Genomic DNA, 61,455 nt, shown 5'->3' with positions numbered 1-61,455 from the left:
GACTTATACTGACACCTAGAGGTGTGGAACCAACATCAATACAGTTACAGTCACAGTTAGTCGTAACTGGTTTATTCTGTCAGATTAATTTGTCTGATACGGGGCTGTGATAAAATAGTAGTATTTTATAAAAGTATTCAGCTGGTCATGTGATCTCAACATGGGAGAGCCAAGCTCCATGTACAGTAAAATAAAACAGCTTAAATTAGGCTACTGAACTGAAATGACCAGAGTCTCTCATGTGAGTGTGCATTATTTTGAATACATTTTTAAAAACTATCATTCATTTCTTTTGGGGTTAAACTTTTTTATTGGGGAAAAATTACTAAGTGCACCTTTAATCTTAAAAAGCAGGTCTGTTACATTATTTATTATGTAATTTATTTACATTTAAAGATTGCTCATTTCAAGGGTGTAACACGTTCATCCTTGTTATATTCGTGCAGACAGATATAAAGAGGATGTTGATTTGAGATGGCAGAGAGCAGGCAGACATGAGTTATTCACACACATGGATGCACACATACTGACAACACACAAACACAAACACGCACACACACACACACACACACACACACACACACACACACACTGGCATTCTGAGTCAGGTCCCTAGTAGTCTCTCTCCATCCACCCTCTATTGGCTGCAGCAGAGAGAAAGGCAGTCTGGGAGGGGCCAGCTGATAAAGAGAAGCGTAAGAGGGAGTGAGAGACAAACAGCCATTGCACTAAAGAAGGGAGGGGTGTATGAGGAAGAAGGGAGCAATCCATTGGAGGAGTGCCACAGCGCGGAGGATAGGGGGGACTCCAGACTGGATGGGCCCAGTGGTGACTTGATGGAGCATGGGTCAGGTTCTAGGGTTCTCCCACTGCAGTGAGTGCTTCCTTTGTTTCCAATTCAATTGTTTCCTCTGCTCACACCTGATAATCTGCATCATTTCTTTCTGTTTCTCTCTGTTTATGTAGCTTATGTGTTTATATTCTCTTGCATCCTCCCTCACGAATCTTTCTCTGTCATGTACTGACTACAGCATCCATTCCCCAATCTGTTTTGCTGGATTCTGCTTATGTTACAGTGTGTACTAGCTGCAGCAACTGTAAAGATGACTTGTGGTGTTTACATGTATTTAAGGGATAATCTGAGTGTTTGTGTTGTTGCTAGTGGTGGAATCAACTTGTATTGGTTGGTGTAACAGTTCCAATTGGTTCATGTTGGTCTAGTTTGTCCTATGTGGCTGTAAATGTCCAGTACAGTTGATTATAACAATATATACAACAGTTAGTCACTTCACCCCATGTACTGCAACAAAATACGTCTTTGATTTAGTTTGTTTTGGCTAGTTTCCAATATAAATATCTAAAACTCTTTTAAAACAACGTACATTTACTTTATGAGATATACTGCAGAAGAATAAACTGTTATCTGAGAATATTAAATATAATTAAAAATAATTGTTTTTAAATATCTACAAATCCTTAAAAAAAAAAAAAGATGCATTCACCTGAGAAGCAGCATATAAGATTGCAGAGCTTTCAGAGAATAGATCTTGAATATAAGTATATTTTGTCTATGATGCACTGGCAGAAGTATAAACGTGACAAATACACTTATATACAAAATACAAGTATATTCAAGATACATTCTCTGAAAGCAATTCTTAATATCATATATGTTGCTTCTAAAGTAAATGTATCTTGTTTTAAGGATATTTAGACGATTTTAAATAGAAAACGAGACGAAAACACTTGATAACAATAGGATTTTTTTTTGCAGTGAATTTCTTTACTGAATTAAACTTAATAAAAAAAAAAATTTCCTTTAATTCAGTGAATGTCATTTAGAAGTATTTTTAAAAGATGATTCTGTCCTCTTTATTGTTAGCAAGCACATTTAATACAACCTTTTAACTCGGGGCACAAGTTGAATAGTCGGTTAAGAGCTAATGATTAATCATTGCAATAATCGCCCGAATAGTCAAATAATCGTTCTAATAATCGTTATATTAGTCAATTATCAAAAAAATCATTCGTTGCAGCCCTAGTCAGCAGCAGCGCTGTCAGTCATTCATTCAGTCAGTCAGTCAATCAGTATTTTCATTCATTGGCACTCCTTGATTTCTCGTATTACTACTACACTAATAAACCTAAGAAATAGCTTTAAACGGCTTTAAACTAACAACTTAAGCATTAAGGCTCATCACAGCTGAGAGACACAACAGACTGATTAATTACACAAACTCAAGGCGCTTACCTCTTACCGGAGTTTCCACATTGCAGATGACATACTGTTCAAAATGACAGAGGAGATTGCGTTTCTATTCACCTTATGCGCCAGAGAAACTAGCGCACATCCATTTTGAAAATTTTGTCTCTGAACTTCCATTCTAGCGGTTCTGTATAGATATATATGGTGTTGATGTCAAAATGTAATTAGCTAGCGAAGTGGATTTACAGGTTAAAGAGTTGTCAAAAGCAATCATGAGTATTTAAAGCGTTCAGGAGATGTCATAACAACTGGAAGCAGAGCGGGAGATTTTAAAACAAGAGTACTTCCACAAGATCCTACCTTTTTGCTGTGGACATACTGATATGCCTCTCTGCTCATGAAACTCTGAAACAACACGTAGTCATTAAAAATATCTCTGTATGACATATTCACCCATTGCGTTATAGTTAAGGTAAGCAGATTTTTTTAGCGTTAAACCGGTATGGGGGGAGGGGTGCAACTATATTTATACACACACACACACACACACACACACACATACACATGTGAAAGTGTATGTTTTATTTTATGTTCTGTTTACAACAATGTTAATCACATGTAAGCCTCTACAAAATGTAAGGTAACAAATTAATTTTAAAAAGTACAATTGTAATTTTCTATAATGTTATGAACTTGCATGTGTAATAATACGAATTGTTACTGTTGGAAATTTCATGACAGCTACATATTTTAAAACAAATTATTAACAAGCTGAAACCTAAAAATTAAAGAGAATATTCGTATAACAATTAAACGCTTGTATTATGAAAAATGCAGTGTGTCATAGCTGTCTGAATGTGATCTGCCAGGTCCAATTTACCTCTGCGGGTATCGGAAAAAACAATTAGAGTGACAGAAAAAACACCTCACTAGTATTTTCACATAGTAAAGGGGTGCTGTAGACTCACACCATCAACTCTTGGTGAAAAATACTTTCTGTTCTCCCTCACATAATCCATTATGATCAACTCTTCTAAGTAGCTTCAATACACACAGGAAGTTATATGACAAAATTCGGAAGAGTGGAGCACGGAAAGGAGCGGGGCAGAATGAGGTTTGGCAAATTTGCAAATGGGTTTAAGTCGGTGACTCTTGTTTGTAAAGATTTGCATTTGAAACATGTAATCTCACTTAGGAGACAAGTGTTTATGCTTTTGGACTCTCAAGCCCAGTTCACACCGCTGGTGACGTTGTCGCTTAGTGTTGCAAGACTAACGCTGGGTTCAAACATCATCCGTGAGCGAGGTACGAGTGGCGCGTGAGCGGGGCGGTCGCGTTGGACATTCACATTGGCCACGTCTCTTCCACGAGAAACAGCAGTGCCTCTGTGCAGGAAAAAAGTTATCTATGGGGTCCTATGCCAATTTTTTCTTTAATAAGGTCATAATAAGCTTAGGTTATTGCTGCTTCAAGGACAATAGCGGGCAGTCAAGTGCACTTCATCTTTATCAGCACACTTGGTTGTGATTGGTTAATGTTGTGTCTATACTGTACACCTATATACACAGAATGGCAAAATGTCCAGCAGTTTATTAATTCTTTCCTTTATTATGTTATTTTATTCAGTTTACTCGCATGCAGACATATAAATTGTAGTGTACTATAGTTTCGGTTTGAATAATTTTGATTTGCTTTTGTGTCTTTGCTATAATCTCCTGATTATTTTAGTGTTGTACTGCACCCAGAGCCGCTGAGCTCAGCGTGAGCCACGCGGCAAAAATAGGCTCAACTCCGAAACTATCCGCTCACTGCTGTGTCTGGGACGCTTTTGGGATGTGTCAACTAGCGACTCACGCTTGCAGTGTAAACAGTGTCATCTGTTTTTATGGGCGGCGAAACAAAAATGTGTTGCTCGTGCCTCGCTCACACCCCGCTCATGGAGGATGTGTGAACCCAGTGTAAGGCTACATTTCCTCTGGCGCGTTTTGAGCGAAGTTGAGAGAACGTTTTTAATTAATTCCTATGGAAGTCGAGCGCCATGCTCGCAAGGTGGATTGTGGGATTGACTGCGGCGCAGAGCAAGCTGTTCCCTATCATTGTGAGTGGTGGATTTCTTCCGTGCCAGTGGAAACGCAGCCTTAGCGATCTGTGTCGGTGGTGGGCGTTCCTACTGCTGCCACCGCTCTAAAGTTATTGGTGGGCTGCACAATTGCCCATAGTAGCGTTTGAAATGCTGATTACAGATAATATTAATAAATCAGCCAATATTCTGACTTTTTTCATTATCGGCATCAGCCGATACATTTTCCTGTTTGGCCGATTTTTTTGGGGGGCGCCAAAAACCCACTTGCATGTGATGCGATTGAGACATGTAAGTGACCAGTCACAGTTCGTTTTGTTGTTACAAGCATCGTGTTACTACAATAATAGACCAGTGTGCAGCACAGTGTCATTTAAACGGTCTGCATATCAGAGCCGCAGCAGACACATTTGAGCTCATTATTTTAAAGTGATTGAGCCTGTTTCATTGACCCTCTCTCCTCAATAGTTCCCTGTAACATTTAACTGTTTTGTGTAATGATAAAAAGGCAAATATCAATAAAAATGTATATCATATATACCATCTGCAAATATGCACATATCTTGTTATAAACCAACCTCACACAACTTGAGCAGATCCAGCATCCTGTGGAGCGCTCATTTATTTACCTCTAAGGCACGTATTCTATCAGTAAATTATCAGTAAATTATCAATAAAACTGCAAATATGCAGATATCTAGTTTAAACAGATGTAATTCACGAGCCTTACGAAAATCCAGCTTTTTCTTCCTATCGAGCACTTATCTAATATCTTCCTCGTATTCCATCAGCCAGAATCAAAAACTTCAGGATCAGGATCAAAAGTTCCTCTGATTCACAAATCATGATGGTCAGTCCGTGACAATCCAAGCAGGCAATCCAGGCCGTTTAAACTGTCAGGAGATTGAGGCTTGCGCTGGATACGCACGAGCGTGAGTGCAACCAGTCTTTCTAAGAAGTCAGTCCACTGTCGGCCATGTTTGGAATGCTCTCGTGAGGCTATTTCCAGTCATGACAGTGCAGCTCTTATCTACTTGAATGGAGAAAGACCAAAATCTCCAAAATGGTTGGTCAAGATTATGATCAAAGAACATATTTCAAATCAGCAGTAAAATCTGACAACACTGGTCTCATAAATGGTGCTTCTTTACCTCAGATTACGCTAAAAAACACATTTTTCCCAGCTTTTATAGCTAATGCGCATGTGTGTTCTCGAGTTGATTGACAGGCGATCTCTGTATCTAAAAGGTGATTGGCTCTTTTACATGTAAGGCGGGACTTCCTGTCTACATCAATTGACCGTTGGCTGCAGTTGGGCATTCTAATTTCTCCCATTCATTTTAATAGAAGTGGCCTGTCTCTGCTAAATAGTCTCTGGTGCAACTTCATTGTAAAAGCGCTTCACGTGTGCTATAAGGAAATGTCTTATTCACTATGCACTGTGTGTACAATTGGTTTGATTCTGTATTTTTTGAGTAAATGTGATTGCTAACATGGACATGCCATCCATGGTTGCTGGACTACTGTGTACTGTTATTTCCTTCTTCCTAATATATTAACAATTTGTTAATGTGCAAATAAATTCCTAAAATTTGATGACTAAACAGAAATCAGAAGAAACTGCTATCTACCATTTAAAATAAAATATATTTTTTTAGATATATATTTTTACAATATATATTAAGTTTTGTGTGAAATTGAGTAAATATAGTGCTAAATCAGAATCAGAATCAGAATCAGCTTTATTTGCAAATATGCTTACACATACAAGGAATCTGTCTTGGTGACAGAAACTTCCAGTGCACAAACAATACAAGACAGAGTAATAAAATATTTTTTTAATACAAATAAAAAGTTAATAGAAAATATAAGAATATATAGAAATATACAATAAGTAAATAATTATATATATATATATATATATATATATATATATATATATACAGTTGCAATCAAAATTATTCAACCCCTCCCCCCCACAAGACAGTATGGATTTACAAAGGTAAGCTTTTCTGATGACCGAGAATTTTTAAACTTTACATCTATATCAGGTGAGTGACACATTCAAAGTCATAGTGTGAATATATAACCTAATATTTTTAAATAGCAGGATTTTTTTTTAAAATACAGCCATGTCATAATTATTCAACCCCTATTGCATGTAGCTGTTTCTTAAATATGTAAGGCTACAAAAGTAATTGTTTTAGAACAACATAATGTCATCAATCTGCAATGGCACTTGCAAATTTAAGTTTAGCATTGTAAGCAAAAATGTATTTCTATGCAAAAAAATGTATTTAAAAATAAGCTGTCTCAAAAGCTAATAGAGGAGATTATTTAATTACACAAGAAAGGTCATGGCTAAAAGTACATTTCCAAGGCATTTCAATTTCTGATAGACAAAGTTGGCAGCACCATTCATACATTTTTATAATATGGTACAACAGCAACCTTCTTGGGGTGTGGAAGAAAGCAAAACTTCACCAAGGGAAATGTTTACTCCAGCTGACTGAATATTCAAGAAGTAATTAGGAAAGAGCTGTGGACTCCTGGAAGAAGGTTTTATAGACGTATGACACTAAACTGAAAATGAGTTTTAAACCCATGAGTCAGCAGTACGTCTGGAGTAAGATGACAAGGTGATGACAAGAACGACACTATCCCCACAGTCAAGCATGGAGGTGGGTCAGTCCTGTTATGGGTGTGTTTTGTGGCTGCAGGAAATGGCTATCCTGACTATGTGACTGACACCATGGATTCTTTCTGGTATCAGGCCATTTTGGCATGAAAAATGTGATGCCTTCAGTGTGTAAATTGAAGCTTGGTGATCACTGGACTTTCCAGCAAGACAATAATATAAGGATAAATCCAAGTTGTCCAAAATCTGGTTCAGGGATAGGTCGTGGAATGTCCTTAAATGGCCCTTTTAGTTCATCATTAAAATCCCATTGCAAACCTTTGTTGGGATTTCAAGGAAGCAGTGGCAGCACAGAAACCAAAGAATGTCCATGAGCTGGAAGCTTTTGCTCATGAGAAATGTGTAAAAATTCTAATAGAGAGGTGTCCGAAGCCTGAGAACACTTACCTGAAACATTTATTTGCTGTTATTAAGGATAAAGGATGCTCCACAAATGATAGACTTTGGGGGTTGAATATTTTTTACATGACATTTGTGGAGAGAATTAGTTATTTTTTATTTTAAAATTTGGGTAAACTGAACTCTTTGTTCTCAAAATCACTCAAATGTGTATTAAAAACTTACTTTGTTTACTGAGGTTTTAGTTGATGTGTTTTAATTCACATCACCAGAATGTATTGCTGGTCAGGGGGTTGAATAATTTTGATTGCAACTGTATATATATATATATATATATATATATATATATATATATATATATATATATATATAAAGCCTTCAAATCTACAGTAGAACACATTCAAGTCATCAGCCAGTTGTTGGTTCCCTACAGTGTTGGGGGACGGTGTCTTGAACACTGATGCAGGGTCGTTAGCTGAAAATTGTTTTTCAGCTTATCAGAGTAGCTTCTTTTAGCCACTCTGATTTTCTTAGTCAGTGTGTTCCTGGCCTGATTGTACAATATTTTATCCCCACTTCTGTAAGCAACCTCTTTGGCATGACGAAGCTATCTGAGTTTGTCTGTAAACCATGGTTTGCATTCACGCACGCGTGTGGAGGAATATAAACACTCACCAGAATAAACGAGGAAAACTCCTACAGCGAATAGAAAGGCTTACAGTTGATAAAGAGCACTTCCAAATTAGGACAGCACATCTTCTTTAATGTTGTTACATCTGTACACCAACTTTCATTGATGTAAAAGCATGTTCCACCGCCTCTCGTTTTCCCATTAACTCCGCAATGCGATCCACTCTGAACAGTTGAAAGCTCGGCAGATGTAACGTGCTGTCCGGAATGGCTTCACTCAGCCAGATTTCTGTGAAGCACAAGGCAGCAGAGAAAAGTCCTTGTTTGTACATGAGGAGATGTAGTTCATCTGTTTGTTTAGGAAGAGAGCGGAGATTCGCTAGATGAATACTCTGCAGCACTGTTTGAAAGCTACGCAAGCGGAGCTTGATCAGCGCGCCGGCTGGCCTCCCTCGCCTGCATCTCATAGCGCGCTTAAACAACACAGCTGCACCTCTCACTAAAATGTCCAGCAAAACATCCAAATAGTCTCAAACCGGGAAAAGATTTTCTCGTATGTGCTGCTGAATGTTCAGCAGTTCGTCCCTGGTAAAACTGATTGGAAAAAAATGACTAAACACAGGACAAACAAACAAAAACAACAAAAGAATTGGAGAGCTCCACACTAAATAATTTACAAATGTGCGTGCCAGCTGAGGAGTTGTACCTAGGTTACTGTCGTTAAAATAACTTTGAAGCCTACCTCTCAGAGATTGTGTGGAAGTATACTGTTTTACATGATTTGCAACAAATACACTACAAAGACAGCATGGCCATGACAAATGAATGGAGAGAGATTTTAGTTTTTAAAAGTGAAAGGGGCTGTGACAAGTTTAATAAAAAAAAAAGAAGCAGCACAGCGCTAAAAGTGGCGGTCCGTGGAGAGAAAAACCTGCATTACTGGCTTTACTTGAGGCTGGAACAGTACATTAAACACTGTGACATCATCATAAACAAACTAATTTTAAAATGATGTCGCACATAGTATAAACGGCAGCTTTGTTCGCCTAGTGTGCTTGAGTTCATCCAGGAGAAAAAAGTTTGGCTTCTTCCAAAGTATAAACCAGGCTTTACATGGCCTGTAATAGATTAGCTTCAGGTAGCCAGTCTTCTTCTCACAGTGAATGAGCGCAGAGTGAATCCAATGAGCAGTCGGCGATGAATGGTAATGTTGAAAATTCAGAACAAGTTTATAATTTTGTGGAGCAGCCAGTTCCTGGTGATGCAGCCATGTTTTCAAAAGCTGCTGATAGCGCAGGAGTAAGTACTGTTTTACTCGAATCTGCAGGTAAAAATTTACATAATGAACAAAGTGAAGGTTAATTTGCAGCTAGTGGAAAGGATTTGAATGTCTTGTTAAATGTTAGTAGTCAGGTAGACAGTGAAGCTGAGGACATGGACCAGGATAAGTCATATGGTGATGGTTCTTGTTTTGATGGGCCAAACAAGTTTAAGGACTTGTACTAAATAACTTCTTGGATGAAACATTTGGGCAATCTGTTAAAGTGGGTGATTATTTTACTGACACTTTTATCAGGTCTGTTACAGTCTTAAAAAAAGATGGTTAGTCTTGACTTGCTTGATAAAAGGAAGCGTTATCGTTTAAAGAAGCATGTGACTGCACTGAATAAAGTCTCTAAGTTAAATAAAGGTAAAAAAAGGCAAAAGTGCATTAACAAAAAAATAAACAATGTCTACCTTGATCATGACTCACCTGGTTTTTCTATACCTGTGTTTTCTGAGTTTTCTCTCTTATTTCATCATTCTATGGGGAGTTTAAGAGTAGGCTCTTTGAATGTAAATGGTGGGAGGGTAAGGCAGAAGAGAGAAGTGACACATACAAGAGACACATAGTACTGTGAATGACAAAGTTGACTGGGGTTTATGCTGGGGAGGTCAACAGTTTCTCAGTCATGGTAGTAATACTAGTGGAGGGGTGGCAATACTTTGTTCTAATAGTTTCAATGTAAAGATTTAAATTTTTACAGATTTAGTTAAAGGTCGGGTTATAGTGGTTAGAGTTGACATAGAGGGGTCCATTTATTGCTTTATTAACATACTGTATATGTTCCCAATATTGGTGCTGAAAGATTAGCAGTTTTTGGTAAAATACAGTAAGTTCTTGTGTTACATGACTATGATTATGTTATTCTGGGTGGGGGTTGGAAATGCACTGTTGATTTTAGTTTGGATAGGCTTAGAGAGGAGCCACACTTCTAGCACTAACCTGAAGAGGCTGTTAGCTCATTTTGATTTAGTAGATTAATGGAGAGTCAAGCATCTGACTGTGAAGTAATATACATTTGTTAGGGTGATGGGGGGGGTAGAGTAAGTGCAGCTAGGTTAGAAAGAATCTATCTGTCACAGGGACCAAAATTATTTGATAGTGTTTTTAGGCCTGCTGGTTTTTCTGTCCATTATTTTACTACTTTGAATGGGGATCTTGTGTTATGCAAGGCGAGGAGTAAAGGAAGGCTTTCTTGGAGGAACCACAGCATTTTCTTGTTCTCAGACTTTGCGAGTTTGTCGGGAGAGAGGTGTGATCGATTCAAGGAATGCAGGTCGCTTTTGCACTGATATTCCCGGCCAAATTGGGAATGGATACTGGGGATGGCCGTGGAACATTTGCATGCCCACAGCAAGCGATGTCCTTTGTGGAGTCGGTGGAGTGAGAAAGTCATCTCATTATGCTCACGTTGCAGCCGAGTGGACCGGCTCACTGAACATTCGCTTGACTGTTTGAGGATCCTGTGAACTTTTTTTGTACTGGTTCCGCCTGCCGGCTGGAGTTTATTTTGTGGAGTGGCAGACCTTCGTGACAGTTTTGTGGATGAATCTGCATGCTCTTTGTGCTTGTTTCTCCTGTTGGCTGGGGTTTATTTTGTGGAGTATTTCTCGCAGGGACATTGGAGTGATTAGGTCATTTGTTTGCACTCATGTTGCAGCCGAGTGGACCGGCTCACTGAACATTCGTTTGACTGTTTGAAGAATCTGTGTGTTTTTTTTGTGCTGGTTCCGCCAAGTGGCTGGAGTTTATTTTGTGGAGTGGCACACCTTCAGGACAGTTTTGTGGATGAACCTGCCCATTCTTTGTGCTTGTTCCTCCTGTTGGCTGGAGTTTGTTCTGTAGAGTATTTTTTGCAAAGTCAATGTAGTGAGTGGGTCATTTCATTGTACTCATGTTGCAGATGAGTGGACCGGCTCACTGAACATTCGCTTGACTGTTTGAAGAATCTACGCATTGTTTTTGTGCTGGTTCCGCCTAGCGGCTGGAGTTTATTTTGTAGAGTGTCACACCTTCAGGACAGTTTTATGGATGATGCTACACGCTCTTTGTGCTTAATCTGTCTATTGGCTGGAGTTTGTTTTATAGATTATCTTTTGCTGTGTAATTCTGTCTCACAAGGTTTGTATAGAAGCACCGGACTTCGGGTCCTCGTAGGCGTGCATGGACTGTTTGAGTTTGGAGGGATGGACGCCGGTTGGCACTGTCGTGCACAGGGTTGATGCACACATTTTTCTTTTTTCTGTTTGTTTGGTTTTGGGGGATGTTTGGGTTTTGATTGTCGCACTAACGTTGGAGTGTGGTATTTATAATCTTGTTTTTGACACACAATCTATTTTTTCTTAAAACATTTTGTCAAAATGTCAAATGTTAATATGGGTGGATTGTCTCTCTCCACGTGGAAAGTGAATGGGTTGGGGCACCCCATAAAGGGAAGGAAGGTTATTTCTCTTCTTAAGCATAAGAAATGTTATATAGTGTTTCTTTGGGAAACACATCTGTGGCAGCAGGGGCGTGGTCAATCATCTCTCTGGAGAGAGAGAAAGCGGTAAGGGTGCTTACACCTGAGTTAAATTATGTCTAACACCTGTCTCTAGTTTCAGTGAGCACGGGGAGAGTGGCATAAATAGAGCCACACCGCAGGTAGACGGGAGAGAGAGCCTGGGCACCAGAGACCCGATTGTGAAGCAAAGAATTTATTATTGCAAAGTTGAGAGTTTATTTTGTGAAGTAGTTTGTGTATTTTTAGAGTGACTTATTGAACAACGTAAAAGCCCTGAGAGGCTGTATCTGCCACAGAGAGGAAAATAAAAATGCTTACCTGAACCAGGAAATCTGCTTCTCGCCTCCTCCTTCCACTGAGAAGTGTTACAACGTCTTTCTCTGCAGGAAGCTAAAAAATTTGGAAAAATATGGGGTTGCCATTTTTTTACGGTGCTGGCTCGAGTGGGAGCAGGGGAGTCATTACACTGATAAGTAAACATCTGCAATTCAAATGTCTCAAACAGAGTAAAGATAAATTAGGAAGAGTCATTATTGTTTTAGCTGAAATTCTTAATAAGTCTTAATCTGGCTAATATTTATGGACCTAACGTTGATGATCAGGGCTTTTTTATAGATCTTGAAGGGATGTTGCAAGCCGCTGGCACCTCTCATGATATAATATTGGGAGGACACTTTAATCTTTTGATGGACTTAGTCCTTGATCATAGTGAAGCAAAAGTGTGCAAGCCCCCTAGAGCAACATTGACGCTTCACAGGATGTGTAAAAATCATGGTCTTACAGATATTTGGAGACTTTTGAACCCATCTGGTAGGGACTATAAAGTTTTTCATCAGTCCATAAGCTGTTGATTGCTCAATTGGAAACATTTTAGTCTCAGATCACGCCCTGGTGTGTTTAGAGGTGTTGCCACATATGGAGAAAAATAAATCATATAGTTGGCACTTTAATGTATCCCTTTTGCAAAATCCTGAATTCCAACAAATGCTAAAGGCTGAAATCAATGTCTATATGGAGACGGTTCTTAGGGGCCAAATCATACAGTATGCCAGATTCACCAGAAAAATCCAAAGCACAAGAACTCGTGGGATTGGAAGGGAATATTAAAAGTGCCGAGGCAGAGCTGAAGCGACGAATGTCATATAATGGCCTCAGGGAACTGACCCGACTGAAATACAAATATAATACTATTTTGTTGCGGAAGGTAGAGTTTTGACTATTCAGGGCAAGACAGTCATACTTTGAGTTGGGGGACAAAGAAGGAAAACTTCTGACTAGATATATAAAACAGAGAGAGTCTTTTTCTATCATTCTCTCAGTGAAATCTGCTGGTGGTGAAATATTTACCTCGGCTATTGATATTAATAATGCTTTTAAAGTATTCTATCTTGATCTCTATAGTTCCACATCTTCGTCTACTGATGAGGATATTAGAAACTTGGTGGAACCATTAGAACTTCCTAAACTGACGACTGAGCAAAAAAATTCTATTGTTTCTGAGATAACATTGGAGGAACTGGGCGAGGTAATTAAGGCCTTGCCTACAGGCAATGCTTCGGAGCCAGGTGGCTTTGCTGCTGAATTTTTTAGATCTTATGCTACAGAACTAGCTCCACTTTTGCTAGAAGTTTATATGGAATCATTAATCATTAATCAGTCTGATTCTTAAAAAGGACAAAGATCCAAGCGAGTGTAAGAGTTACTGTCCAATTTCCCTGATCCAGCTAGACATTAAAATACTGTCAAAAATTCTGGCTAACCGATTAAATAAAGTTATGACATCTCTTATACATATAGATCAGGTGGGGTTTATTCGGGCCGTAGCTCTTCTGATAATATTAGGCGTTTCATTAATATAATGCGGTGAATGATCAGACTCCGGTCGCTGCCATCTCACTTGACACCAAAAAGGTGTTTGATATGGTAGAATGGGATTATCTTTTTAAGATTTTGGAAATGTACGGGTTCAGGAATATTTTTATTGGATGGCATAAGTTACTTTATAGACATCTGTTAGCGGCGGTACAAACAATTGGATTAATTTCAGATTATTTTACTCTGGATAGGGCCACATGGCAGGGTTGCCCTCTTTCCCCATTATTGTTCTGTCTTGCCCTGGAACCATTAGCAGCTGCGATAAGAAAGGAGGATGATTTTCTAGGGGTGATGGCGGGAGGTTTACACAGATAAAATATTATTATTCATCTCCGACCCTACTAGATCTATGCCTTGACTCCTTAGAATTATTAATGCCGATTGACACAGGTGGGCTAGGCCTACCCAAGATTTAGTTTTATTATTATGCACTCGGTCTCAGACATTTGGCTCATTGGTCGCTTCCACCTGAGAGAGCCCCTCCCTGGTTTTGTATTGAACAGGAAGTTCTTGCCCCTATTTTGCCATTGCAAAGCCTTTCTATCAAACTAACTGGAGAATTTATGTTACACTCTGTTATCTCGCATTTGCATGTGGTATGGGCAAAAGTGTCTAGTGTGTTTAATTCAGACATTGAAGGGTTTTCATTTAATATAATATGATTCCACATTTTCTGTTATGTCTGTTTGGCTTGTTGTATGGAATCAATAAAAATTGTTAATAACAAAAAACAATAAACTGCTCCAAGACGTTTTCTGCCAGAGTTCTAAAATGTTCTGGGAGAAGTGGAAATCTAAAAAGAGAACGTTTGAGTCTCTAAGTCAGTGATTTGGGAAAGCTCTCTTTTTCAACTGTTTGTTTAAAGCAGGCCATAAAAGAGGTGGAGGAGGCTATCAGTGACATTGAAAGTGGACTTTCACATGGAGTGGACACTGGCAGAAATGAGGTGTTGCAGACAAAAAGGCTGCTTTCTAAAAGTGCTTTCTAGAGCCCTGTCTAATAGGTTGAAGCAATATATAGGTTTACTTGTACATATGGACCAGACTTATTGTGTCCCAGATCGGACTATAATGGACAATCTGTTCCTCATGAGAGTTGTCTTAGATGTATATTGTATGTATAATCAAGATATTGGAATTTTATCTTTGGATCAGGAGAAAGCTTTTGACAGAGTGGATCATGCTTTTTTGTTTTGTGTTTTTAAAGAGTTTGGTTTTGGGGAGGCAGCCTGGGTACGTCTACTTTATCGTGGGGCTTCATGTATGGTTAAGATGGGAGGAAGGCTCTGCCGACCAATACCAGTGAGGAGGGGAATCAGGCAAGGCTTTCCTATTTCTGGGCAGATTTATTCTTTAGCTGTTGAGCCAATTTTGTGCCGTTTAAGGAATCAACTGACTTGTTTTAATTTACTGGGGTGTGCAATCGAGTCTTCCATGGTTGTGTCTGCATATGCAGATGACATTAATATATTCATAAAAAATAATAATGATGTTAGTATTGTTGTAGAGAGTTTAAAACACTATGAGAAGGCTTCCTTGCCAAGGTAAACTGGGGCAAGTGTGAGGCACTACTGGTAGGACAATGGAGGAAAGAGGCAGCACCCTGTTTACCTGGGGGTTTGCAGTGGGGACGTATTGGGATAAAGATTTTGGGTGGGTTTTTTTTTTGGTACACAGCGATATCAGGAGAAGAATTGGGTGTAATGTAGAAGGTGTGTGCTCGACTGTCTAAATGGAAATGGTTACTTTCCCAGCTGTCATATAGGGGTCATGTATTGGTAGTCAATAACTTGGTTGCCTCAATGCTTTGGCATTGACTCATTGTCTTACATCCACCAAAGGGCTAAATTGAAACTGTGCAGAGGACTATACTGGACTTCTTTTTGTTTGGACAGCACTAGATTTGGGCTGCTGCCATTTACCTCCCAGTCCATGCAGGAGGGCAGGTTCTCATTGACATTTCATCCCCCATAATGGCTTTCAGGTTGAAAACAGCACAGATACTTTTATATGACTGTTGTCTGAGATGGCAAGAAACTGCATAGTTGCTTTTGCAGAGTGCAGGGCAACTGGGATACATTAAACAACTCTTCCTGCTGAGGCCTGAAGAAGCAGATATTACAGGACTAACTCTGTTTTATGGTTCAGTTTTGCAGGCGTGGCAGGTGTTGAAGATATCCAGGGATCCCCATGTTTTACCCGGTATGTGGCTCTTTGAAGAGCCACTGTTTTACAATGATTTTATCTGTGCAAGGACTCTAAATTCTGCCAGTCTACGATCAGTGCTGCGAGAGGCAGGTCTGACCAATGGAATGATGATTGTGGGTATGTTTTCCCATCTCTTGGAATCACTCTGACTGTGGGAGAGTGGAATGACTCAGAGGACAGCTTCCTCTCTTTTTCAACTCCACAGCTGAGTATGTTTGAGGAGCTAGAGAAGGAAGTGGCATATATTGTGTGTGTGTGTGTGTGTGTGTGTGTGTGTGTCATGAATGCACTCTCAGCATCAAGGTGGACTGAGTTTTTTGGCCCAGATCGGTCCCTGAAAATCTGCTGGTGGTCCCTGTATAAGTTGCCCATTGAAAAACGGACAGCAGATCTCCAATGGATAATAGTTCATGGGGCTACAGTGCATCCAGAAAGTATTCACAGTGCTTCACTTTTTCCACATTTTGTTATGTTACAGCCTTATTCCAAAATGGATTAAATTCATTATTTTCCTAAAAATTCTACAAACAATACCCCATAATGACAACATGAAAGAAGTTTGATTGAAATCTTTGCAAATTTATTACAAATAAAAAACAAAAAAAATCACATGTACATAAGTATTCACAGCCTTTGCCATGACACTCAAAATTGAGCTCAGGTGCATCCTGTTTCCACTGATCATCCTTGAGATGTTTCTGCAACTTGATTGGAGTCCACCTGTGGTAAATTCAGTTGATTGGACATGATTTGGAAAGGCACACACCTGTCTATATAAGGTCCCAGAGTTAACAGTGCATGTCAGAGCACAAACCAAGCCATGAAGTCCAAGGAATTGTCTGTAGACCTCCGAGACAGGATCGTATTGAGGCACAGATCTGGGGAAGGGTAAAGAAAAAGTTCTGCAGCATTGAAGATCCCAATGAGCACAGTGGCCTCCATCATCCATAAATGGAAGAAGTTTGGAACCACCAGGACTTCCTAGAGCTGGCCGCCCGGCCAAACTGAGCGATCAGGGGAGAAGGGCCTTAGTCAGGGAGGTGACCAAGAACCCGATGGTCACTCTGACAGAGCTCTAGCATTTCTCTGTGGAGAGAGGAGAACCTTCCAGAAGAACAACCATCTCTGCAGCACTCCACCAATCAGGCCTGTATGGTAGAGTGGCCAGACGGAAGCCACTCCTCAGTAAAAGGCACATGACAGCCCGCCTGGAGATTGCCAAAAGGCACCTGAAGGACTCTCAGACCATGAGAAACAAAGATTGAACTCTTTGTCATGACTGGAGGAAACCAGGCACCGCTCATCACCTGGCCAATACCATCCCTACAGTGAAGCATGGTGGTGGCAGCATCATGCTGTGGAGATGTTTTTCAGCGGCAGGAACTGGGAGACTAGTCAGGATCGAGGGAAAGATGAATGCAGCAATGTACAGAGACATCCTTGATGAAAACCTGCTCCAGAGCGCTCTGGACCTCAGACTGGGGCGAAGGTTCATCTTCCAACAGGACAATGACCCTAAGCACACAGCCAAGATAACAAAGGAGTGGCTACGGGACAACTCTGTGAATGTCCTTGAGTGGTCCAGCCAGAGCCCAGACTTTAACCCGATTGAACATCTCTGGAGAGATCTGAAAATGGCTGTGCACCGATGCTCCCCATCCAACCTGATGGAGCTTGAGAGGTCCTGCAAAGAAGAATGGGAGAAACTGCCCAAAAATAGGTGTGCCAAGCTTGTAGCATCATACTCAAAAAGACTTGAGGCTGTAACTGGTGCCAAAGGTGCTTCAACAAAGTACTGAGCAAAGGCTGTGAATACTGATGTACATGTGATTTTTATTTATTTATTTTTTTTATAAATTTGCAAAGATTTCAAACAAACTTCTTTCACGTTGTCATTATGGTGTATTGTTTGTAGAATTGAGGAAAATAATGAATTTAATCCATTTTGGAATAAGGCTGTAACATAACAAAATGTGGAAAAAGTGAAGTGCTGTGAATACTTTCCAGATGCACTGTATAGCCACAAACAGACATGTAGCACAACTGGATCCTAGTAATGTGGTGGGATGTCATTTTTGTGCTCAGTGTGAAACTTTGGTACATTTGTTCACTGGATATGTAAGGTTGAGGAATCTATTTAGGCTATTGGAATTGTGGTGTTTGGGTTGGGGAGAGTGTTTTTCTTTTCATTTGTTTATTTTTGGTCCAAAGTACTCTGTCAGGAAAAAAAGAAAAACATGTTTTAATAAATTTTGTTTTAAGAGTGGCTAAATTGTCCATATGGCTTTCCAGAAAAAACAAGATCCAAAGCAGTGGATAGGAGGAAGTTGAAGGGGTGTTTTTTGGACTGGTGGCAGCTCGCCTTAGGATCGAGTACACCTACTATAAGCTGATTAATAACTTGGAGTCTTTTGTTGAAAAGTGGGCTGTGGGTAGTGTTCTCTGTGAGGTGAAAGAGGATGGGGAATTAGTTTTTGCTTTCTAAATTATTCCGCATGGTTTGTGTATGCTTGTTTTAATGATGTTGATATGCTTTTCTTTTGATAGAAAAACAGAAATAAAACTTTCTTATTTCTTCTTCCTTGTTGTGATTAGTGGCTGAGAAGTGAAAGAAAATAGGAAATGTTTTATAAAGTGCTTTTTCAATCAATCTCTCTCTCTCTCTCTCTCACACACACACACACACACACATCCTTGTTTCTCCAATAACTTGGTAGAAACAGCCCAAGCCGTGATACTAGTTCTAAAGTGACGTTTTTGAGAAGCTTGGACGCATCTTTTGGTTTGAACCAGCAATGGCAGATTCTGATCTGTCACGTAAGAAAGTAGTTCCATGCACAAATGTGTTTTTTGTGACCGTACTCAGTTTTCCTCATTTTTTAAAAATTTCTTGTTCATTGAACTGTTGTATATAAGTAATATTACACTCCCAATCGTGCTATATGGCCCTAAATCAGCACTGCTGTGATTACCTATCTGCGGCCAAATCACAGCAGTGCTGATGTAGAGCTATATCGCACTCTTGCTTGTGTGATATTGTTTAAATATATATATATATATATGTGTTGCTCCTGTTCTACCCGCTCCATATGGGACTCAAACCGGCATCTCCAGCATGGGAGGGTGCACTAAGATGGAGGCTAAAGGCTACAGCCTCTAGTGCACCTCTTGAGGTCAGCAGAGTGAGGTTTATACACGTTGCACAGCTATCTATCAGCTGGCTCCTGTTACACTCACCCCCCTAAACATCACTCCCATCCGGGTCATGGCACCATTGTAATGCTCCTGTTCTACCCGCTCCATATGGGACTTGAACCCAGGTTTCTAACAAGGAGGCTAATGGCTACAGCCTCTAGCCTCAGTCGCATATATATATATATATATATATATTAAATAATTCAAAAGACTTGAGTCATGAGTTAATAACATACAGAGAAACATCATCTGGAGTTAATTCACTCTACTAAAAAACAACCAAGCTAGACATGTATCGTAATAATATTTTTTTGTGATTTGATATAACTTTAATCTATAGAAGTTGCAAAATTATTGATATTCTATAATAAACACTAGGGAAGTGCCCGAAGCCAAATACCTTATTCGGAAAGGCACAAATATTGACTTCAGAACGAATAACAAATTCATCCGAACAATACAAAAAAATATTCAGAAGACTGATCATCCAACGAGCACAGGTATTAAGTGAAATTTTAAATAAACATACCCAAAATTACAAAGAAATGATGAGTCTGTGAAGCCAATTTAGCTACTACAGTGTAAACCTCATGAATGAAGATGCGCAGTGTGATTTCAAGTTCATCGGATTCAAGTTCATGGTCTCGACTTTGTTTCAGTCTCTATTAATTGTGTGCGTCTCAGAAATCTAATCTTATCAAGAGTAACATTAACTAAGACACTATATCATACAAATTTTCCACTTCTTTAAATGTTTGTTAACACGTTAACACCAATTGTTGCACACAATTCACACGTAAGGATCGATTAACAAACCTGAGCTCTATATTGAATTCCTGAAGTGATGATTTTATTGCGGAGCTCAACTGTCCCTCTCAAGCTAACCACATTTATATCCACATCACCAATTAAGGTAACTGCATGGTTTAGCCTTTATTCCCAAACAGTATAAATGCTCCATAGAGGTTTAAATACTTGTAAATCTATTCAGCATATTCCTGCACGCAGAGGATTGCAGAGAAAACAAAACATGCACATTTTTCCTGTTTTTCTGTTCTAAAAATTTATAGAGGCTCGCTCTTGCTATTTATTCCATTGCATTTAGCAAATTCTGCACATGTAATGTAACCAAATAATTAAGTCCTCCACATTATGTTAAAATATATGCACACAAAATAAGCCTCAAGTGTAGCCTATCATAAAACCTTCTGATATAAATTTACAATGCTTTCACCTGTGTGAATAGGCTTAATTATTATTTTTTTCTCATTTCTTTTAATGTTTGTAGTTGTATTTCATATTCGCTGCAAAATGTGTGCATGACATTTCACAATTGCTTGACACTTCGTGCTTCCAGAATAACATTTACTTGCACACTGCAGACATAAACCAAAATTCTTTTTCAGCAGATATTAATGTAAAAAATACCAGAAGAGACCAAACCTAAAAACACATTCCACAGTTAACGTAGCCTACATATCCAGCTTCATCTGGTGAGAAAAAATAAAGAATATGTCAATAATATCATTAAATAATTAATAATAATTAAATAGGCCTATCCGAGGCATATTTTATATACAGAAACTATAAATGTAAGAGAGTTACATTTTAAAATTAGTTTTGAGACACTTCCGGTTCAAGCTACGCCCACATTCGGTTCTATCCGAATACAGAGACAGATACAGATAATTTTGTCATAGTAACAGATACAGATACAAATACAGATAATGGCTTCGCTGCACACCCCTTATAAACACACTTTTTTTTATTATTTGTTAATAAATAGAAAATAAATGGTTCTTTAAATGGTTTCAGTTTTTTAATAACTTTGTGTGTTTATTATATATATATATATATACAGGTGCATCTCAATAAATTTGAATGTCATGGAAAAGTTCATTTATTTCAGTAATTCAACTCAAATTGTGAAACTCGTGTATTAAATAAATTCAATGCACACAGACTGAAGTAGTTTAAGTCTTTGGTTCTTTTAATTGTGATGATTTTGGCTCACATTTAACAAAAACCCACCAATTCACTATCTCAAAAAATTAGAATATGGTGACATGCCAATCAGCTAATCAACTCAAAACACCTGCAAAGGTTTCCTGAGCCTTCAAAATGGTCTCTCAGTTTGGTTCACTAGGCTACACAATCATGGGGAAGACTGCTGATCTGACAGTTGTCCAGAAGACTATCATTGACACCCTTCACAAGGAGGGAAAGCCACAAACATTTATTGCCAAAGAAGCTGGCTGTTCACAGAGTGCTGTATCCAAGCATGTTAACAGAAAGTTGAGTGGAAGGAAAAAGTGTGGAAGAAAAAGATGCACAACCAACCGAGAGAACCGCAGCCTTATGAGGATTGTCAAGCAAAATCGATTCAAGAATTTGGATGAACTTCACAAGGAATGGACTGAGGCTGGGGTCAAGGCATCAAGAGCCACCACACACAGACGTGTCAAGGAATTTGGCTACAGTTGTTGTATTCCTCTTGTTAAGCCACTCCTGAACCACAGACAACGTCAGAGGCGTCTTACCTGGGCTAAGGAGAAGAAGAACTGGACTGTTGCCCAGTGGTCCAAAGTCCTCTTTTCAGATGAGAGCAAGTTTTGTATTTCATTTGGAAACCAAGGTCCTAGAGTCTGGAGGAAGGGTGGAGAAGCTCATAGCCCAAGTTGCTTGAAGTCCAGTGTTAAGTTTCCACAGTCTGTGATGATTTGGGGTGCAATGTCATCTGCTGGTGTTGGTCCATTGTGTTTTTTGAAAATCAAAGTCACTGCACCCGTTTACCAAGAAATTTTGGAGCACTTCATGCTTCCTTCTGCTGACCAGCTTTTTAAAGATGCTGATTTCATTTTCCAGCAGGATTTGGCACCTGCCCACACTGCCAAAAGCACCAAAAGTTGGTTAAATGACCATGGTGTTGGTGTGCTTGACTGGCCAGCAAACTCACCAGACCTGAACCCCATAGAGAATCTATGGGGTATTGTCAAGAGGAAAATGAGAAAAAAGAGACCAAAAAATGCAGATGAGCTGAAGGCCACTGTCAAAGAAACCTGGGCTTCCATACCACCTCAGCAGTGCCACAAACTGATCACCTCCATGCCACGCCGAATTGAGGCGTGAAATCCTAAAATCGGCCCTGACTTAAAGCACACATTACTGTACATTTGGTAATGTGATGGTTCCAGCATTGGAGCTCGCAATTATTGTGGAGCAAAGGCTTTTATTATCATGTTTCTTTTATGGTTATCCATAATATTCAAATGGACATGAGTTGACCAAGTCTGGTCAAACTTTGCAGTTTATTCTGGTCAAGAACCACCCAGTAAGATGGAAAAGGACTGTCAGGCCAACATGAAAAGTCATCAACCACTGTTCGTTTTCTATTACATGCTGTTTAGAGGTGGCTTTATCTGAAATAGTTGTTACAATAGTAGACTGACATGGAAAAAAATAGACTGGCATGAAAAACTCATTCAATGTAATTTTGCAATAAGCTGTACAAAAAACATCAAATAAATCAGCAGAAATGCCTATAGACTATGTTATTAGAATTTCACCGAACTGTCCATCCAAAAGGAGTAGGTATTAAAGAAATATTCCACGTTCAATACAAGTTAAGCTCAGTCGACACCATATGTGGCATAATGTTGATTACCTCCAAAATAAGTTTCGATTCGTCCATCTTTTCTTTAAAAAAAGGCAACAATTTGTTACAGTGAGGGACTTACAATGGAAGTGAATGGGGCCAATCCGTAAACCTTCAAAAAAGTTTCAAAATTATAGCCAAAAGATGTAAGCAATATGCATGTTATCGTGATTTTATTGTGATAAAATTGCTTACTAACCTTTTTTGTATAAAGATATATCGAATTTTACAACTTCATTCCCATACTGATGTATAGCAATGAACCCTAAAACCCTAAAACGACAGTAAAAATGACGATTTAAACAACTTCACAGATCAAATACTACACACATTTTAGCTTCACATTTCTCCCTTTAAACCCTCCAAAAATTGGCCCTATTTTGTGCCTCACAGTAACCTTGATTTTTGCAAAGAAGAGTAAACAAGTAAAAAAAAAAAATAGTTTGTGGTAATCAACATTATACCTCAAATGCAATCGATTAGGCTGAACTTGTATTGAACTTGGAATATTTCTTTAGACAACAAAGAATACACAAATTTGCGTAGAGCCACAAACAAAACTTCAAACATTTTTTTTTTTTTTTGGCAAATTCAATGGTAATTTCTTCCTCAAAACACCTCAACATTGAGGTGCATTGCACCAGCCAATAAGACTGAAACTGGTGAACATTTTTGTGTGCAATGTGCATCAGATGGTCAGTGTGAGACTGAGACTGGGTGGTGCTAAATGCTTGATGGTGGCATAGTAGTTAAATCTTAGGTCTTAGCAACCAGCAGGTTCGTGATTCAATCCCTGCAATAAACAAGCCATTGTGCCCTTAAACAATGGCAGGTTACCCCAGGTTTCTCCACTGAGACTGTCACTGTAATAATTTACTGTGAGTTGCTTTTGATAAAAGCGCCTGATAATTGACTTTTTAGTTACTAGAGTAATTCTGAAATTGTGTAAATGTTATTATGGTGTTAAAATTATTATATTAGATACTTCAAAATAGGGGTGTTCATTGTTGATCAAATTTCATTCTGAACATTGTCAAAGTAGCAGGTCCCAGAGCAGCACTCCAGACCTGAGAAACTTGATGTTTCAATTGTCTGTGTTTGTCATATCGATTTTCGTTCTCTCATTTCAGAGGAATTTGGAACTGTGAACTCAACACCTGATTCCACCCCTCCTTGCTCAGATGGTAATGACATTTTCATATACATAAACTTCACAGATTATTCAAATATATTAAAAAATATGAGTTCTTCATTTATCTTTGTATGTTTTCCTGATATCCACATCTATAACAATCCTGATGTTCCTTGAGAACTGGAATGCTTTCTTATACACGGTACATGTTGATTTACTTAGTAGTGCTCATTAAAACCATTTTATGTTGTCCTGACATCTGTCCCCTCTGAATTAGATAAAACATGATACACTTATATTATAAATTATAAAATGAATACTTTCAGTCCTGGATGCTGATTCTATACATGGTTGGTTAAACATATTGTTCCGCCATAATATACTGTAAATTATTTTTATTTCTTGAGTAACATTTGCGTTAGGAGGTAAGCAATCTAGCTTAGCATTTAAGAAGTTGGTTAATACTCTTTGATTCTGACCCTCTAAAAATCGTTCTTATTTTTGCTCAGGTGGAAATGAGGAGTCCGACTTCCCGGAACTGCAGACAGCCAGGGAGTGGTCTGACGATGAGGAAGGTCTCGAGGATGACGACGCATGTCTCAGCTGCTCATCTGTATGGGGCACACCACGTCAGAACTCCTCTGAGCTCACCTTCTCCTACATTACCTTCTCTGAGACTGACAGCTCATCACGTAGAGACTCAGGTCGCCGATGGGCAGGAGGGAGGGGCAGCCGCGGTTCACTGAACCGCACGGACACTGTGGAGAGCCAGTTACCCATAGACTCCCCTGCTGTGAAGTGGGACCCCCATGCCTTCCTGCCTGTGGAAGGGGAGGAGGAGACCCTGCAGCAGACTCTAGAGCCCTCTGCTCAGAGCAGTATTGAGGAGTTTCAGGATAAAGACACAAGGACATGGGAACCAATGGAGGAGATCTCAGGCATCCAAACACACAGCTTAAAATGCAGTCATGAAGATGAGCAAATAACAGGTGTTCATGAAGTTACAATTGTTGCATTTGAATGCATTTTAGACATGCTGTTGCTGATGAAACCCCTAACCTTTAGTATTAAGATTGTTGTTGGGGACATCATGCAGCTTGTTGAGCATGCAGGGCTGTGCTACTTTTATAAGCGATCAGACTTCTGATTTTTGCCAGGCGGATGAAAAATGGGCAAAAAATCCATAGACTTGCATAAAAGGAGGTACCAAATACCATAGACTATCTCTTTTGAACACTAAGCAGCCACCCATAACTCCCTAGCAACCACCTATCAACACCCTAGCAGCCACCCATAATACTATATCAACCACTTAGCAACACTCTGGCAGCCACCAATAACACCCTAGCAACACCCAAGCAGCCACCTATAACACACTAGCATCCACATAGCAACACCCTAATAGCCACCCATAACACCCTAGCAACCACCTAGCAACACCCTAGCAGCCATGCATAACACCCTAGCAACACCCAAGCAGCCAGCTATAACACCATAGCTGCCACTTAGCAACAATTTAGTAGCCACACAGCAACACTCTGGCAGCCACCAATAACACCTTAGTAACCACCTAGCAACACCCCAACAGCCACCTATAACAACCTAGCATCCACATAGCAACACCCTAGCAGACACCATAACACCCTAGCAACCACCTAGCAACACCCTACCAACAACCTAGCAACACCCTAGCAACCGCCCATAACACCCTAGCAAACACCTAGCAACACCCTAGCAGCCACCCAGGACACCAAGCAACCACCTAGCAACATTCTAGCAGCCATCCATAACACTCTTGTAACTGCCCAGCAACATGCTAGAAGCTGCCCATAACACCCTAGTAACACCCAAGCAGCCAGCCATAACATCATAGCAGCCACCTGGCAACAATTTTGTAGCCACTCATAACACTCTTGTAACCACATAGCAACACCCTAGAAGCCACCCATAACACCCTAGCAACACCTTTACAGCCATCCATAACACCCTCATAACACCCTAGCAGCCACCCATAATACCATATCAACCACCTAGCAACACTCTAGCAGCCACCTATATCCCTAGCAACCACATAGCAACATCCTAGCAGCCACCCATTGTACCCTAGCAGCACCCTAGTAGCTACCCATAATAACCTAGCGACCACGTAGCAACACTCTGGCAGCCACCAATAAGACCCTAGCAACCACATTGCAACCCTCTAGCAGACACCCATAACACCCTAGCCTCCCCCTAGCAACAGCCAGGCAGCCACCCATAACACCCTATCCACCACCTAGCAACCACCTAGCAACCACCCATAACACCCTAGAAACCACCTAGCAACACCTTAGCATCAACCCATAACACCCAAGCAACCACCTAGCAACACCCTAGCAGCCAACCAGAACACCCTAGCAACCACATAACAACGTGATAAAAACCACTCAGAATACCTTAGCAACCGCATAGCAACACCCTAGCAAATACCCACAGCACCCTATAATCGTAGTGTCATTTTGCATGTAAAAAACTAGGTAGTAGTATTTCTACTTAATGTGTAATCTAAAGAAGACATTTGTCATGTACATAATTGCTTTCTATGTATTCATTTTTAATCAGCTCAACTAATCCATCAAATCCATCAGATGTAGTTTGTTCTTTTCAATTGGATACACACGGTGACTGAAACAACTCACCAATTCATCAATTTCTCTTGCTAATGTAAAACACATACCCATTCTGCAAAACGGTTAACACTTTTTCCTGCTTCTACCCAGTTTGCGGTTCTCATGCATTCTAATTGCAAAACTCTTCACACATATCTCAGCAGTCCAGTACAATTGTCATTGTGAAAACACCCGCTCCAAATCTAAAACCAAGGGAGTCAAACAAACAAAACTCAATGAGATAATGCGGCAAACAAATCTCACCAGTGCAAACACAATCAACCAAAACTGAATACTTCACTCTCTAAAATCTATAAAAGTCAAATAATTGCTCATTGAAACATCAAAAACATGGAACAAAAAAGAGCATGAGGAGGTAGAGGAAGACAAAGACGCAGAAATATATCAAATGAGATACAGCTACTGTGAAAGATCAGTGTCATTAACCATAATATGAGCTTTAGGAAAGCTAGACAGAGAGTGCTGCCACATCTAAATTGTTATACTCTAGCTAGAATAATTAGGACATTTCGAACTGAGAACAGGTAAGTTGTTGGTGACAGATATTTCTTACAGTATTTTATATTTGCACAATACGTCACTTTCCTATGTATGGGAAACCCAACTTTTTCAACCTCTACAGAAGTGAGAGAAGATGATCAAATATTGGGGGAAAAAAAATCACCTGTTCACCCCAAATCAAGAAGTTCAAATTGTCAATATGGTGGTGACCAATACTGTAATGATGTTACCATTTTTTGGCTAATTATTTACGGTGCATGGCCAAGTTTTTCTTTCAAAATATGACACTAAATACATTGAGAATTGAGTATGCAGTAAATACAGTTCACTGAGAAATAAAATGTCTCTTTCTGAAGTGTCAGACTTTTTTTTTTTTGTATCTGAATAAAATTTATTTTGATGAGAAAGTGTTATTTTTTTGCAGCACAGTGTGTAAACTGATGTTTAGTGTGTGCAACATAAATGCTTTTCTGAGTGTTATTCTGACTGGATAATTTAGTTTTCACTGCTGTGTGTAAGATTGTGGAAATGTGGTATTTTATAATGGGCTTTGTGTATGTAGTTTTAGGAAAAGGGTCATTGATTCTGTGAGATGTTTGTATCCAATTGACAAAAACTGTACTTAGTTCTTTAGTTAATTATTTAACTATTTTACTTCAACACAATTAAATCCAAACATTGTTCAATGGAACATGAACCTCTAAGCAACAGAAAATAGCTTATAGAAAAACTTTGGTTCTCATATTTTGCAGTGAATCTGTGTTCCATATGCTGATGATATCATGAGGATTAAATGTTGATTATATTGGCAGCACCACAGCTTGGGTCAGAGACTTCTGTTGCCATGGAAACCACAGTCACTCTGGAGATGGTGGGCACATCACATACAACACCTCCTGCCATTGGTCGAATCACTCAGGAAGAACAGATCTGTGAACAGTGGTACTCTACTCTCAACTTATCAGAGGGCCCAACAATTTGCATCCAGATAGCAGGTTAGACAACTTTATCTCTTTGTATCTGGTCCCTGTATCTGATTTCTCTGAGACAGCTTTAGTTTTTCATATGAAATTATTCTTCACAAAGCACTTCATCAGTCAATATGTGTAACAGAAACTAGGGATATGGTTTCTCTTGTTCACAATAAGCACAGGCTTTCCACATGTTAGCACAAATGCTCCTGTTTTATTGGAGAATGCATTATCCATCTCCATGGTAACATACTCATGGGGCTGTTGCCATAATGGGCTGATGCCATTGAGTGCATTCCTGGCCAGTCTGTCTTCATTATTCCACACAAACAAATGCAAGACAAGTCATTCTGTCTGTATGTTCTTAACAGGCTAAATCCATTTTTGTTGGCATGTAGATCCACAGAGGTTTGAAGGGTGGTGGCATAATGGATTCTTATGGTGGTGTGGTGCACTTTAGAATATACTGGACTGTAGAGAGTCATCTCTGTCCAAAATGTTTATTACTGAGAGTATTCTGGTTGTCAGTGCAAGAGGATGTTGTAGCAAACAGAAGAGAACAGAAAAAATTTACAGTAAATGTGTGAAATCCGTAACCTGAGAAAGTTCCTGAAAAGGCAATGAGGGTAGAACAAAGTGTTATGTTTCTATTTTGCATTATTTTCTAATTTAATGCAAAACTGCAACATTTGTAATTACAAATTATATCATCAGTATTCTTTGTCATTTTGCAACAAAAACAGCATGCTCTCGAGCTAGCATGGACTCTACAAGATTGTGTAAATCTTGAGGGTTTGTGTTATCCCAGCATGATTTGAGAATGTTCCATCTTGTGTGCTTCAATGTAAACAAGGAAGCCTGACCTTTTATATGTACATGTATGATTAGTGACATATAAAAAGTGCATTTTCATAACTTTTCTTTGTTTTAAAATTTTTACAATTTAAAAAAATTATTTTTGTTTCCAGGTTGAGGACCAAGGCATTCAGGATGGCCTTTAGTCAATAGTTAGAGAACAGTGGCAGGATAGTTTTTTACCCTGTGAAGTTATGTCCTAAAAAATAAGCACGGTTGATAGATTTTGTCCACTACTTTCATATGGCAGTTTTGGTTGCAGGATGTTACTTGTTTGTTTTCATAAGTTTACATGGTATTACATTATTTTGTATGAACTGAACAGACATATTACAGACCACATGTAGATGTCAAGTGGTATTGTAAGTGAGTGTATTTGTATTGTCCCCCTATTTCAGTCTAACGCTGACTGCCTCTGTATTCTGTAATAGGGCGGGCACAATTGTGCAGTTTTATTTTTGGGTCGTTGGGCTAGGGGGCTGCTGACTGAGCAACACCAGCCAAAAACAGCTTGAGGGGGTTTCACTGTAGATCAGGGACGTAGACCCAGGCGAGAGAGGAATCGGCCCATGAAGACTCCAAAATGACTAGTAAAGGTGAGGGGCCAGAAAATGCACAGCACTTTCCGAGTGGTAATGTCGGCATTGAGGGTAATTTGAGCTAAGAAAAGTTAGCGCTTTAGAGACTTACATGGGTTAGGTTCTGCCTATCTGGACCAGATGGCGAAGAGTTGACCGTTTAGGGTATGGTAGTAGGGTTTATATGCTTCTGTTCTTACCACAGTTATTTTGTTCTGCAAGTGAAAGATAAGTATCAGTTTTGTAGATATGCCTAAATAATGTGTGTATAAGTAGTTATATACAGTATGTGCATGTGAGCTTGGTGGTATTAATCTATGCATGTCTATGGGAGTTTTTATTTACACATCTATTTATTACATTGCTCTCTGGAATACTTGACTCTGATTGGTCAATTGCAGCATTTTATAGTCAAACTTTTTGCATAATGAACTGCTAAACTGTATAACTGGACGTTGTCCCTTGCAACTGATTTCCTACATACTGTAGTATAAGTAGCCATATATTAAGTTAGATAATGTACAGCCAGTCATTATAAAATAAGAAAAAAAAAAAAAGAGAGAAAAAAAAACAGGATTCCTTTCACGATAATGATCGGCTGACTGTACACTTTCCATTACATATTGCAACATACATACAACGTATGTTCTTGTGTGGCTGGCATGATTACAATTTTGAAACTGTACCTTTTCATGTCTTGGATGCACAAAACTAAATGACAAATCTGAGGTATACAATTTGCTCCTTTTAAGTTAGCATGTGGCAGTGCTTTGAACAGCCAAATTAAATATTTCATTCAGCTTTGCATTTGTTTAATATGCATACACATATTGCTAAGGTGAGAGAGTCCAGCATGTGCTTGCTAAAGTTAACAGCATGAAATAAGTCTGATGGGCCACCTGCCATAACAATAGATAGGTGTGTTCAAAGCCAGTGTCCTCTTACATGTTACGTTGAAGTTATATTTAGTCTATTCACCTGCTTCTAGGTCCAGCCATTCAGGGTGGAACTGCAGGCATGAATGGCATTAGTGTTTAGGTAATTCTGAATAGATTAGCTTCAGTATTAGCGTGAGCTTTTGCCTAGCTCTTTCGAGCCCCTTTAGACAAGGTAAATGAGGGTCTGTTCCAAAACCCAGTGAGTTACCTACTTCTGTGATGCTGCCTTATAGAATTTAGACAAAATAAGGTATCATAGTAGGCAGCATACTGAAGTTGAAACAGACTTTATTTTGGGAACGCTTCTATGATGCATGCTGGCTCAAAAGGCACAGCTCAATAGGTTTTTGGAACAGAGCTTGAGTATAAAGATTTTCACATTGAAGAAAACTTTAAATTAGTTTAAAACACTTTTGACTGAGAGGTGCTTGGGATTAAAAAGAGTAAGTTGTATGGTGCCTGAAGCTCTGAGACTTGACAGGCAATGGGATACAGGTTGAGTGCTATCAGCAGGTGCTTTAGAGACCACTTAAAATTCTGTTACTCTTCCTTTCTTCATTGTCTAATAATAGTCCAGGTCAGCCCAAAAGACACCTTGTCATCAATGACTCAGACACACCCTCCCACTCATTTAGCCTGGGCCTTCAGTACTATACTTACTCTTCTCTCTCTGTCTCTGTTCATGCAGTAATGGACTTGATCTATTGGAAGGATATGAAGCGGACAGGCATGGTGTTCACAGGGTTGGTGGTGGGGCTGCTGTCTCTGTTCCAGCTCAGCATCATTACTGTGGTGTCCACTCTCTCCCTGGCCGTCATGTGCTTCACCATCTCAATTAGAATCTATTACAAACTGCTGCATGCACTCCAGTTGGGAGACGTAGTGCACCCCTTCAAGTGAGTGATGGCTGTTTGATCCTCTCATCTCTTCTCCTGTCCTCTTGTCTCCTCTCCTGTTCTCTCATCTTGTCTCCTCTCTTCTCCTCTCCTCCGCTTGTCTCTTCCCTTGTCCTCTCGCCTCCTCACCTCTTGTCTCATCTCCTCTCCTGTCCCCTTGACTTGTCTCCTCTCTTCTCTTGACCTCTCGTCTCTTCTCCTGTCCTATCATATAGTTTCCTCTACTGTCCTCTTGTCTCCTTCATCTTATCTCATCTTCTCTTGTCTCATCTCCTATCCTCTTTTCTCCTCTTGTCTCCTCTGCTTTCTTCTCATCTTCAGACTTTTTGTCTCCTCTCATCTCATCTTATCTCTTCAACTCTCATCTCATCTCCTGTCCTCTTGTCTCATCTCTCATCTACTCTTCTCTTGTCTCCTCTCCCCTCATCTCCTGTCCTCTCATCTCCTCTTGTCTCATCTCATCTAATCTTCTTTCCTATTGTCTCCTCTCATCTCATATCCTATCCTTTCTTTTCCTCTCATTTCCTCTCCTCTCGTAAACTCTCATCTTATGTCCTGTCTTCTCCTTTTGTCTCCTCTTTTCTCCTCTCCTTTCCTCTCATCTTCAGTCCTCTTGTCTCCTCTTGTCTCATCTTATCTCCTCTCATCTCTTGTCGTCTTGTCTCGTCTTTCATCTACACTTCTCTTGTCTCGTCTCCACTCATCTCCTCTCGTCTCCTCTTGTCTCTTCTCCTTTCCTCTTAACTCCTGTCCTCTCATCTCCTCGTCTTCTCTCCTCTCCTCTCCTGTCCTCTCATCTTATCTCATCTTCTTTCCTCTTGTCTCGTCTCTCATCTACACTTCTCTTGTCTCGTCTCCACTCATCTCCTCTCGTCTCCTCTTGTCTTTTCTCCTTTCCTCTTAACTCCTGTCCTCTCATCTCCTCGTCTTGTCTACTCTCCTCTCCTGTCCTCTCATCTTATCTCATCTTCTTTCCTCTTGTTTCCTCTCATCTCACCTCCTATCTTTTCCTCTCATCTCATCTCCTCTCTTCTCATCAATTCTCATCTTATGTCCTGTCCACTCCATTTGTCTCCTCTTTTCTCCTCTCCTTTCTTTTCCTCTCATCTCATCTTATCTCCTGTCCTCTTGTCTCCTCTTCTGTCCTCTCCTTTCCTCTCATCTCATCTCCTGTCCTTTTGTCTCCTCTCCTCTCGTCTCCTCTCCTTTCCTCTCATCTGCTGTCCTCTCATGTCCTCTCATCTCCTGTTCTTTCCTCTCCTCTCCTGTTCTTTCCTCTCCTCTTGTCTCCTCTCCTTTTCTCTTGCTTTCTCTTGTCTTATCTAATCTCATCTCCTTTGCTCTTCTCTTGTGTTCTCTTGTCTCATCTGATCTCCTGTCCTCTTGTCTCCTTATGTCTCCTCTCGTCTCCTCTTCTTTCTTCTCATCTCCTGCCCTATCTTCTCCTCTCGTCTCATCTCCTCTCCTCTTGTCTCCTCTCATCTCTTGTCCTATCCTCTTATCTCCTGTCCTCTCATCTCTTCTTGTTTCATCTTCTCTCATCTCCTGTTCTCTTGTCTTATCTCTTCTTCTCTCCTCTTGTCTCCTCTCCTCTTCTTTCCTCTCAGTCCTGTCCTCTTGTCTCCTTTCCTTTCCTCTCATCACCTATCCTGTCATCTCCTCTCATCTCATCTCTTGTCCTCTCGTCTCCTCTCCTTTCCTCTCATCTCTTGTCCCCTTGTGCCATCTCATCTCCTGTCCTTTCCCCTCCGCTTGTCTCCGTTCCTCTCCTTTTCTCCCATTGCCTCTTGTCTCATCTCATGTTCTCTTGCCTTGTCTCAACTTAACAACTTAAATAAGTAACTTTGGATAAATCTGCCTTCCCCAAATGATAAGAAGCCAAATTAACTGCCAATATCTGTGGGTGTAATGAGTATCTACCTTTGCGTTTATGTGCTGCAGGTCGTATCTAGACTTGGACATCAGTTTAAGTGGAGAAGAGGCTCAACACTACATACAGAGAGTTATTGTGCTCATCTGCTATGCTGTGGACACACTGAGGAACCTGTTCTTTGTTGGCAGCCTGTTCAACTCACTCAAGGTGAGGCATGTGAATTGATGGTCCTCTAGAAAAATCATTTATTTTCTCACAAGGGCGGTTAAATATGTCAGGGATAATGTACAGTTAGCCAGTTGTATCACACAATAATTCCTCGACAGGGTGATCAGGACCCTGACTGTACATTATCCCGCTTATTACATGGCTACTAACCAAATAAATAAATACATGGACATATAATGTTTATTTGCGTTGAAATTATGCAATTTGAGAAGAAAGAAATCACTGAACAGCTGAAATCAACCTCCGGTTTGCATCAGAGTTCTTTTGCTGTTTATTTTGTGAAAATGACCATCTGACTGCTCATTATTCAGCCTATTTCAAGACTACTTGCCAAATAAACAAATAAATGGACATGAAACATTGATTTGAGTTGAAATTATTTTATTAGCTTACTTGTAGAGATTGCACAGAGATCCGAGAAGCAGGACAGACAGCTCGCAGTACCCGTATGAGCGGTCTGATACGTGGATGTGCGGTTATTACAGAGCAATATCGAAACGCTGGATGCCGCCATTGACCAATCAGAATTGAGTATTCCAGAGAGCTGAGTGACGACACAAACAAATCAATGAATCTGAATTTTTGAACATCTCATTGAAATGGACAGTTTGATTCATGGAATTTGTTTTGATTCAACTCTATTTGAATTTTTGCTACTTAATTTTTAACCAAAGATGTTATTAAAAACATCTGTCTTTTTGCTCTTAAACTCACAGTTTGCGAGAAAAGAAAGGATTATGAAACTAATCTAATGGCGTGCTCTTTAAGAAACTTAATGGCCAAATAAAAAGCACATTAAAATCATTGTAATATTCACAATATTGCTACGTTTTATATCGTCAGCAAAATCATCACAAATATCTAGTGAATATTCAGTTTTTTGCCCAGACAGACTTCTCTCCCATACCCTGAGTAATTAAGTTTGTTTCTTGTCAGTCATCGCTTTACTAGTCTTATTATTTCATGGTTTCTCTCTCTCTCTCTGTCATACAACGTCTCTCCTTCAGAATATATCAGCCCTTACAAAAATTGAGAGTTCTGGCAAACTTGCTGCAAACATGCCACAAACTTGGTGCAAATTCGCCACGCATTATTTTCACATGCAAATAAGCTTTTTTGACGCTAAAGGTTTGCTGCAGGTTCACTACTTCTGGTGAAGAGCTACAAACTTCTGGCAAACATTTGCAGTGAATTGCAAGCTTATTTGCATGTGAAAATAATCAGTGGAAAATTTGCAGCAAGTTTGTCAGAACTCTAAAAATGTTTTGACATTTTATGCTCTGCCATTAGCAATTATTTTTATGAATATTATTTATTAAATTCTCATCTTCTATCTCTCTTTTTTGTTCTCCTCTCTTATTCATTATATTCTGTGCTTGAAAGTGGCTTTAGTTTCTGCTTTCTCCCTCCTCCAAACATATAGTCGTTATTTCAGGCCTGTGGATCAGCTGTGAACTTAAAGTAAGGCAAAAAGCATCATAGCTCACAGCTGTCATGTTAATTACACTACTGACTTAACACAAGAAATACCTCTACAAGTGTTTTGGGCATGTATTTTCAGGCTTGGGTGGTCCATGGAAGATTTGTTTTCTCAGAAAATGTGATCTGATGGAACTCCCAAGATATGTCCGACTGAAGTTTTTGCTTATTCCGGGATGTCTTTAATAAGCATTTAAACAAAAATACAAAGATGATTCAGCACATATTGGAGGCCATTTAAAAGTGACCCAAAATCTCAATGTGTTCTTTAAGACACGTCTAAACTGATTAATTCAGCCAAGTGCAGTACATCTTAGACTCTTAATAGTCCTTAAGTCTGTGAGTTTTTAAGGCTCACAGAGTCACACTATGACCTGTGTGGTATGTGACATGGGACACATGTGGTCCTGTGTAGTACAAGACGGGAGTATACAAGAGGGTCTTGTCAGAGTGCAGGGTTTCCAGTTTCAAACCAGGTGACTAGACACTCCACACTGAGAGATATAATGGGAAACATTTTCTCTAAGGGACGAATCCACAGTGTTAGATAACAATCTCCTATCATTAATTCTCACAATCATCAAACATTTTGGGAAGTGAGTAATAAAATGTGTTGTTTTCTCAGTTCTTTTTGCTGATGTACCTGGTGACATTCCTGGGAAACCTCTGCAATGGCCTTACCCTGCTTATTATTGGTATGATGTCCATTGTTTAAACTTTAAAAATTAAAAAGCAAAAAACTGAATTAGAGACACAAATATAACAAAATTTTAGTTTTGTGGCTTTTAGTCTATGTCTGTTAGCATTGAAGCTATCTATATGCTGGTGTGCTTAATTCACTTATTACTATTACAAATATATTTTTAAGATTTACTTATTTGAATTTCACATAATAAAAGTTTTATTAATTTAATTTGAATTAAATTTGATGCAATTTTGTTATGAAATTATATGTAAATCTTAAAAAGATATGCTATCTTTTTTATGTACATATACTTATTATTTAATTTTGTTACTTTTTGGGAAAACACACTCAAAAAAATCATTTTAAGATTTATGCATTTCAATTTCGTAACAAAATTCCATCTAACTGATTTAAGTATTCTACAGTATTTACTATTAAACTAAATATTTTAAGTTATATTAATTCAATTTAGTTAAACATTATACAATTCGATTTGATTGAATTTTGTTATGAAATTGAAATGCATAAATCTTTAAAATAGGCTAAAAAAAAAATCTGAGTGCAGAACAAAAACATCAAAAACACTGAAGACTCATCCTGCACTACACGGATTGTTGTCCAATCAAATGCCCTCTAGAATGAAAATGTCCCTCCCCAGCACCACCTGCAACCAACTAGCAAGTAGGTTTGTGGCTGTCATGCAACTAAAGCTGATTGGCTATTTTTAAAAAAAACAAAAAAAAAACATGAGCCATTCAATATGTCTCACCCCCAGAAATACATCAACAAACGACAGAAAACTTGGGGTCTTAAAGACTTATTTTTTAGTTACGCTGTGTATCTTGCAGTTAGAAAAAGGATGAAGTTATAACAATGTATTACAATATAACAAATATTATACAGTATAATATGTATTCAGATAACTTCTGATCTTTACATCAAAGCCATTGGGGGAATTTGGGGCATTGTCAATGTTCTATATGGCGAGTTGAAATTCTGCAATATAATTACATGTAGATATCCTTGGTCATGTTATCTGGAATGTGAGATCTACACACTTTTTTAGTATGGAGATTTAGGTGCAGTAGAATGCTAAATACTTTTCTAACTAGTTTTCCCTTCACTTGTTATCATGTGGTGTTTAGGTGTGATTGCTGTTTTCTCTGTCCCACTGTTCTACAGACGCCATCAGGTAATGTAAAAACTCTGGTCTAGAATAACAGTGACATCAAATGTGTATTCTACACATATTTCTCTGTATACTTCCCAGTGCCGGTCCTCCCTGTAGGCAAACTATGCAAGTTGCCTAGGGCCCCAGAGCCACCAGGGGGCCCTGAAGCTTTATAAGACATTATAAGTAGCCTAGTGATGGTATTTGTCATGCAAACATAATGGTAAAAATGTTATATACCATGCAAATTGAAATGTAATATCAATTGTAGATTAGAAGGGCTTTGATTATAAACGTATGCAACGTGGGAGTGTTGTTATTAAAGTTCCCTCAACATATTTTCAGAACCAAAGCATAGGCTTACTGTAGATACATTGAAATAGCAAGCATTTGGTACTTCATTTTGGACCCTGCATGTATTGCAACTCAAGTCACTCTCTTCTTTTATAGAATAAAGTAGACAGCTGTTTTGTTGCAGTACAAGCCCATATTGACAACATGAAGGACTTGTGAGTATAGTAACACCCCCCCTCCCCCAGCACACACACACACACACACACACACACTGTAAACAGTGAAGCACACTTTCCCTAGAGCAATTTGTACCATCCTCATATCTCATATGAACACTTATATAAACACTTATATGAATCATGATATTTGTGATCATAATAGATAGCTAATCTTATTCTCCATCAACCAAAGAAAATTTGACGATTTTATGAGTGAACTGAAATAATAAGTAAATAACATATTTTTCCTCTCATTTGCTTTTTGTCTGCTGTGCAGTCTTCATCGCCTGACCCAGGGTGGCGGACCACCCCCTGACTCCACCCCTGGTGGTGCTAAACCCAAGGCCCATTGACACATCTGACAGAGAAGAGGGGAGGAGCAACATGCTGTCACTCAAATGTCTTAATTAGCAGTTTGTGCTCAGAGTACCGCCTCTGTGGAGAGTTAATGAGGCAGGGCCTAATAAGGGAGGGAATAAGGGAGGACCATGCAAAGAACAATCTCGAATGAAAATGAAAGGTTTTGGAATTCAAAGAAGTTAAAGACACACTGTCTTCATTTGCACAAATTAACATAAGTATAGGTTTTTGAAAGTGACTCAGCTGGACTGATGCTCAAATACAGTACTTGAGCTGCCAGTACTATAACAGCCTCTTGAGAGTAACCTGAGCTAACGAACATTGGATGACTTCAGTGAAGTAACAGAATTTTTGAATTCACATTGACTGCAATTTAGCTGCCAAAAACATTATTTCAGGACCAGTTTCCAGATCGACATTTCACGTCTAACAGTCTCAAAATAATCTCATTGTGTTTGTTTGTGTGTGTATGTATGTGTGGGCAACTTAAAGGGATAGCATCTACCCAAAAATAAAAATTATGTGATAATTTACTCACCCTCATGTTGTTAAATCTTTATGACTGCTTTTCCTCCATGGAACTCAAAAGGAGATGTTAAGCCTCTCCATTCACTTACGTACATTATATGAAAAGGATGCAATGAACTGAATGGTGATTGAAGGCCCCTGCACACCTTCTATGAAAATCAAAGAATGAACAGGTTTGACATCATTTAGAACAAAATGTGGCCAAAAATAAGTTGTTTTGAGTTTGTTTCGTGATTCGTAAGAGCTCGTCAGGGCGAACTTTCAGGAAAAATTCTTACCGGCTGCTAAACACATTCTTACTGTCATTGGTCCACGTCATCAGTAGGTGTGACCTGGAGCTCCACCTTCTTTGATGCCAACAATTAATTCCCGTTCAGTCAATTAAGATCAGTCAACATGAGCACACCGGTTTGCAGAATTATTAGCGAGCTGGTGCAAACTTACCTACAGTACATTTGTACGATTATTCGTGTAGAGACATTTTGCAAGAACATGTCATGTGACTTTTTTGTTTAATTGGTCAACCAAAGGAATCAAATCTACTCAAATACTCTTAAGTGCGCATTCACTCATGTGCCATCTGCAGCCGAAAGCAGAACACATCTGCCAAAAGTTAGATCATCATTCTTTTGTCTGTATTCTATCCATTAACACATTAGCATAAGCTATTAGGATATGATGGCTGTGTTTAGCATGTTAGCGCATTAGCACCATGAATGCACAAGGTAAACATTACACATTACACATTATCTACTGCATATATAGTACTTTAAATCATCACTGAGTTGTTAAAACAGCTTCTTTTACTGATCTCGTGTACATTTTACTCAAAGAATGAGGCATGAAGTCATTGATAACATTTTTTAATGTCATATTAGTTGTTGTTCACGTGTAGTCTTGAGCATCCTCATATTTAAATGCTCCTCTAAATGCCTCCTCCAGCAGCGTGGTGGGTGTCTGAATGTTCGCAAACAAGTCGTTGCTCGGCTGTTTTGAACTTCTTTTTGCTCTGAGCGAAAAACTAAGAAGCACTTCGCCGTGAGTGTGCTGGGGCCTTGAGGCTAACATTCTGCCTTACATCTCATTAAGTGTTCCACAGAAGCAACAAAGTCATACAGTTTGGGAACAACATGAGGGTGAGTGAATCATGACAACAGATTTGGCATTTTTGGGTGATTTTATCCCTTTAAGCCTGTTAAAGTTTCTAAGGGCTATTAAAACAACAATGTTCTTTTCTATTCCAATGTTTTGTTTCCTTGGTGTTATTTGAGTGCTCAGTAACTGCAACGACAGAAAATAAAGTAGATCTCCTTTCAAAGCAAATCCCTCTACATACCCTTTACCAAAACTGATGCGTCGGCATTATGAAACCATTTCTGGCTACTTATTTTAAAAGCCTACATTGATGACTGCATCACATATCTGACTGCTAACCTTTTACAACAACACTCACTTACTGACATAATGTGGCTTATCACGGAGGTCAGATGAGCTTTTCTTGCCAACTGAACCAGTCAGATGCGAATCACAGTGATTTTGAAGCATAATTCAAAAGAAATTCAGAAAGTATTTCAAACAATATTTCAAACGCATTTGTTGTTAATTATTTGTGGTGTTTGCTAAGGCAAGCGGCACTATTTCTGATCATTTAGTAAGGGATTTAAACAAACTAAACCTAAGTAACTTCGACATGTTACTTACTTCGCACTATTTGTGTTAAAGACAAGAATGATAGGGTACAACGGGGCTAAAGGCACCCCTTAAGGAAATGTAGCTTTTTTCATGGTCACAAAATGTATCAAGGTCAAAACAAAGTATTTATTTTTATTGAATATTGATGGAGTAACATAATTTGTGTGAAAAGAAATAACAATGGAAGGTTGTTTTGCTTAAAATTCAGTTTGTTTTTAAAAAAAGGTGGTAAGGGAGCCTTTTACCCCACACTTGGGGTAAAAGGCCCCTAGGGGGTTTAAAGTGATATTGTGTAGATACTGGGGCAATAGTTATAGTGCAAAATTTGTCAACTTATGCAAATAATATAAGACAGTAAAAGCTTTTTTTAAATAACAAATTAAGATGATACTTACTCAAAATAATCACTACAGTAAAGTGTTTACCATTTCCTGTTAATTTCAAACACATTTGGCATTTTATTACATCTTAAGTATTCTATAAACAAACTAATCTCTATTATAATTGAATCAGTCAATGTGAGTCCACTTTGAACATTTTTCAGGGACAAACAGGTGTTTAGAAAAGTGATGTGGTTGTTTTTGATGCTATTATGTGTTTTGGGAGAAAATAAAATTAATGGAGCCTTTTACCCAGCAGAGCCTTTAGCCCTGTTGTACCCTACCTCAAATTGTGCATTTTTAATTTAATTTAATTTCTTGGGAGAGGTGAAGTAATACTTTTCTATTTTTTTCTAATATACCCTATCTTTCACCTATCATCAGATGATTATAGGGCTGAAATATCCCATAGACTTATACTGATGTAGGGACCCGAGTCATATCTAATAGGGAACAGAATATCAGACACAAGGGGGTGAGCTCATTTGACTTGGGCCAGTAGGTAACCACCAAGCAACCACCCAGAAAACCATAGCAACTACCTAGCAATGCCCTGGCAACCACCCAGTGCACCCTAGCAACTGAACAACAACATACTAAAAACCACCTAGAACACCTTAGCATTGTGGTGGCAACTTTGGCACATGCACCACTCACATTTTCATCACAAAATGTAAAAATCCATTTACATATATGTGCAATTAGGTGAAGGAGCAATAGCGCATTTTACAATAAGGGTCAGCCAGACTATCTACGTAATGCCCTTTCTCCCCCTCCATTCTAGATAACATCAGGAAGCCTTTAAGCCTTCAAGGGTTGGAATCACAGGCCTGAGTGGGTGTTGATAGTACTTCCTTTTTTATGCAGATCTGAGGTCAGTGTTCTAGTTTCACTGTTCATTATTGTGGTTTGGGATTAGGCCAGTCTTTTACCCAATGCAAGGTCAAGACAACATGGTGTAAATTCCTTTAAATTCCATCAGTCATCCCTGTTTCATGCATATAATGCAGAGAGAAACCTGCTGTAATAACAGTAACAACATTAACACCTGCATCTACATGCCTTATGAAACCTATTAAATCATACATAGAGATGATGTCCAAAGACAGATCTTTTCAGAATAATCATTCTTGCTCACCACTTTGGTAATCCAAAACTAAGACCCTTGTATACATGTAACATTGAGCACACGTACTGTAGATGCACACTAATATGTTGATAACCACCTAGAACAAGCTTATTCAAAAAAATCACGTGATCAGTTTAATTTCAGCACTAAATGTATACATTTGTACACTCACTATAATAACACTGTTTTCCCCATCTCATTACAAGTTAACATTATTGGAGTCACTTATGGAGTTTAAGAAATGTGGGTAGAACATTCAGTGCAACTTCCTAAGATCCCTGCCTTTCACCTGACCATAAAAACCTCATCAAAGCTTTATTACCTGATTGTAAAGCGAAATGAGACTAATTATAGATATGAAGTCATCAGGACAGGACAGGTAATGCATTTCCTTGGTAAGTCATGTGATGATTCTTTGGCCTTCAAGTGAGAGGTAAACTTTTTATTTTCATGTAAAAATAAATCGGGAACCTTGTCAGTTGATATACAAAAAGAGAAATGAATTAATAAAAAATGGCATAAACTATGAGGTCAGTGATTTGGGATCACTTTGTTTCATGATTTATGTTGTGAACATGCATTAACCTGTGAGTGCTATTTTTGTGGTTTCTGAATCTAAATAATAGGCTGAGACTGGGGCTAGTTGTCACATTAATTATGAAGTCTAATTAGATAATTAAGTGTTGTTGTTTTTTTCAAGAAGTGGTTTTGTATGTTGGTTTTAAACACCTATAGTTCAAAACTCTTTTACTTTAATATTTTTGTGAATTCTATCCTCCAAACTAAAATAACAATATAATATTTTTGAAGTAAGCAGTTGGGTAAACCAGTGAACATTATAAAACCACACTGGCGTACATTCAGGCAAAAATATAATTATAACTATATAATGAAAGCAGATTTTAACCAAGAGTTTGAACTGTCTTCTCAGGATAAGGCACGGGCTATACTGCATAAATGTAAGGTTGAGGCAAGGTGTCACATCTCTATCAGGACAGGTTGTCACATGTGTTTTATTTGTCATAAATGTATACAATTTATCAATTACAATAGTTATTGGCCAAAACAATGGTTATACCACTAATGGGGCATGTTGTCACAAATGGTTAACATGTGATCAATGAACTCATGTTTCTTGGGCAATAACGGTGAATCTGTTCAATACATTTTTGTAGCCAAGACTTTCAAATGGACTTTCAAAGATAAACATACTCTGAGAAATATTCACTGGAGTAAAAGGTGTGACAACTAGCCCTGGTCTCCTCTTATTAAAATAGCTTAGTGCAGAATGTTAACCACCAGGTGGCAGCAAAGATTAGTTTAATCCCTGTCAACAAAAGGAGTTAGTGAAGGGGAGCAGATCTCCAGGACAATAAATGCACATTATAAAATTCGGAAGAAAATTCAGAATGTCTCAGAAAAAGAAATGCTATTGTCCATTTAGAGCTGGTAGCTGGTTTAAGCTGGAGAGCTATAAAGTGCACAAAAACCCTCTAAAACTCAAACATTTTGAATCTCAAACATTTTTAAAGTATTACAATGATACGTTCTAAAATCCTCCCTGAAATATGTTGTGCTGATATATGTTCTCATTTCATTGGTCTTCTCATTTGTTGTGATCTTCTTAATTTTGTGTAATTCTGTTCTGCTTACAATAATTTGAAAGGAATAGCTCACCCCAAAAAATTAAAATTCTCACAATCCAATCGGTTTTGGGTGAGAACAGACCAAAATAAAACTTCTTTTTCACTATAAAACTTTGAAGCTTTGACCAAAAACGTTGAATCTCCAAAAAGCATATAAAGGCAGCATAAAAAAGTAATCCATAAAACTCCAGTTGTATAATCTATGTCTTCTGAAGTGCTCCAGTCAGTTTTGGGTGAGAACTCTTTTTTTTAATGTACAACTTGCCATCTTGCAGTCTCCTTGGCAATCATGATTTCAAGTTCGATTACACTTGCGCATGTGCAGAGCGCTAGATGGCTCTAGGAAGTGTAATTGAGCTTGAAATTATGATTGCCAAGGAGCCTGCTGAAGGCAAGATTTGTAGTAAAAAAGGAGTTATATTCTGGTTTGTTCTCATGCAAAACCAATCGGATCGCTTCAGAAGACATGGATTTAAGGAATATTCCTGGTTCAGTACAAGTAAGCTCAATCGACAGCATTAGTGGCATAATATTGATTACCACAAAAATTATTTCAACCCGCCCCTCCTTTTCTTTAAAAAAAAAAAAAGGTGAACATCTGGGTTCCAGTGAGGCACTTACAATGGAAGTGAATGGGGGCCAATTTTTGAACGTTAAAATACTCACTTCAAAAGTTTCAAAAGTATAGCCACAAGACATAAACTATATCTGTGATAACATGATTTAGCATGATAAAATCCCATACTAACCGTTTCTGTGTAAAGTTATAGCCAATTTTGCAACTTTGTTCCCATGACGATGTAATGTCATCAAACCTTAAAACCCTAAAATGACTGTAAAAATGTCTATTTAAACAACTTTACAGCTAAAACAATACATGCATTTTAACAGTAGCATGCTTTTATAATATAATAAGCTTCACATTTCTGCCTTAATATTCAAAATTCAAAAATTGGCCACATTCACTTCCATTGTAAGCGCCTTACTGTAACTCGATTTTTGCTTCTTTTTTTTTTTTAAGAAAAGGAGGGGCGGATTGACATCATTTTTTGTGGTTATCTCCATTATTCCACAAATGCTATTATTGAGTATCATTGATTACTTTTATGCTGCCTTTATGTGCTTTTTAGAGCTTCAAAGTTCTGGTCACCATTCATTTGCATTGTATGGACTTACATAGCTGAGATATTCTTCTAAAAATCTTCATTTGTGTTCTGCAGAAGAAAGAAATTCATACACATCTGGGATGGCATGAGGGTGAGTGAATGATGAGAGTATTTTCATTTTTGGGTGAACTATCCCTTTAAACCAGTGCCATCATAACAAAACTGGCATCATAATCAACTATGAGTTTGCTTTTAATCAGACATTTTTTTTTTAGTAATATTCAATGCCGTAGGAACATAGAAAATAAGTTTTTGAACATAGTTACATTAATACATCACTAACATTGCCAGAAAAAAAAATATTTTGCATAACTTGCAGTTCTTTTATGATGTTACATGTTTTCAGTACTTTTTAAAAGGTTTACATGATTTTATGCCATTAACAAAATGTGAGAAATTTGGTTTACAGACAGCCCATTTGCTCTTGTGTATATTGTATTTGCCCTGTAAAATTAATAACCACACAATATGCTTCTTTACATTTCAATATATAATCATTAGTCTACAATATCACCCCCAAATGCATTATTCTTAGCACATCCCTATTTTCACTTTCCAAATCCTCCCAAAATAATCTTGCATAAATAAAATGGTAAAACAACTGCAGAACTGTCTCTTTCTCAACTCCACAGTATTTACATGTGTATGAAATGTTTTTTTTTTTTTTTTTTTTTTAACAAAACATTTCCTTTTGTTTCCAGTGGCAAAAGCATCAGCGTCATGAATGTGATCCGCGCGTCTTTTCAAAAGTCTTTAGAAAGGGGAGGAGCTAGTCAAATAAAGGCTGGCTATAAATTCTGCCTCACTCACTCAGCTGATTCAGTCATTGATAAGTGCTGGAGTGTGGTGAGTGTTGTCTTCCGTGGACATTCAGTTCCCACGCGACGTCTAAACTTGCTTTATATGATTTACACGCACTCTACTGGAACAAGCGCATAAACGCAGTGCTCATAGCCACTGGTTTATAAATTTCTCTTATTAATGGTTTTTCCTCGGGTCACTCCTTTAGGAGTGTGCAGTCCACCTGCGGTCCGGTCAAACTGCGCGTCTCAACGCCAATGGATTACAGTAACCTGATGGCGCCTCCAGTGCCGCCCCACAAACCCAAATCCCCCCCGTCTGCGCACTCTCAGGGGCGGCTGTTAAAGTGTGTTTTTCTCGGGGACGGAGCTGTGGGGAAAACCAGCCTGATTGTCAGCTACACAACTAATGGATATCCGACAAAATACGTCCCGACAGCGTTCGACGATTTCTCTGGTGAGTCCCTGAATGCGTAAACTGTGCCATGGCTGCGCTCCAGAGTGCATTGTTTGATGTGTTGCGAACTGGACACACACACACACTTTATTTATTTATTTATTTATTTATATTTATTATTTTATATATATATATATATATATATATTTTAAATCTCATTCTTTATTTAAACAATTGCATTCAAAACGAATTTTACGCATTAGACATTAGTCTATTAGTTGTTAAAAAATAAAATGGACATGAACTTTATTCACGTCAGGATTTTAGGTTTAAAAGTAGCCTGTATGCAAAAGGGAACCTTTTTAGTTGTTTTGTTTAGTTGTCCATTGAATTTTTAGTCTATGTTTTTGTATATCAATTAATATGACGTCATAACAAAATTTTTAATTTGGTCATAAATTACTCAGACCCTTATATTGTTCCAAAACCTTATGACTGACTTACTTCTGTGGAGCACAAAATTAGATGTTAGGCAGAATGTAAGAAATAAGAACATTAAAGAAATAAAGTCAATTAGGTTTCACCATGAGTAAATGATGACAGGATTTTCATTTTTGGGTGAACTATTCCTTAAATAATAGTGTATCTAACATATTAGTACTACTTTCAATCAAAGTACTTTTTTAAAAATTATTATTAATAATAATAATTATTATTATTATTATTATTATTATTATTATTATTACCTTAAATGGTTTATTTCACTATTTGTGAATGACTCAGAGTCAGAATGCCAGCATAGCTCTGGTCAAATCCCCAGTAAATATCCACAAGCATGTCTTTGTTATTATAAAGCCTTTTTGCAATGACTCTTGACCTGAAAATCTGGCTCATGAAATCCATTGGGTCCACTTACTGCAAAATCCCCTGATAGATATTGTGCACTGGAGCCCCGCGGTGATGTCATACTCATGCTCTTGGAACCATATCTGACATCTGTAAACCGATTTCAGAGTAGTTATGCAATTCAACAGGTGACACTTTGGGGGGGAAAGGGGCTGAATTAAAGAGTTCACATGACAGGGATTTGGAGACATTTACACAATGGGCGCTTGAAGGCTAGAACACTGAAGTGGCAAACCATCACCAGGACCTCAATGTTACTGTGTTTCAAAAGATCAGTTTACTGTGCCATGTTGGATTGAACATTCCCATCAATTTTAACAGCCTTTGCAGTCCTTCAAATACAAAAAGGATGAAATAGATAGCAAACCCAAATTATATATTTGCAGTTCCTTACACAGACCAAAACAAAAAAGTAACCAGTCAAATATTACTATCTTAATGGAATAGTTCACCTCAAAATTCCAAATACAGTGAATGGGGACTGGAGCTTTCAAGTTTCAAAAAGGACGTAAAACACCATAAAATTTGTCCATACAACTTGTGTGCTACATTCTAAGTCTTCTGAAGCCATATGATAGTTGTGTGTGTGTGGAACAGATGGAAATTTACGTTGTTATATGCTGAAAATCTTAATATCTGCCGTAGCTGTCCTTGGCATGTTGGTAAGAGTTCATGAAAGTAGTAGTGAAGTCTGATTGATTAACATCTTTATATGGATTCAGATCTTTTCAGTGAATAAGAAGATCTTGTTCACAAATCACACTGATCTCATTCTTGAGTTCAACCCAATGACTCAAAAAAAAAAAAAAGAATCCAGATTCCCAATTAATGTTTTTTGTGTGTGTATTTGTGAACTATACCCTTTGTATGGTGTTTGATCCATGAGAGCCCACTGTACAATGTGTTTGTTTACAGAGTTAGATGACTAAATTGAAACAGGTGCATCTGTTGGAAGTAAAATTACTCATTCCTTTTTGTGGCTCTTTCTCCAGCGGCCGTACAGGTGGATGGTCAGCCAGTGAGACTGCAGCTTTGTGACACTGCTGGACAGGTAAGAACATCAATGCACCACCTGTACCATGATCCACCCAGTCAGATGTTCAAACAATACTAATAGAAACTCACTCTAGTTTGCAAACACTCTTTGTGTGGCCCACATTGAAGGAAGTTGATGTCATGTTGATTTCCATTCAATTTGAATATACCTCAAAAGGGAGAATCAATATTGCATGCTTAAAGCCTTGTTCACACTGTCAACTACTTGAAGTGACAAAATGACGACAGTATATGCAATTCATTTTTAATGAGAGTTGGCGATTTTCTGCGACACAAGCTACCGTTGGCAACGCAATGCAAATGTGTCACTGTTTTATTTGTTCTATTTTTGATTAGTTTCTGCTCTCATCAGACTGTGAATTCAGTGGCTGTAGCTCGAAAGTTCTGCTGCTAAAATTGGTCTGTGCTTACCAAAATCAAACTACTGCCCCTAGTGGACAAAGCTGGAAGTGTCGTTGAACATATGGGCACGTGTGAGATTCAGTTTTAAATTATGTAATACAGTTAACAGGAATGCAAATTTTGTTAACTCTACCTCCTAACCCAAACACCAACCCTAAACCTGACCGTCAGTGGAGTAAATTTAATTTTAGGGCGAAAATGGAACTTCACACTCAACATTGCTTATGTGAATGCAATTACTTCCTGGTTTCCATGGGACCAGAACCTGTGTTTTAGAGGTAGCTCTAGAGTGAAAGGTGACGATGGTTGAAATTATGTAAAAATGTCTAACTACTGATGGCGCTTGTCAGTAATTTGGTAGAATGAGGTTTATTTCAAATTACATGAACTTTCAGAAGCAACATGTAGATTTCCTGTGTGATCATGTAGCCCACATGCAGGCATACAGTATAATACAAGTGTGGAAAGCCATGTCAGAAATTGCCAGCATTCTGAGTGAGGTTGATTCATAAATTGAATCGATTTAAATGCTAACACATTCCCCTGCATGATGTTGATTCTCAAAACAGAGTGACATCGTAAATTTACCCATATTCTCTTTTGTAATAAGATTTTCATTAGCTATGGCAAGTTGCACATCCCACCAATAACGTTAGAGCGTCCAGCAGCAAGAGCATCTAATACTGACCAACAGTAAAGCAACCTCCAGCAATAAAATTGCTGTCAGTTTGAACCTTGATCTTTTTATTTTGAAGTGAATAAGAGCATTTCTGTGTCTCTCCGAAAAGAGAATTTGGAAAATGGAGCAAGTTGTTGAGCAGTAAAATCTAGCAATTACAGAAGATTGATGGTGATGCCCTACTGTAAGGAAACCTGTGGAAAGAACAATCCTCAAGTTATTGGCACTTCCATTTATTAGAACTCATGCAGGCTTGGACAGGGTACCATGCAACCACTGGTTGTGCCTCCAAGCAATGTTTCTAATGCCAAAGATTTCAATGCTATTTGTTTAAGAGCTGCAGTTGTGTAATATCACTGAAAACAATTTCCATGCCTAGTGCAGCATATATGGATTTGAAAGACCACGGTTACTGCATTCATTCAGATTTTCATTGTGGGTACATTATAATGATTTGAACAAGGGTTTTGTTAGTGCCTTTGACCTTAAGAAACTGACACTCCTTTATTTCATGATTACCCTGGTAAACAAACACACAACTCTGCCCTCTTAGTACATAACCAATAAATCCCTTTATACAACCATGCTGAGACAAGTCGAGGCAAACACAGCAAGATAAGAATTCTCATTTTAGTTATAATAGGTTATACGGCAGGCTTTCATATAGTTTTCAAAGAATAAGGACACATGAACTGTGTCAGAAGTGGAGAAACAAAGACCAATATCTCAAACGTCTATCGCTTTGTGTGATCAGCCGGCTTGGATATACTTCCATTATGTTTTGCAGGTGTCTATGTCAACAAAAGTAAACAGTAGTTCTTTAATCATGATAAGTCAATCAGGTGAAGTCACCTATGCTCTATTAAGTGCTGAGTCAGTATCTGAAGACGGACATAAGTTCATCATATAATTGCATAATAAAAAGTAGATGTGGCAAAGACATTGGAAGGGTTGAGCGCTGTCAAGCTTAATTGGTGTTGTTAAAGATTTGGGAGGCCATGCTCTCCAAAAGCTCTGCAGATTTATACTTTAGTTTGATTTTGTACAGTATAAATGGGACAGGGTGTGCCGGAGTTAAAAACTTTGGCAGAGTTTAAAAGATTAAAGCGTGCACTGCGCGTTCCACATGTCCAATGTTCGTTGTAAACGCAAACCCATAATTTCATTTAATTGCTTCGGGGAATTATAAAACACTCCAGAGCTAGTAAAGGGATTTTATTGTTTGGAATAACAATATGGAATCCTGCAAATGATTTTGAGAAGGCTTCCCAATACCAAGGCCTTATGAAACCTTCTAAATGTTGACCTCCTTAGTTGACCATTTACAATGATTTACATGGTTTATTTAAAGTCAGGGATGGACTTCAGGAATGACCTGAAGAGTGGGGGTGGTGCACATTATAAACCTTATCAGCTTGGCATTAATATTAATTGGGTTACATAACATTCGTCCAATAGTCCTAACTGGTGGATAACCGATATGGGTTTTTTAATAGCCGATGCCAATACCTAAAGGGTGGCTAACATAATGGCGACGTCTATATATAAAATTATGATGTTCATATATATGAACATTATGTATATGAACATGCGGGGGAATATTGTCTGGTTAATCAGCCTGGCACTAGTCCTTACAGGTTTGCTGAAAGCCTGAAAAGCATAAAAACAAGGTCACATTTATCTTTGCATGAAATATTGTCATCTCAATGGAATCCGTGCAAACAGACATTTTGTTTTATGAACATGCGTTGGCGAAGAATTTCCCGACACAAATTTCACATAGGGTTCAAGTTTGGTGAACTTTGACATGTGAATTTGCAGCATTGACCAATGGGAAGTTGCTTGGTTTCCATTCCATGCCTTCTTTAAATTTAGCTGTGCAAAGGTAAATGTGACCACACCTTAAGAGTTACAATTTACCGCTTGCAGCCGGCTACAATATTTTTTTCTTTGCAGCACAGCCAAGCAAAAGAAACTCTTTAAATATGATTATTTCCCAGTTGTAATGGGTACTATGCCCCTGCTTAATGTGAATAGTTGTACCATGATACATTCACTACTGTACATGTGCACCACATTTACCTTCTCTCTTTTTGCCTACCTCAGGATGAATTCGATAAGTTACGTCACTTCTGCTACACAAGGACCGATGTCCTCCTGCTGTGCTTCAGTGTGGTCAGCCCAGCCTCCTTTCAGAACATTGGTGAAAAATGGGTCCCAGAGATTCGCCGCCGTTGTCCACTTACACCCGTGCTGCTGGTGGGTACCCAGTGCGACCTTCGGCAAGACGTCAAGGTCCTCATCGAACTGGCACGCCGCCGCGAGCAACCCGTACCGGAGGAGGATGCCCGTGCCCTGGCGGAGAAAGTTGGTGCGATAGCATATGTGGAATGTTCCGCCCTCACTCAAAAAAACCTGAAAGAGGTGTTCGATGCCGCCATCTCCGTGGGCCTCCGGCATTCTGACAGAAGAGCCAAGCGGGAACGTAAGGTCCACAGTACTGCAGATAAAATGAAAATGCTTTCAAAGTCGTGGTGGAAGAAATACATCTGCATACATTAGCAACAATCGAAGATTGGACATTGATGCATGAACAATATGAAAGATCATTGTTTGGCATACTTCACGCTCCTCATGTGGATGATAGATCATTGATAAGAATCAACATCGGACAATGTTGCTGCTGAAAAAAAAGAGACTAAGGAAAATATTATGCTGATATTACAATTGGCTAGGGAAGGTACAGCAGCCAGCTTCCCTGTACCCAACAGTAAATTACTTCCCAACAGCCAAACTGGAAACTGAAGGATGCTGTTGGGATATTTCAAAGCCAAAACATCTCTGATTATGGATTGAAAAATCATCTACTGCTTTTGTTTGTATAACCAAATATAGTGCCATGGTTTTTATTTATTTACCCATGACTTCTAACTGATTTTGTATGTACGAACATTTGGATGACCACGTTAATTTAACCTCTACATCCCAAAGCCAGTTTTAAAGGAGTTTAGAGGCCACCAGTAATCTACGTCTACACTTAAGTGGTACTCATATCCCAAAGCATCAGTGGACAGTCTTCAAATGAATCTATTCGTAACTGTGGGCCTCAACTTGACTGTTTTGATCCGTTATTTTTGAGACTGTTTGTCCCAGCTTGGGTGTAATTGAAACTTAACTTTGCCTTTGCATTGTGATGGTATTGGATTCTGGTTTTCCAGGAATTGGTAATAGTATCCTATCATGCATAACCCATTACCTTTATATGCCATACAATGCATTGCACTTATGATCACTTGTTAACACCAATTCTCTTTTGTTGAACTGTTATAACTATTTTTCATAGTCTAGTTTTTTTTTTTTTTTTTTTTTTTTCACTTGACTACTCTACTCTAATGTGCCATGTTTTAAGAAATCTTTAATACAAAGTTATTTGGCTAAGTGTCATCCTGTTCAACCAGTGGTAACAGGTATGAACAGCCAATGAGTTTTGTTGAATTTGCTTCTCATTTTTCAGAAGCCCAATCAGAGTCATTTAGTCAGACTTCAACCTCAAACAATAGAGCGCAACAGGAGGGTTCTCAGGAGTAAAATCCCATTAGTTTTCTGTATTGAGAGATTAATTTGTAACAATTTACATATACACTTTTTAAGATAGAAATACCATGGGTTAAGCAATGGGATATGCTTCTGTAGAAGACATAAATCAATGGGATTTCAACTTTTAAAAGTACTATACTACCCACAATCAGTTGAAACCCACTAATCAGGGAAGTCACTGCTAGTTTGGAAACATGAATTGCAGGAACCATGCATAACAGAGAATGCCCAGCTCCCATAAAGCATTGTGAAGTAAAATCAGTTGAATATCTGTACAAAAATGTCTCTATCAAAGAAATTTGAGTGTTATTGAGAGTGACCGCATCACACCGGAATATATAATTTTACAGCAGCGAACCAACACAACTAAAATGGCCTAATTTATGTAATTTAATTGAAAAATAGTGATATCAGCAGCATTTAACCAAATAATTCACAACAAAACTTGTACAGTCCAGGGTCACCTAGGAGCACTAGTGAGTGATGAATCAAATGAATTATCTGAACAAACCGATTTGTTAAAATTACATATATTAAGAAAATTTGCAAAAAACTTACAAAATATTAACTTATTTTCTAATCGTGATTCATTAGTTTCATGTTGTACCAAACCTGCTGATTCAATTACACCATTCGCAATGCATCATGGGATTAGTAGTTCAGTCACAATTAAGTACACAGTCTTTTATATTTTGTCTTTTATTTCCACCAATTTTTTCAAACACTTCTTTGCTTCAAGTCAATGTTGTAATGTTGACATTAATTTCAGAGCTGGATGGTTTGCTTCAAGGTTCATTATTGCCTATGTTGAAAATGAATGGGGGAAAATACTTCCAAAACCAAAGCTGCTTAAACAGTGGGCACTGTCATTGTTGCGCTCTATACAGTCACGCATCAGGAAGCGGCTTCTGTTCTTTATGTACTTTATCAGGGTAATCTACTATAGATTTGTACATTTTATATGATTGCATTTAATTGTCTCTCTTACTCTACAAACACGTTTAAATGGTATGGTGTTTATGAGTGTTTTGTTTGCTGACTGCTATCCATGATTTCCATGGAAAATAAATGTGACATTTTAACAGAAAACTGAATATGTGTTTCTTTGAGTTGATATGTGTGATTGATTGGATGGTGAAAAGTGGGTGAAACACCACAATGAGAGTGTTTACATGCACAGCAATACACTGATAACTATAAATCAGCTTATTTAAAAAACGACAACACAAGAAACCTGCGTTTACTGTAGGCTACATGAGATTTGAAATCACTGGATTATTCTCTGTTTTTGACATCAAAACGTAAACGAGCACGCACACAACACTTGCGCACATTAGATAAGTTCGTAAGAATGCTGGTAAAGGTGTTTATATGAAAAGTGAAATGGTAATTGGAGGTAATTGCCAAAAATCTACCAGTGGTGATCACTTTTTGCTTAAACGTGCTTGTAAACCGATAGGACATGTAAACATGCTCAACGATAGCATTAGCTTAGCATATGCTACACCTAGTAAGCACATATACTTCTGATATCTGTGAAAGACAGCATCAGAAAACATTTGTAAAGCATCATGTTTTATTTAAAGTATCTTATTTATGCACAAACATCTTCCAGGTTTCAGGTGAACATCTTTGCAACGTACATGTGCTAGCATAAAATGCAGGTTATTTATGGGATCAAAATCCCTTCAAAAGTATTGTGGTCACAGATCCAAAAATAATAAGCGTGAATCAAAATAAAAAGTGTGAATCAAAAAATAATAAGCGCAAAAATAAATAAAAAGTGCAGATCAAAATAATAAGTGCAAATCAAAATAATTAGCGCAGATCAAAAAATAACAAGCATTTATCAAAAATGTATAAACACATTTAAAATATGCTGCAAAAAACAACAGAAAAATTAAAGCAAAGTCATCAGAATTGCAAACAAAATCATGTGTTCCTTGGTTATATTACTGTTCTTTTGTGCTCTCTGACAATTCTGCTCATATTAAATTTTTTTTTTTTATTTTTTTTTTTGTACGCTTACGCTGTATTTTTCTTTGCTTTTGTTTCCAAGTTCTGCGCTTGGTTTTCTGAAACTTGTAAGAGATTCATGTAAATCAGGGGGCATTTTGCATCCCTATTTGTCCACTAGTTCTTGATCGACAGCTCCTCCTCTAGCCAATCTTTCAAAGAGGGCAGGTGACGTCATTCCAATGCAACTCCGACGGCTGCTGCTCAATATTATATTATTTGTGGTTGATAGATATGCTGCTTGTGTCTGTTTTGAGTATTTTCTGTCAGCTCTAGGAAACAATGTGTTGTCCGAGTAGGCCATTATCATAGTCCGTTAACACATGTATCGAGTCAGATTAATTTAGTTAGCAGAGTCTTTAATTTAGGCATTATTTAAGACTTCCTTGTTTGTAGGTTTTTGGCTGCATATCTAAAAATAAACAAAAAACAAGGCTGGAAAAATTGGATGTTTGATGCATGTTTTTACTAGCTGTACTAATGTAGTCGCGAGTTCAGAACCCAATTTGATCTGCTTTTTCCATGTTGCTGAATGTGCAGTTATGTACTGATCCTACGTTGGTATCGCTGGCATGGCTACATGTAGTTTATTTTTCCACGATACTGAAGCGAAATCAGAAACAAATTACTTACAGTCATACAACCAACTCCAAAGTGTGCATGTATGTGTCAGCAATAATGCACACCTTTTAGATTTTTGATATACAACCCCAAGTCCGAAAAAGTTGGGACAGTATGAAAAATGCTAATAAAACCAAAAAGGAGTGATTTGTAAATTATATTCACCCTTTGCTATAGTGAAAGCACTACAACTACACATTATATGATGTTTTACCTTGTGAATTTCATTTTTTTTTATTTTATTTTTTTTAATGTACAGTAATTTCAAATCAGATGATTGCAACACACTCCAAAAAAGTTGGGACAGGGCCAATTTAAGACTAATAACAATTTGACAAGTTAAAATAACAAGGCAGTGTGAAACAGGAGATGTGAAACAGGTGAGGCAATCATGTCATAGTATATAAGGAGCCTCTAAAAACAGCCTAGACCTTCAAGAGTAAGGATCATTCAAGACTTGTCAATTTGCCAACAAATGCTTCAGCAAATAATCCAGCACTTTGAGAACAATGTTCCCCAAAGACAAATTGGAAGGATTTTGGGCATTTCACCCTCTACAGTGCACAATATAGTTAAAAGATTCAAGGAATCTGGTCAAATCTTGGTGCGTTAAAGGCAAGACGAAAACCACTTCTGAATGCATGTGATCTCTGATCCCTCAGACATCACTATCTTAAAAAACATCATTCATCTGTAATGGATATCATGAACATGGACTTGGGATTACTTTAGTAAACCATTGTTAGTCAACACCATTCGCCACTGCATCCACAGATGCAAGTTAATACTTTACTATGCAAAGCAGAAGCCCTACATCAACACTGTCCAGAAGCGCTGCTGACTTCTCTGGGCTCGGTCTCATCTTAGATGGAAAGTAGAACAGTGGAACCATGTTTTTTGGTCCGATGAGACCACATTTCAAATAGTTTTTGAAAAACACAGCTGTCGTGTTATCCAGGCCAAAGAGGAAAAAAACCATCCAAGCTGTTATCAGTGTCAGTTCTAAAAGCCAGCGTCTGTATGGGCCAGGGGTGTGTCAGTGCCCATGGCATGGGTAACTCGCACATCTGTGAGGGCACCATTAATGCAGACAGATATGTAAAAATTTTGGAGGAGCATATACTGCCATCCAGCACCGTCTTTTCCAGGGATGTCCTGGCATTATCAGCAGGACAACTTCAAACCACATACTGGCCGAATAGACAGAGAGTGCAGGTGCTAGATGGGTCTGCCTGCAGTCCTGACCATCTCCAATTGAGAATGTGTGGTGCATTATGAAGCACACCATGCAGCAACGAAGATCCCGTTCAGATGTGCAGCTGAAGACCTGCATAATGGATGAATGGGGGAAAATTCCACTTTTTAAACTTAACAAATTTGTGTCTTCAGTGCCTAAATGCTTAATAAGTGTTATTAGAAGAAATGGTGACATTTCACAGTGATAAACACTCGACTGTACCAATTTTTTGGAGTGTTTTGCAATCATCTGATTTGAAATTACTGTACATAAAAAAACAAAAAAAACATCATGGTTACTTGTGTAACCTCCGTTCCCTGATGGAGGGAACGAGACGTTGTGTCAATGTAGTGACACTAGGGGTCACTCTTGGGAGCCCGAGACACCTCTGGTCTTTGATAAAAGGCCAATGAAAATTGGCGAGTGTTATTTGCATGCCACTCCCCCGGACATACGGGTATAAAAGGAGCTGGTATGCAACCACTCATTCAGGTTTTATGTTGAGGAGCCGATATAAGGTCTGGCCATTTCAGCGGGTAGTTCAGCGTTGTGGCAGGAGGGACACAATGTCTTGTTCCCTCCATCAGGGAACGGAGGTTACACAAGTAACCATGTCGTTCCCTATCTGTCATTCACTCGACGTTGTGTCGATGTATTGACACTAGGGGTCCCTATACGAAACGCCACAATTGGCAATCTGTGTTACGTGAACTGGCGGTGTGTGGTGGGCAGACTACTGTGTGCCTCATAGCCAGCACACCAGGTTGACCTGTAACCTCCCCCAACATAGTTATGAGTGTCGAATGGCCCTTTTTTGGGGACAAGTCGACTACCCAAAAGATAGAGACAGGCTTAGCCCAGTCGTGTCCTCTTTTCCCCTTCTTTTTTTCCACTCCCTAAAAAAGAAGGGGGATTATCTGACTGGGCCGCCAGGTCTAGTCGGAGGGGTGTCCCTCCCAAGGGGAAGACACCACGGAGACCACACCTCGCCCAAAGAGAGGGGGGATATTTAAGTGGAAAAATACGTCACATGGTCTTTCCAACCATGTGGAGAGTCTTCAAGGTAGATCCTGCCCAATGGGGGAGGAGTTACTACAAACATGGAGACTGGGCAGAGGGGCTCTGCCCAAGGAAGACGCAGTTTGCCAACAGGGAAACGAATTAGCGGAAGATATATATCGCATGGTGATAGCCTTACAGGGAACCGCCACATGCTGAGCACCTACCCCAGAACAGGACTCTTAATTAGCACGTGTACTGGGCCAGCAGCGAGTCTCTCCAAAAACTCGACTGCCACAGGGCTCGGAGGAAGTCAACCAGGGAACAAAGTTTGTGAACACTACTGGGAATTAATGACACATGTCTTCAGCTCCAAAGGAGGTGGAAGGCGCTATGTGCAAGCGATACACCTGGCCAGCTATCTCGGGCTTATCCGTTTGTGTTGCGTTCCTCTACCTGGGACAAAACCGGTTCCACCCGGAGGTTGTAGAACCTTGCAAAGGTGTTGGGTGTTGCCCAGCCCGCTGCTCTGCAAATGTCTGTTAGAGAGGCACCTCTGGCCAGGGCCCAGGAAGCCGCTACACCTCTGGTAGAATGGGTTTGTAGCCCTACCAGGGGTGGCATGTCCTGGGCGAGATATGCCATAGTAATGGTGTCAATGAGCCAGTGGGCGATCCTCTGCTTGGAGACAGCGCTTCGCTTCCGCTGTGCACCAAAACAGACAAAGAGCTGCTCAGAGATTCTAAAGCTCTGCGTGCGATCCAAATAGATGCGTAAAGCGTGCACCGGACACAGCAACGACAGGGCTGGGTCTGCCTCCTCCTGGGGCAGTGCTTGCTGGTTCACCACCTGGTCCCTAAAAGGGGTGGTGGGAACCTTGGGCACATAGCCCAGTCGGGGTCTCAGGATCACGTGAGAGTATCCCGGACCGAACTCCAAGCACATTTCGCTGACAGAGAATGCTTGCAGGTCACCTACCCTCTTGATGGAAGTGAGTGCAGTCAGGAGGGCAGTCTTCAAGGAGAGTGCCTTAAGCTCGGCTGACTGCAAAGGCTCAAAAGGGGCTCTCTGTAGACCCTGAAGAACTACAGAGAGGTCCCATGAGGGAACGAGGCGCGGTCTGGAGGGATTCAGCCTCCTGGCGCCTCTTAGGAACCTGATCTTAGGATCAGGTCATGCTTCCCTAAGGACTTACCGTCGACTGCATCGTGGTGTGCTGCTATGGCGGCAATGTATACCTTCAAGGTGGAAGGGGACAGCCTTCCTTCCAGCCTCTCCTGCAGGAAGGAAAGCACTGATCCAACTGCGCATCACTGGGGGTCTTCGCGTCGGGAAGAACACCACTTAGCGAACAGACGCCACTTAAAGGTAAACAGGCACCTTGTAGAGGGGCCCCTAGCCTGAGTGATCATGTCTAACACTGCGGGTGTTAGACCGCTTAGGACTTCCATGTCCCGTCCAGGGGCCAGACATGGAGATTCCAGAGGTCTGGGTGCGGGTGCCAGAGGGTGCCCCATCCCTGAGAGAGAAGGTCCTTCCTCAGGGGAATTCACCAGGGGGGAGCTGTCGCGAGGAGCGTGAGGTCCGAGAACCCTGTCTGGGTGGGCCAGTAGGGTGCTACCAGGATGACCTGCTCCTCGTCCTCCTTGACCTTGCACAGGGTCTGTGCAAGCAGGTTCACTGGGGGAAATGCATATTTGCATAGGCCAGGGGGCCAGCTGTGTGCCAGTGTGTCTATGCTGAGGCGAGCCTCGGTGAGGGCGTACCAGAGCGGGCAGTGGGAAGATTCTTGGGAGGCGAACAGGTCCGAATCGTCTCCAAATCAGCTGGACCACCTGAGGGTGGAGTCTCCACTCTCCCCTGAGGGTAACCTGCCATGACAGCACGTCCGCTGTAGTGTTGAGGTTGCCCGGGATGTGAGTGGCTCGCAGCGACTTGAAGTGCTACTGACTCCAGAGGAGGAGACGGCGGGCGAGTTGTGACATACAACGAGAGCGCAGACCGCCTTGGCGGTTGACATATGCTACCGTTGCCATGCTGTCTGTCCGAACTAACACGTGCTTGCCCTGGATCAATGGCCGGAACCTCCGCAGGGCGAGCAGAATTGTCAATAACTCGAGGCAGTTGATGTGCCAATGCAGTCGCGGGCCCGTCCAGAGGCCGGCAGCTGCGTGCCCGTTGCAAACAGCGTCCCAGCCCATTTTGGAGGCATCTGTCATGACCACGACATGCCTGGAGACCAGTTCTAAAGGAACACCTGCTCGTAGAAACGAGAGGTCGGTCCAAGGGCTGAAAAGACGGTGACAGACCGGCGTGATGGCCACGCGATGTGTCCCGTGGCGCCATGCCCATCTCGGGACTCGAGTCTGGAGCCAGTGCTGAAGCGGCCTCATATGCATCAACCCGAGTGGGGTGGCCACCGCCGAGGACGCCATATGCCCAAGGAGCCTCTGAAAATGTTTCAGTGGAACCGCTGTTTTCTGTTTGAACGCCTTCAAACAGGCCAGCACCGACTGGGCGTGCTCGTTCGTAAGGCGCGTCGTCAAGGAGACTGAGTCCAACTCCAATCCGAGAAAAGATATGCTCTGAACCGGGAGGAGCTTGCTCTTTTCCCATTTGACCCGAAGCCCTAGTCGGCTGAGGTGTGAGAGCACCAGGTCCCTGTGTGCGCACAACATGTCTCGAGAGTGAGCTAGGATCAGCCAGTCGTCGAGATAGTTGAGAATGCGAATGCCCACCTCCCTAAACGGGGCAAGGGCAGCCTCTGCGATCTTCGTAAAGACGCAAGGAGACAGGGACAGGCCGAAAGGGAGGACTTTGTACTGATACGCCTGACCCTCGAACGCGAACCGCAGGAAGGGTCTGTGTCGAGGAAGGATCGAGACGTGGAAGTACGCATCCTTCAGGTCTACCGCCGCGAACCAATCTTGATGCCGGACGCTCGCCAGAATGTGTTTTTGCATCAGCATCTTGAATGGGAGTTTGTGTAAAGCCCGGTTCAGTACTCGCAGGTCCAAGATTGGCCGCAACCCACCGCCTTTTTTTGGTACGATGAAGTAGGGGCTGTAAAACCCTTTCTGCATCTCGGCTGGAGGGACAGGTTCTATCGTGTCCTTCCGTAGGAGGGTAGTGATCTCCGCACGCAGGGTGGCAGCGTTTTCGCCCTTGACCAAGGTGAAGCGAATACCGCTGAACCTGGGCGGGCGCCTGGCGAACTGAATTGCGTAGCCGAGTCGGACGGTCCGGATCATCCATCGCGACGGATTGGAAAGCGCGAGCCACGCGTCCAAGTTCCGTGCGAGTGGGACCAAGGGGACAACGTCGTTGGACGTACTGGCAGGTGGGGCGGAGCGCGAGGTGCCACACCACGTCGTGGCCGTGCTGAGTCTAGGGACATCGAAGCACTTACCTGGCTCCTTGTGACCACCCCCCGAACAGCCTGGGATGGGGGAGGTAGAGACCTGTCCTTGTAACCTGTGGAGACTGCCACATCAGGGGCAGCTGTGTGCCACAGCTGGGCGCTCAGGGACGGAATGGCCACCGCTGGAGTGCCAATCCTGCAAGAAAAAGCCCGTGGACGGTAGTCGTGGTGGCGACATTACACACCGGGTATGTGACCCAGGGAGGAAGGAAGCCGCTCTTTTGCTGAACTGTTGGGTACCGCAGCCACTTGGGCATGCAACGAAATCAAACAAAAAGGCAACAAAAGATTTTCCACCCGGCCCTCCACCGGGGGATGGAGTGGTCTTCTTACAAGCTCCACGTGAGTGGGTTCCCTCGTCCCTGGGTCGCCCATCTCAGGGGCGCTTTGAGGACCTCCGTGGGTTCTTCCGCGCCGGCTGTGAGACAGGTGGCATCGGCTTCCTGCGGTGGGCTCCATGCTGGGGCCGGGCCAAAAGGGCGGGCTGCGGTGGGGCCGGTGCAGTCACCACAGGGGGACACCCGTGGCGATGAACAGACGTGGTGCGGGACCTTGAGCCGCGCCGGGGCAGGATGTGCCGGATTGCCTCCGTCTGCTGCTTCACCACCGAGAACTGCTGGGCAAAGTCCTCGACGGTGTAGCCGAATAGGCCCGCCTGGGAAATGGGGGCAGCAAGGAACCGTGTCTTGTAGTTCCCCATCTCGACCAGGTTGAGCCAAAGGTGGCACTCCTGGACCACTAGTGTGGCCATCGTCTGCCCGAGAGACCGCGCCGTGAAAGTTCCTGCATCAAATCTGGGGCGGAAATACCCTCGTGCAGTTCTTTCAGCGCCTTGGCTTGGTGGACCTGCAGGAGAGCCATGGCGTGCAGGACAGAGGCGGCGTGTCCAGCAGCACTGTAGGCTTTAGCCGTCAGGGACGACATGAGCCTACAGGGCTTGGACGGGAGCTTAGGGCATCCGCGCCAGGTGGCGGCGCTCTGCGGGCATAGGTACACCGCGAGCACCTTATCCACCAGGGGAATCGCCGTATAGCCCCTGGCCGCCCCGCCATCGAGGGTAGTGAGAGCGGGGGAACTGCGGAATCGGGGCTGGGCAGGAAAAGGTGCCTCCCACAACTTCATCAGCTCCTCATGCACTTCCAGGAAGAATGGCACTGGAGCGGGGCGTGGCTGCTTTGAGCGGCGCCGCAAGTCCAGAAACCATCAAGCCGCGAGGGTTCAGG

At 40.1% G+C, this 61,455-nt stretch overlaps 2 protein-coding genes across 2 annotated transcripts; both read left to right on the top strand.

Moving 5' to 3' along the window:
* Positions 1–737: 737 nt before the first annotated feature.
* LOC127429566 (reticulon-2-like) lies at positions 738–38,093 on the top strand. Its single transcript, XM_051678686.1, has 10 exons — positions 738–874; positions 23,843–23,896; positions 24,354–24,833; positions 27,827–28,009; positions 31,045–31,252; positions 33,194–33,332; positions 35,458–35,527; positions 36,663–36,709; positions 37,139–37,197; positions 37,478–38,093. The coding sequence occupies exons 1-10, from the start codon at positions 844–846 to the stop codon at positions 37,551–37,553; spliced, it is 1,347 nt and encodes a 448-aa protein (XP_051534646.1). The 5' UTR covers positions 738–843; the 3' UTR covers positions 37,554–38,093.
* Positions 38,094–44,940: 6,847 nt separating this feature from the next.
* On the top strand, positions 44,941–53,027 carry rhoub (ras homolog family member Ub). Its single transcript, XM_051678702.1, has 3 exons — positions 44,941–45,358; positions 47,197–47,255; positions 50,448–53,027. Exons 1-3 carry the CDS (start codon positions 45,160–45,162, stop codon positions 50,901–50,903), a joined length of 714 nt encoding a protein of 237 aa, XP_051534662.1. The 5' UTR covers positions 44,941–45,159; the 3' UTR covers positions 50,904–53,027.
* Positions 53,028–61,455: the final 8,428 nt, after the last annotated feature.

The sequence above is a fragment of the Myxocyprinus asiaticus genome, chromosome 39 (assembly GCF_019703515.2).
Source record: "Myxocyprinus asiaticus isolate MX2 ecotype Aquarium Trade chromosome 39, UBuf_Myxa_2, whole genome shotgun sequence".
NCBI lineage: Eukaryota > Metazoa > Chordata > Actinopteri > Cypriniformes > Catostomidae > Myxocyprinus > Myxocyprinus asiaticus.
The sequence above is the reverse complement of the archived record's forward strand: the minus strand, read 5'-3'. Positions and strand labels throughout refer to the sequence as shown.

Bases quoted from the DNA above. Each gene is read 5' to 3' on its own strand.
- LOC127429566 (XM_051678686.1), top strand. From the start codon at position 844: ATGGGTCAGGTTCTAGGGTTCTCCCACTGCA. The intron at 31,253-33,193 runs GTGAGTGATGGC...TATGTGCTGCAG, and splicing joins GACGTAGTGCACCCCTTCAA to GTCGTATCTAGACTTGGACA. The intron at 37,198-37,477 runs GTGAGTATAGTA...TCTGCTGTGCAG, and splicing joins ATTGACAACATGAAGGACTT to TCTTCATCGCCTGACCCAGG.
- rhoub (XM_051678702.1), top strand. From the start codon at position 45,160: ATGGATTACAGTAACCTGATGGCGCCTCCAGTGCCGCCCCACAAACCC. The intron at 45,359-47,196 runs GTGAGTCCCTGA...CTCTTTCTCCAG, and splicing joins AGCGTTCGACGATTTCTCTG to CGGCCGTACAGGTGGATGGT. The intron at 47,256-50,447 runs GTAAGAACATCA...TGCCTACCTCAG, and splicing joins TTTGTGACACTGCTGGACAG to GATGAATTCGATAAGTTACG.